This window comes from Phoca vitulina, unplaced genomic scaffold (assembly GCF_004348235.1).
Source record: "Phoca vitulina isolate PV1807 unplaced genomic scaffold, GSC_HSeal_1.0 scaffold4, whole genome shotgun sequence".
NCBI classification, from domain to species: Eukaryota; Metazoa; Chordata; class Mammalia; order Carnivora; family Phocidae; genus Phoca; species Phoca vitulina.
Genome location: NW_022589707.1, coordinates 83,019,434 through 83,091,522, shown reverse-complemented (window position 1 = coordinate 83,091,522; position 72,089 = coordinate 83,019,434). Strand labels below are relative to the sequence as shown.

General features: G+C 42.1%; 1 protein-coding gene and 1 long non-coding RNA gene across 2 annotated transcripts; both read right to left on the bottom strand.

Annotated features, from left to right (window-relative positions):
• Positions 1–22,731: 22,731 nt before the first annotated feature.
• On the bottom strand, positions 22,732–28,586 carry LOC116630604. Its single transcript, XR_004298982.1, has 3 exons — positions 28,191–28,586; positions 28,019–28,084; positions 22,732–23,102 (listed from the first exon to the last, which is right to left on the bottom strand). It is a non-coding gene; the product is annotated as an uncharacterized LOC116630604 (long non-coding RNA).
• Positions 28,587–46,051: 17,465 nt separating this feature from the next.
• On the bottom strand, positions 46,052–71,259 carry EPDR1 (ependymin related 1). Its single transcript, XM_032402434.1, has 3 exons — positions 70,494–71,259; positions 48,728–48,936; positions 46,052–47,602 (listed from the first exon to the last, which is right to left on the bottom strand). Exons 1-3 carry the CDS (start codon positions 70,790–70,792, stop codon positions 47,406–47,408), a joined length of 705 nt encoding a protein of 234 aa, XP_032258325.1. The 5' UTR covers positions 70,793–71,259; the 3' UTR covers positions 46,052–47,405.
• Between the last annotated feature and the right edge of the window lie 830 nt (positions 71,260–72,089).

Sequence of the window (72,089 nt, the reverse complement as noted above, 5' to 3'; positions counted from 1 at the left end):
TAATGGTGGCCTCATAAAACGAGTTTGGAAGTTTTCCTTCCATTTCTATTTTTTGGAACAGTTTCAGAAGAATAGGTATTAATTCTTCTTGAAATGTTTGGTAGAATTCCCCTGGGAAGCCATCTGGCCCTGGGCTTTTGTTTGTTGGGAGATTTTTGATGACTGCTTCAATTTCCTTAGTGGTTATAGGTCTGTTCAGGTTTTCTATTTCTTCCTGCTTCAGTTTTGGTAGTTGATACATCTCTGGGAATGCATCCATTTCTTCCAGATTACCTAATTTGCTGGCATAGAGTTGCTCATAATATGTTCTTATAATTGTTTGTATTTCTTTGGTGTTGGTTGTAATCTCTTCTCTTTCATTCACGATTTTATTTGGGTCATTTCTCTTTTCTTTTTGATAAGTCTGGCCAGGGGTTTATCAATCTTGTTAAATCTTTCAAAGAACCAGCTCCTAGTTTCATTGATCTGTTCTACTGTTTTTTTTTTTTTTTTTGGTTTCTATTTCATTGATTTCTGCTCTGATCTTTATTATTTCTCTTCTCCTGTTGGGTTTAGGCTTTATTTGCTGTTCTTTCTCCAGCTCCTTTAGGTGTAGGGTTAGGTTGTGTTTTTGAGACCTTTCTTATTTCTTGAGAAAGGCTTGTATTGCTCTATACTTTCCTCTTAGGACAGCCTTTGCTGCATCCCAAAGATTTTGAACAGTTGTATTTTCATTTTCATTTGTTTCCCTGATTTTTTTAAATTCTTCTTTAATTTCCTAGTTGACCCATTCATTCTTTAGTAGGATGCTCTTTAGCCTCCATGTATTTGAGTTGTTTCCGACTTTCCTCTTGTGATTGAGTTCTAGTTTCAAAGCACTGTGGTCTGAAAATATGCAGGGAATGATCCCAATCTTTTGGTACCAGTGGAGACCTGATTTGTGACCTAGGATGTGATCTATTCTGGAGAATATTCCATGGGCACTGGAGAAGAATGTGTATTCTGTTGCTTTGGGATGGAATGTTCTGAATATATCTGTGAAGTCCATTTGGTCCAGTGTGTCATTTAAAGTCTTTATTTCCTTGTTGATCTTTTGCTTAGATGATCTGTCCATTTCAGTGAGGGGGGTGTTAAAGTCCCCCGCTATTATTGTATTGTTGTTGATGTGTTTCTTTGCATACTTATTTGGCTTATGTAATTGGCTGCTCCCATGTTAGGGGCATAGATATTAACAATTGTTAGCTCTTCTTGTTGGATAGACCTTTTAAGTACGATATAGTGTCTTTACTCATCTCTTATTATAGTCTTTGGTTTAAAATCTAATTTGTCTAATATAAGGATTGCCACCCCAGCTTTCTTTTGGTGTCCATTAGCATGGTAAATGGTTTTTTTTTTTTTTTTTTTTTAAAGATTTTATTTATTTATTTGAGAGAGAGAGAATGAGAGACAGAGAGCATGAGAGGGAGGAGGGTCAGAGGGAGAAGCAGACTCCCTGCCGAGCAGGGAGCCTGATGCGGGACTCGATCCCGGGACTCCAGGATCACAACCCGAGCCGAAGGCAGTTGCTTAACCAACTGAGCCACCCAGGCGCCCAGCATGGTAAATGGTTTTCCACCCCCTCACTTTCAATCTGGGGGTGTCTTTCGGTCTAAAAGGAGTCTCTTGCAGACAACATATCGATGGGTCTTGTTTTTTTATCCAATCTGATAGCCTGTGTCTTTTGATTGGGGCATTTAGCCCATTTACATTCAGGGTAACTATTGAAAGAGATGAATTTAGTGCCATTTATTGCCTGTAAGGTGACTGTTACTGTATATTGTCTGTGTTCCTTTCTGGTCGATATTACTTTTAGGCTCTCTCTTTGCTTAGAGGGCCCCTTTCAATATTTCTTGTAGGGCTGTTTTTGTGTTTGCAAATTCCTTTAGTTTTTGTTTGTCCTGGAAGCTTTTTATCTCTCCTTCCATTTTCAATGACAGCCTAGCTGGATATAGTATTCTTGGCTCCATATTTTTCTCATTTAGTCCTTTCCGGCCTGCCAGGTGTCTGTGGATAGGTCTGTTGCCAATCTAATGTTTCTACCATTGCAGGTTACAAATCTCTTCTCCCGAGCTGCTTTCAGGATTTTCTGTCTCTGAGACTTGTAAGTTTTACTATTGGATGTCGGGGTGTTGACCTATTTTTATTGATTTTGAGGGGGTTCTCTGTGCCTCCTGGATTTTGATGCCTGTTTTCTTCCCCAAATTAGGGAAGTCCTCTGCTATAATTTGCTCCAATATACCCTCTGCCCCTCTCTCTCTTTCTTCTTCTTCTGGGATCCCAGTTATTCTAATATTGTTTTGTCTTATGGTATCACTTATCTCTCAAATTCTGCCCTCGTGATGCACTAGTTGTTTATCTCTCTTTTTCTCAGCTTCTTTATTTTCCATCATTTGGTCTTCTATATCACTGATTCTCTCTTCTACCTCATTTATCCTAGCAGTTAGAGCCTCCATTTGTGATCGCACCTCATTAATAGCCTTTTTGATTTCGACTTGGTTCGATTTTAGTTTTATTTTTCCAGAAAGGGTTTCTCTAATATCTTCCATGCTTTTTTCAAGCCCAGCTAGTATCTTTAAAATCATCATTCTGAACTCTAGTTCTGATATCTTACTAATGTCCATATTGATTAGGTCCCTGGCAGTCGGTACTGCCTCTTGTTCTTTTTTCTGAGGTGATTTTTTCTGTCTTGTCATTTTGTCCAGAGGAGAACAGATGAATGAGAGAACAAAATGCTAACAGGGTAACAACGACCCCAGAAAAATATACACTAAACAAATCAGAAGAGACCTGAAACCAGGGGAAAAGAAAGGGAAAGAAAGAAAAAAGAAAAAGATAAAAAACAAACAAACAAACAACAGAATATGATCAAATATGACCAGGCTGGTGCATAGATCAGTGCCACACACTAGATTTTGGGCATATTTTGGTCTGTTAGAAGAAAGTGCCTCCCAAATTTTTAAAGAAAGAAAAACTTATATATGTACAAAAATAAGGGTAAATATGATGAAGGGATGGACTATGACTGTAAAGATGAAAATTATAAAAGATTTTATAAAAGGAATTGATAAGGTAAGAAGTTGGTTGAAAAAAGAAAGAAGAAGATTTAAAAAAAAGAGAGAGAGAGAATTTGATCAGGCAGGAGACTAGAACAAAGCCATACACTAGAGATTTAGGGAATATTTTGATCTGTTAGAAGAAACTGTATCCCAAAATTTTAAAGAGAAAACAACTTATATATATATATACCAAAAATAAGGTTAACTATTATGAAGGGATAGAATATGACTCTAAAAATGAAAAATAAAAAAGATTTTTTAAAAAATGGATTGATAAGATGTTGGTTGAAAAAGGGAAAAAGAAATTCAAAAAAAAGGAAAAAAAAGAAAAATTAAACAAATTAACTTTGATAGACTAAAGAATCATGGGAAAAAAACCATGGATTCTATGCGCAGTGTTCCCCTAGCGCTGGAGTTCTGCCATTCTCATTCATGGTAAACTTGGTCTTGGCTGGCTGTTCTCGCTGATCTTCTGGGGGAGGGGCCTGTTGCCGTGCTTCCCAAATGTCTTTGCTGGAGGTGGAATTGCCCCGCCCTTGCTGTTCTGGGCTAAGTAATCTGCTCGGGTTTGCTCTCGGGAGCTTTTGTTCCCTGCAAGCTTTCCGTACAGCTTGGGAGGACAAGAGTGAAAATGGCGGCCTCCCAATCTCCACCCCGGAGGAGATGGGAGCTCAGGCCCCACTCCTCAGTGCACCCCCGGAGAAAAGCAGTCAGTCACTCCTGTCTCCCGGTCTCCGGCCGCACTCCGTGCTCACCCGGCCTGTGACCGCGCGTTTCTATCTCTGGCACCCGACCCCGTGTGGAGTCTCCAAACCCAGCAGATCCCTGCGGTGTGCTCCAGGGCAGCTCCTCCTGGGGGAGGAAGGGGAGTCTCCCCGGATCTGCCGCTTGTTGGGTCCCTGCTGGAGGAGCAGTGGCCTGACTGTGCCAGGGATCACGGTTTATGGCAACCCCGAGTTGAGAGCCCGCACCTCGGCTCCGTCTCTGCAGCCAGCTTCCCCGCTCCAATACCTGGGAGCTCTGCCGCACTCAGGCACCCCCGGTCTTTCTGTGACCCCGAGGGCCCTGAGACCACACTGTCCTGAGAGGGTTCCATCCCCCGCTTAGCCACTGGAGTGACTCCCTCAGCGGAGCAGACTCTAAAAGTTCCGATTTTGTGCTCCACAGCTCTATCACTTGCCAGAAGCGGCCGACGGAGGCCCCCTCCCCCACCGTCTATCCTCCCGAATATCGCTTCGGATTCACTTCTCCGCACGTCCTACCTTCCAGAAAGTGGTCGCTTTTCTGTTCAGAGAGTTGTTGCTACTATTTTCTTTCATCTCCTGTTGAGTTCGTAGGTGTTCAGAATGGTTTGATCCCTACCCAGCTGAATTCCTGGGACCAGACGAAATCCAGGTCTCCTACCCCTCCGCCATCCTGCTCCTCCTCCTACTGCTATTTCTAATGTTTTAAGTTACAGTGCACTAAAAACATAAATGAATAAATTACAGTGTTCTAAATAAATATTGGTTTTGCTACTCTTAAATTTCCCTATAGGTTTATAACCTACAGCAAAAGATTTTTAATGTGTTGCCAAAAAAAAGGTCCCAGAATAATTGTAATCCCCCCCCCCCCTTTGATTAGTAAGGTTGCTCTGCACAGTTTTTGTTCATGCAGTCATTTTTATGGTCATTCATTACCATGCACAGCAGGGACCACGTGGATATCTGAGCCAGGATGGTGGCAGTGAGAAGAGAAACAAAATGGTAGACACGAAATGAAGTAAAACTCCAAGACTATGATTGAGTGGTTGTAAAGAACAAGGTTGGAGATAATGGTGGGTGTGCTTAGCAGGGAGCAAAAATAAACACCAAGTTATCAGAAGAAGAAAATTGGTAAGAGAACCTTTGTGTGGAGACAGACTCCAGGAGAGATTTGGTTTAGAAAGAGCTGCCTTCGGAAACAGTATGATTATTTAGGAAAGATTCAAATATACTGTGACAGTGCACCGAAATTTGACAATTTGTGATATGTTGGGGAGAACAGGCACTCAAACTGTTGTTGATACAAGTAAAGGAAATACTTCTCATTCTCATACCATTTCATGCACCAGTTACCATTTATTTCATGGGACAAATTTACTTTCTAAAGCCTCCCTTTAGAAAGGGTTGGAAGAGTTTCTGCATTTTCTAAATCTGGCTGATTTAGGCATGATTTTTTTAAGGCAAGTTATTCTCACTGAGGATTTGCCTTTTTGATGACAAGTGTCACTTTCCTGTATCTTAAAGAGATGTTATTTCAGAATTGAAGCCAACAAAGGCAGTTAGAGGAGGAATGTGTGTCAGGGTGTCCTAGGGGTCAGGAAAAAAGAAGAATTTGTTCTAGGGGAGGAGCTATGAGCAAGAGGATCCAGCCAGCTGACATAGAAGACTGCCCAGCAGGAGGGAACTGGAACTGATAGATTCTTGCCCTTTCCAGAGGTTTAACTAGGAAGGCTATTGTTCCGTAGTGTGGAGAACAGACATCATTCACCACAGCTGGTTGACATAATTTATTAAGTTGAATCAAGTACAGAAGAGGTCTTTATGATAGGCCAGATTCCATGACTGGGAATTCCTTGGAGTCAAATAGGGAGAGAATACGCCCCAGTGTTAAAAGATTTTCCAGAGACTGCTTCCATTTCACTTTCCACCCCTCCCAAAATCATTCGCCAAAGAAATACTTTGCTGGACACTGAAGTGGCCACAGCTGTGGTCATAAGAAAACATCAGGATATAAAATGAATCATGCTCTCTTTTAGTTAACTTTTTTTTTTTTTTTTGGAGTATGCAGGCAGGGTAAAGGACAGGTGCTATTAAGATAATAAACATCATTAAAGTGTTTGGAAGTGCTGCCCAGTTTCCATGAACAAAAGCTTTCCAAAAGAACCATAATTATTTGTAAGGTCAATGAACTAAAATTTTCCCTGTATAAGTTTTAAGGAAAAGGTCATTAATGCTTTAGGGGACTGTAATGAGTCTGGAAGAAATTGACTGGATCCTCCCCTTGTACAGTTCTCTATCAGATCACCCTGTAATCCTCCTCAACCACCAGACTCCTGGATGGCTGGAGTTGAGCCAGTGATGGACTCCCTGACCAGCCATGCAGGACCTGCAGTTACCCTCCACCCAAACTGGCAGAGTCTTCCATGATTTTCATAGTCTCATCCTCACATGAGGACCATCACCACCCCCCACTAAAAAAAAGCCCAAGGTTAGTCCTCTGTGCTAGCTGTGAGAAAGAAGAGGTAACTATGGTCTTTTACTTTATAGGTGTTGGAAAAAATCTGCAGGAGTCCCAAAACACCTAGGAATGCAGGTATGGAGACAAGATCCTTCAATCATAAAAAAATTTCAGTTTTACCCCTGAAAAAAAAGAGAGAGGACAGATCCACACATGCTGCGGGTATTTGGACCCCCATCTTGTCCCTGCATTTGGGGTTGTCTTCTAATTCTAAAGGGCTAACTTTGATGACCCTTTTGCCATAAATGGGCATCTCTCAGGAACCTGATCATAAACTGCAATGTCTTGAACTTGTGTTACATCCAGGATGTGTGTGTGTGATATTTTGTTATTTAAATCCCACCAACTTATAATGTGGGTGTTATTTTCATTGAACCAATGTTGATAAATGAGACTTACTGATTTTCTCAAAGCCACCAATTTAAGCTTGCCTGACTGTCAACACTTCCAGGCAATGAGGATTCAGGTTCTTTCAGGAAAATTCCCTATCTTTAGCTCATCAACTTCCAGTTACCGATCATGCTGTTCTTTGAAACTTTCCTGATAAGATCCTAAAAATCTGCTTCTGAGCATATCCTGAGCTTTTCACCCACAACTCTTACTTCCCATTTCAGCGCATGTAATGTAGGAAGTCATAGACATTTCTTCAGGAAAAGAAAGGCCTGGCTGCAAATAATTCCTTTCAATTGATTTGTAGTTAGCTCCATTAAAATAACCCATGTTTTGAAGTTACATATTTCAAATTAGACCCAGTGCTCAGACAGTACTCTTCGTCAATTTGTCTTTGTTCTCAATAACAGTATATATAAACTAATATTAAGTAACTGTGCTATCCTTTTAAGAATTTGCTTTTAAAAAAAAGAATTTACTTTCATGTATGAATACAAATAATAGAAAAATTTATCAAACAGGTTTCTTATGTAAGAAATTCATTATGAAGGAACATAATGTTAAAAGAAACTCATCAACGAGTTTGTACATTTCATGAAGTAAGAGTGACATAATCCAAATGCGTATTGTTAAGTTAAATATTATTTCTGCCACAAGAGAAATACTCACCCCCCCTTTCCCTGATGTTAGGCTCTGGACTTGGCTTCCACAGCTGCCCTTGGCTCTGCAGTCTTCAACTCACCACCCTCAGGGTTCCAAACACACACCCTACCTCACAATCCCATGCAGAGTCACCGCCTCTGCGCCCACACAGCTGAGCTCCATGGGGTGTTTTAGCAATCACAGGATCTAATTCTCACATCTTGTTCTGAGAACTGAGATTTATGATCCCAATAAAGATTTCAACAGAAAGATGAGGGTAAATTGCTCAGAGGAACTTAGTTTAAAATATTGTCCTGAATTCCCTACTCACCATCCCATCTATCATGGGTCAAAATAAAAACACATATGAGCCAATAATACAAGGTCTAACAGGGTGAAAATGTTTTGGAATTAGTAGTAATCTCTTCCTAACAATGTATTATCTCTGAAATGCCTTTTTGGAACAATGATCTTGATTTGAAATTTTAAAATATAGCAGTCAAAGCTGTTAACAAGACAAGTACTGAGTGAATAAGGATGCTCTGAAAGCAGACATCAAGGACCTCAACTTCTAAGAGACACTTACTTTTAACCGTTTTAACAAGCAAACTTTAAAATATTTCTGATGTAAGAGGTATTTAGCTCGTCCCTGATGGAGCCTCACTCAGCATTCCACTATAACACCCCTCAGACCCGGACCGGGATGAGTGGCCCTGAAACATCAAGGATGGCAGCCAACCTGGTGTCAAGACCCTGGGAAGATTTGAGCCATTAGGCCCACCAAACTCAGCTAGGAAACACAAGAGGTGACTCTGGCCTAGAAACAGAGTAAATCCTAAGGCCTGAAAAAGGGGAAAAGATATTTTGTCTTGTTCCTCGTTTCCACAGAAAATTGGACTGCTCTTCATCTGTTGCATGGACAGTGCTTTCTGAGACAAGTGCTTTTCCAGAATGATGTCACCATGCTCTTTGTGATTCCCCACTCACTTCTCATAAATCATAAGCACCTGTCTTATATATTGTATGTCCTGCTTTTCACCCTTCCATACAGCTTTAAAAGGCTAATTATGGAAATAATATATGCCTATTAGGGAATCAGAAAACTGCAAAAAAAAAAAAAATCACCAGAGATAGCCAACATCAACAGTTTATCATACCGTACCATCAGTATGTATTTTCACATAGCCCTTTAGAGGCCTTGGTGCTGCCCGTCAGTTCCAGCCCCTTCACAGAGGATGATTTCACACTCTCTTCTTTCCCCAAATCTCTGCATCCCCTCTCTGCTTTCTACTCTCAGCTGAAGACGTTGAGTCTTATACAGAAACAATCAGAATGGATTTTTGTCCAAAATGCATCAGTTCGCCTTCCATCTGCTCCTAGGACAAACCCTCCACTTTGCAATGGATCCCATTCCCCTCTCCTCCTCAAGGACTTTGCTCCTGTAATTATTTCCACTCCTGCCTCATCACTTCTCCCCTTCTTTAGTGGGTCATCTCCAAGAGAAAATATATGCCATATCTCCATTTTAGAAAAGCCTTGACTTGACCCCATACCTATCTAGGCTTCTGTTCGGTTTGAAGCTTTCCCACTCACAGGGAAGGTACTTGCCAGAGTTGTCTATGCACAGCATTTGTTCTTACTCTCTTCTCTTTTTCTTTCTACAACGCAGTTCAACCTGAGCAACAATCACACCCAAGGTGTTAAATCCAGTGATCCCTGTTCAAGCCAAAAATAACTTGACCTTGCAGCATCTTTTGAGACTGTTGATCGCTGTGTTCATCTCCATACAACTTCTTTATGTGGCTTTTATGAAACCACTAACATGCTTGCTTGGTTTTCAGTCTACTTCATTGGCTTTTGACCTTGCTGAATCCTCATGTTCCCAACCAGGACCTGTTGCAGAACTTGCAGGGTGCAATACAAAATGGAAATGCTGGGCCCTTGTTTAAAAATTAATTAAGAATTTCAAGACAGTGAGACAGAACTTTAAACCAAGCACAGGGCCCTTTTAAGCATAATGTCCTTTGTGACTACACAGGTTGTGTGCCCATGAAGCTGGCCCTGTTTCCATTCTCACAATGTTTCAGTGCCCATGGCTCAGGGCTCACCTATGTATACTTGTACACTCATCTATGTACATCTTATCCAATCCAATTGGCTTTAGATGCCACATACAGCAACAAATCCCATTTTATCTTCATCCCTAACCTCTCCATTCAACTCCCAATTCAGATATTCAGCTGCATATTCTCCAAGTCTATTTGATATGTTAAATGCATCTCAACTTAACATGTCCAAAATAGAACTCTCATTTCTGACCCAAATCCTTCCCACAGTCTTCCCCATTCCAGTAAATATCAACTCCATTTTTCCAGTTGTTCAAGTCAAAATCATAGCCATTCTCAACTTCACAATTTCTCTCCAATCTACCAGCAAATCCTATAAGCTCCACCTTTAACATATTTTCCAAATCTGACCCACTCAGGACCTCCAACCATTTGTAACCCTGGTGCAACTCTCCATCATGACTCATCTATTCTAGGAGTGACTTAGGTCTCTCAATTTCCATATCTGTCTTTGACAGTCTATTTTCCACACAGCTATCTGTCATCCCTTTAAAATTCAAATCAGAGTTTATCACTCCCAAATGGCAAATTTGAAACTTTTGAAATGCTTCCCATCTCACCCATATTTTTTTGAAAGATTTTATCCATTTATTTATTTGAGAGAGATAGAGAGAAAGAGAGAGAGTGAAGGGAGGAGCAGAGGGAGAGGGACAAGTGGACTCTGCACTGAGTGCAGAGCCCGACGTGGGGCTCAATCTTATGACCCTGAGACTATGGCCTGAGCCAAAATCAAGAGTCAGATGCTCAACCGACTGAGCCACCCAGGTGCCCCCTCAACCATAATTTTTTTTAAGTCTCTAAAATAGTCTAAGAGGTTCTGTGCTGCTTTCTTCAACCTTATCTCCTGTCACTACCCCCTCAGTCACTTCACTCAACTACACTAAGTTTCTTATTTTTCCTCAAACTTTCTCTCACACTTATGGTTTCCTCAGCCTGGAATACTCTTCACTCAGTTATTTGAATGACTTGCTCTCTCAATTCAGTGAGACTTCAACTTAAATGGCACCTCTGTAAAGAGCCTTCTATATTGAACATAAACCTTCTATGTCTCCTCAGGTGCCCTTATTTCCTTTGTTCTGGAGATGCCACCTATCTCCTGGACCATGCCACACCACTGCCAAATTTGTTGACCCCCTAGAGCTGATAGCAATCAGATGTAAATGTCCCAGCAGTTCCTCATCTCCACTCATTTTTATACTTAGATGAAGTGCCACCCACTACAGGGCATGGGCTCTGCTTCCTTGGCCAGCCATATAGGGACTCAATGATATATCCCTAAAGAGCAGGGGAGTTAGCTTTCCGTGACCAGTGGAAAATAGGAGACTGCAGGAGTCAAGGAGAAAATGGAAGAGAGTAGATCTAGATACAAGAATACATGAAGATTAATTAGTACACCCTCTCTCCTCTTACTGTTTATTCTTTTTGTTGCAGTCTGATATTTATTATATATATGTACAAATGGATGTATGTATGCCCTTTAATAGCAAAGATCCCCCTTTTATGTTTGTTGAGATATCACCAGTGAGTGACCAGTGAGCTGGTAGGGGAAAGAAAATTTCAAAGGAAGAAGACTGGCCATGCTAGACCCCTTTACCTGGGAAATAAGCAGGGCTACTTATTTATTTAGGGAAGTCAAAAGACTTGATGATTTTCAGAGAACAAAAGTTAGTCCTTATTATGTGAATACATTGAAAACAGTAGTTTGAGAGATACTAAAGTGTTTTTTCCCCTTTTTTGTCAACTGCAAACTGTGCATTCCTGAAAATGAAACCCAAATGAGCCATTGAGCAAATTACTTCTAAAACAAGCTGGTGTCATCATCAGTGCTAAGTTATGTTGATAGTATGTACCTTTGATATATTGTTGTGAGAATGGCAGTTTAATGTGGTCTTCCCAAAATTCCAAACCCCCAGTCTAACTAGGAGGAAAACATTAGACAATCCCAACTTCAGGGACATTCTATAAAACAACTGGCCAGTACTTCTCAAAACTATCAAGGACAAGGAAACTCTGAGAAACCGTCAGCCTTGAGGAGCATAAGGAGACAAGATGACTAAATATAATGTGGTATCCTAGATGGAATCTAGAACAGAAGAAAAATATTAGGTAAAAACTAAGGAAATTTGACTGGAATATGGGTTTCAGTTAGTAATAATGTATCAGTAATAGCTCATTATGTGTTACAAATGTTCCATAGTAATGTAAGTTATTAACAAAAGAGGAAACTGGGTGCTCATTATATGAGAACTCTCTGATCTTTTTTGCCCCTGTTCTGTAAATCTAAAACCATTCTAAAAGAAAAGGCTTATTTAAAACAAAGCATGAGGCTATGGAACAAGATAATTGGTGCAAGAAACTTTCACTTGACCTTTTTAATTAAGAAGTAACAAGTAAAAATTGAGATTTATTATAATGATAGTAGAGTGTTTCAAAGACTCCAATGATAAAAAAGTGGCTGGACCTCAGGAATTTGTAACAGAGCCCTTAAAACCCAAGTAGGCCTCTATCTCCCATCCTACCTCAGTCTCACTCCCTGAAATATTAAAGAAGAAAATGTATGTATAAAACCAGATTAATATCCAAGACTTTTTTTCCTAAAAACTAAATCTGGATTTATTCATACTTTCTCTTTTCTAAGACAATGTGGATAGTGACAGAGTAACCCTAAGAATAGAAAAATCAATCTCAGAGTTTCTCCCAAAATTCTGTCTAAAAGAATAAAGATAGAAAGCATGAGAGAAAAATGAATAAATGAATGAATGCATATATACATACATACATATATGCATACATACATACATACATACATAAAACAAGTTGGTGGAAGTGCATAAGCTTCTAAGTGAGTAACATTAATTCTTTACATGTTTTATAGGAACTTAAATTCCATACACATGCAAAGCTATGTGCTTATAATAACTATTTTTTTACTTATTACATAAAATTATATTTATTAAAGAAAGTTTAGAAAACAGCCACCAAAAATGTGAATCAAAACAGAAACAACCACTGTAAACATTTTGGTATATAATGTTTCTGAATCTTCTAGCCAGAGCAGTTAGGCAAGAAAAAAATAAATAAAAGGCATCCAAATCGGAAAGGAAGAACTAAAATTGTCTCTGGTTGCAGATTACATGATCTTATATATAGAAAATCTTAGACTCCACCAAAACAACTGTTAGAACTAATAAACAAGTTAGTAAAGTTGCAGGATTCAAAATCAATATATAAAAATCAGTTGCATTTCTATATACTATCAATGAAGTATCTGGTTAAGAAATAAAACAATCTCATTCACAATAGTATCAAAAACAATAAAATACTTAGGAATAAATTTAACCAAGGAGATAAAAGATCTGTACACTGAAAACTACAAGACTTTGTAGTAGAAATGGAAGAAGACACAAACAAATGGAAAGATATACCATATTCATGGATCAGAAGAATTAATATTGTAAATATACACAAACTATTCAAAGTCATCTAGATTCAATGCAATTCTTACCAAATTTCCAACGGCATTTTTTCACAGAAATAGAAAAAACAACCCTAAAATGTGTATGAAACTACAAAAGACCCTGAATAGCCAAACCAATCCTGAGAAAGAAGAACCAAGCTGAAGGCATCACACTTTCAGATTTTAAACTGTGTTACAAAGCATATTATTATATGCATTATAGTAATCAAAACAGTATGGTATGGACATAAAAACAGACACATAGATTGATGGAACAGAATAGATATCCCAGAAATAAACCCACGAATATACGGCCAATTGGTTTACAATCAAGAGGCCATGAATATACCAGGGGAAAGGACAGTTTCTTCAATAAAGTGTTGAGAAAACTGGATATTCAGATGCAAGAAAATGAAATTGGATTGCTATCTGATACCACTCACAAAAATTAACTTGAAATGAATTAAATACTTAAGTGTAAAAACTGAAACTATGAAGTTCCTAGAAGAAAACATAAGGAAAAACTCTTTGACATTGGTCTTGGCAACAATTTTTGGATATGACACCAAAACCACAGCAACAAAAGCAAAAATAAAAAGTGAGACTATATCAAACTAAAAGGCTCTGCACCACAAAGGGAACCAACAACAGAATGAAAAGACAACTTACAGAATGGGAGAAAATATTTGCAAAACATATATCTGACAAGGGATTAATATCCAAAATATATAATGAATTCATACAATTCAACAGCAATAATAATAATAATAATAATCCAATTAAAAATGAGCAAGGGAGCTGAATAGTTTTCCAAAAAAGACCTACAAATTGCCAACAAGTACATAAAAAGGTGCTCAACATCACTCATCATCAGGTAAATGCAAATCAAAACTGTAATGAGGTATCATCTCACATCTTTAGAATGGCTGTTATCAAAAAGACAAGAGATAACAAATGTAGTGACGATGTGGAGAAAAGGGAACACTTGTGCATTGTTGGTAAGAATGTAAATTGATACAGCCACTATAGAAAGCAGTATGGAGGTTCTTCAGAAAATTAAAAATAGAACTACATATGATCTCACAATCCCACTTATGGGCATATATCTGAAGGAAATGAAATCTGTATCTCAAAGAGATAGGTACTCCCATGTTTATTGCAGCATTCTTCATAATAGCCAAGACATGGAAGCAACCTAAATGTACATCAACAGATGAATGGATAAGGATGATGTGATACACACACACACACATAAACACACACACAGGAATATTATTCAGCCATAAAAAATAAAGAAATTCTACCATTTGTGACAAGGATGAACTTTGAGAGCATCATGCCATGTAAAATAAGGCAAACGGAGAAAAACAAATACTATGTGATCTCACTTACACGTGGAATCTAAAAGAGCCAAACTCATAGAAAGAAGAGTTGACTGGCAATTTCCAAGGGCTGGGGGTAGAGGAAATGGGGATATTTTGGTCAAGAGGTACAAATTTCCACTTATAAGATGAGTAAGTTCTGTGGATTAATGTACAATATGGTGACTATAATTAACCATACTGTGTTGTACACTTGAAAGTTACTAAGAGAGTAGATCTTACATGTTCTCACCATACACACAGAAAAGGTAACTATGTGAAGTGATGGATGTGTTAACACCTTATTGTGGTAATAATTTCACAATATGTGTATATCAAATCATCATGTTGTACACGTTGTTATATGTCAATTATATCTCAATAAAGCTGGGGAGAGGGGAAAGAGAAGAAATGTGAACCAAAACAAAAATAACCCCTGTACGCATTTTGATTTATAATGTCCCAGATGTTTTATGCTCATTCATAAAGGTAAATATATTTAGATATATAATTATGAAAAAGTGTACTCATTACTCTTTAATAACCTGCTTTGTTGATAAAATAATTTTTGTGTATTTCTTAAGATAACTATGTTGTTGTTTCTTTTAAACAATTAGTATAACAACATATCTTAATGGATTTTGTAATATTGAACTATATAATTCAAAACATAAAGAGAAAAAAACAAAATTTTACTTGGTCATGTCATATCAGTATTTTAATTTGAGGCTGGATGGATTTGCTAATATTTTACTTATAATTGAGATTAATTTGTATATTTCTTTTTAAAATTTTTTTGCTTGAGTGTAGTTGATCCACAATGTTACATTAGTTTCAGGTGTACAACATAGTGATTAGACAAGTTTATATATTATGATCTGCTCACCACAAGTGTAGCTACCAATTGTCACCATAAAATGCTATTACAATATCATTGACTATACTCCCTATTCTGCACCTTTTATTCCCATAACTATTTCATTCCATAACTGGAAGCCTGTATCTCCCACCACCCTTCATCCATTTTGCCTATCCCTCCAACCCCCTGCCTCTGGCAACCATCAGTTTGTTCTCTGTATTTATAGGTCTGATTCTGCTTTTTGTTTATTCATTTTTTTTTCTGATTCCACATATGAGTGAAATCATATGGTATTTGTCTCTCTCAGTTTGACTTATTTCATTTAGCATAATACCCTCTAAGTCCATCCATGTTGTCACAAATGGCATGATCTCATCCTTTTTATGGCTGCATAATATTCCACTGTATATTTCTTTCTGTGAGATATTTGTCAGGTTTTACTATCAGGACTAAACTAACTTTAAAAAATGTTAGGATAGTTTACATGTTTTTCTATTCCCTAGAACAGTGTTTTGCAAATGGTTTGTGGTTAAAGGCCTTTTTTTTCCTAGTTTCCAATCAATCATGCATTTCTACGTTTGTTAAAATAGAAGGAAATTATTAGAAAAGTTAAATAAAAAACAAAAACAATCAAAATACAAATTAAACTTATTTATTATTAGATTTAACAGATATAATTACTCTGTCAAATTACTGTAAAAGTTTCTGAACACTGACTCTCAATTGTTTATCATGGATCGGCAACACATAGCTCATGACTGCTGCCTATCCATGGACTGCCCTTGGAATAGCACTGATTGAAGAAGGGGTCTAACATTTTTGATGATGTGCACCTATCAGCCAAAAAAGAAAAATTATATTAGAATATAACTGCAATATATGTATTTTCATTTATCTATAAGTTATATCTATAACTGAAATTAATAATATTCTCGATGCTTAGATTTTAAATGTCCTATATCCTGATGATCTCATCCTGTCATTAGTTAACTCTCAAGGTACAATGTACACTTGGAAATAAGATTTGTTGTCTATCCTATGTGTAGGCTCCTAGTTACTAGTAACATTTTTTATCATTTAACATTATTTGGGCTGATGTGTTTCATATCTGATTAGATCATCTTTGTTTTTGTCTTATAATATGATTGATGATGTCTTTTCTTTGAGCTACAAGCAGTAAAAATATTATCTTATTAGGAGTGTTCTCCTCCATCTGTGGCTTCTATTCAGGAATATAATCATGCCACTTGTCACTTTTGTAGAGATTCATTTACTGACAACTATATAATGTAACCAGGACAATGGCAATGCAGTGTGTAAGGGCAAATGTGACAGTTGAGAGGACCAGGTGACACCCATTTTCTCCAAGGACCTTTCTCTGCTGGGTCCTGTGTGTAGTTTGGCCACCTGACCTATGAACTCAGAGAGGGTGCCAGGTCAAACAGTAAAACATACACTATAAAATCTTTCTTTGATTAGGAAAAAAATACATAGAAGTGGTAAATTTTTCCTCACCCTATTGGATTTTTCATGCTTAGTTCATTTTAAAGACCGCAGCTTTAAATAGGTTTCTCAAAGGATTGCATGGTTCTCCAAGCATCTGTTTGTTTAAAATTCAGATTCTTGGGTCCTGTCCTGTAACTACTGCATCAGAGTTTCAAAGAGAAGATGAGGATGGGGAAACAGGAGTCTGTATGTTTACGAAACTCCCCAAGTGATTCTTGCACCTAGACATTTTGAAAACCAATGCTTCAGAGCATTTTTCTAATTATAGGAATTATATATGATCCTTAAAGGCACCACATATAAAACTTGGCATCTTTATTTTGAGATAGTTTAGTACTTTGACACCCTATTCAATTTTTTTCCTATGGTTATTAACCTATTCTAATTTGTGTTTCTTCTTGAGTCAATTTTGGGAAATTTCTTTTTCTAGAATGTCATATATTTTACCTAGATTTAAAAACAATTATTTTAATAAAATTATATTTTGAAAAAATTAATTAATATGTTTTACTTTTCAGTACTTGCCTGATCCAGTATGTCCCTATATAGGGACCTAACCTGTCAGAGATACCCCTTAGTTTAAGGGGAATAGGAAGAGGGAAGTTTAAGGAGAGTTTTTTTTCAATATAAAGAAAAACAGCAAATTTTTTTGAAGATGATAGTTTTGAAAGCTCTTGATTTTTAAGGACCAAGCTTTTTAAGGGAATCATTTTTGAAAACCAAAACACAAAGATTTAAAAGATCAAGTTATAAAATTAGCTTATAAATAATAAATTAGGACTGCAGTTTTCCAGGGAGTAGATAGGAAAATTGAGAACCTGACAAAGATCGAGGTCATGGTGACCTTCTAAACAACCTGGAGAGATCACAGAGAGAAGAGGAGAGATCGTATTTAGAAAGAACTCAGTCTCTACTGGAAGAAAGACCATTATGGCCAATTTATGAACAGGTAATGGAGCCAAGCCAATGCTGAGAGCTATCCATCATCATTCAACAGAGCACTGCATGTTATCCTGCCTGGGAGCATTGCTAATATGAAGGTCTTCCACTGAAAGCTGTTTGCACCTCACTCTCTGACCCATGAATTTCCTAATAGGAGTGTCACCCATGTATATTCTGAGATTTTACTCAGCCTATTTTAACTCTACTGCATTTCTTTTTAATAGTCTAGAACCTTCTAAGGCTCCTTAAAAGAAGGTGGAACCCTGGACATCTGAATGAACTGTGGTGGTGTATGAGGAACCAGCACCTGAACTTGGGTATCCTGGGTGGGAAAAATAGCTCAAAATTTCATTTCAAGCCAAGATGGGGGAACAACCCGCTCCTGTTACATTGGTATGAATATTAATAGAACATGCTTAGGACAGGCTTCAACTTTCCGTATTTGGAGAATTACAACCACCACTTGACTGATCTCACTGAAACTATTTTCTACATGACTTACAGCAACCATCTTCCAAAAAGTCAACTGTCGTGATGTTACTACTCTAGAAATTTTTATCACCCTGCTGTTACATACCAGAGAAAGGTCAAACTTTGTAGTATTGACTGCACTATCTTTCAAAACCCAGTCCCAGCCTAATTTTTCAGTGTCATCATATGTCTCAGCCCATGATTAATCCTATATTTGAGCTGTTCTAAACCTGAGTTTTTTCATACTGTTGAATTTTTACTTACTGGTCCTTCCTTCTGGATTGTCACGAACTCTCTTCTCTGAAAGCTCCTTCTTCCACTCTCAACTTCAAATGTCATCCCAACCTTCCTCCACTGACCCTATGAAAGTTATTTACTCTCTCTTCTGTATTCAGACTCATTTAAAAGCATCTTATCAGATTCTTTTATAATGATATACTTATGTTTCTATCTCTACTGGACTGAAGGCACCCTGAGAGTGTTGAGTTTGACTTGCTCATCCTTCTATCTCTGGTTCCAAACACAGAGGAGGCACTCTATAAATGTTTGTTGAATGATTTAGTCCACAATGAGTGAAACATCTGGCTACTAAAGCTAAAATGCCCTTTGCCTACGTAACAGTCTACATTCACTTTTTTTGTTCTGATCCAGCTGTTTTTTGGACTTAGAAGTTCATTTTATTTATTCATTGTACAACATTTCTTTAGATTTGGCCAATCATTCCACTCTGACACAATGGTTTTATCTTCTTTTTAAAATTTCGAGTCTATTATCCAAGGAATACGCTGCCCCTTCCAACTGCATCATCAGCAACATTTATAATTGTGCCATCAATTTCTTCATCCAAGTGATAAATAACAATTCTGGACAGCTTTTCACATAACATTTATCTTATCCTCCCTAGGATTATATTTTCTTCTCTTGTCTTGTTAACTGGAATGCGAACTCTTCAAGACACACACTGTGGCTCACTCACATTTTTATATTCCCTTAACTTTCTTGAGATTAATAATACTATGAAATGTCCTAATGTCCCCTGATGGTGGTAGTAGGAAGCTAGTTCTGTAATCAGATGATGTAGAATGAGATCACGGCTCTCCAGTTGGGGACAGACTTGCACAAGTTTCTGAAACCCTCCCACCCATATTGATAACATTTTCTCTATACAAAATGTGGATAATATTAGTACCTATATCATAGAATTGTCTTGAGAGAATAAAACAGATAATATATGTAGAATGCTTAATGCTATCTTTAACACATAGTAAATACTTAATATTTATTAGGGATTATTATTATTATAGGTGTTAGTTGAATAAAATAAAGACAGGAAATATCAATGTCATTAAATATGCTAATATGTTCATCATATTATGTTATAGCTGCTGATGCTATAACAAAGTGCCACAGTCTGGGTGGCTTAAACAACAGAAATTTTATTTTTTTACAATTCCGAAGGCTAGATGTCCAAAATCAAGGTGTCAGCAGGTTGGTTTCATCCTGAGGCCTCTCTCCTTGGCTTATAGATGGCCACCTTCTCGCTCTCTTCACATGGTCTTCCCTCTGTGTTTCTGTGTCCTAATCTCCTCCTCTTCTAAGGACACCAGTCTCATTATGAATTAGGGCCCACTTCAATGAACTCATTTAACCTTAATTACTTCTTTAAAGACTCTATCTTGAAATACAGTCACATCCATAGGTCCTGGGAGTTAGTACTTCAACATGTGAATTTTGAGAGGACACAATTAGCAATAGACATCACACACATTATAAGTAATATCTAAGTGGCTTTGGCAGACTGTATAACCATTAACAACTAACTCACTCACCCTTCTTTTAAGAGCATATATCGCTATCCTCTGCAATTTGACTGGAAGCTCCAGGAAGAAGGATAGTCATCCATGCTCCACTGCCATTGGCTTGGGCATGTGGCTCGATTCTGTCCGTGGTAGGTGAGTGTGTGGGGCATACCCCACTCTCAAGCAGAAGTTTGAAGAGCCACTGATGGTTTTTACCACTCTCTTGTTCCTTTCTGTGTGCCACAAGGATAGTATGTCTCAGATAAGGACTGTTCTTTCAGCCTAATACCCCAGTGAAGAGACTGACAAGCAGAGCTGCCAAGATGATGAGCAGCTGCTAATGTGTAAATGCAGGAGAAAAGCAAATTTTTTTTGTCTAAGTCACTGGGATTTAGGGATTGTTTATTATTGCACAAAAGGTGCCTTGTGTGATAACCAACAATAGTGATTTTTTTAAAAATGCATATATATGCTTATTACTTTTTCTTACAAAAGGCCCAGAAACCCAATGTACCAGCTATGAGGTCATTCTGATAAAGCTAAACTGCAAAAAAGGAGCAGAGCATCAAAAATTTCATGAAGACTTAGGGCCCGTTGGACAAACTCCTTTTCCCACTTATGTGGAAGAACACGCTGGCCTCCCTCACAGTTCAGTCTTCTCTCTTGAATAAAAAGAAATTGACCCCTGCTGCATTTGCAGCCCTGCCTCTCCCTGTCCCAGAGAGAAATCTTCTTCTGTTCTTAGAGAATTATAGTGGATGTCGAAAATTAGAACTGTCTGCCCTCACTTGGCAAAGACAAGAACTCCTTAAACCAGTACAACTTCACCCAGACCAGTATCAGTTCTACCAAAACACATGCTAGGTTCACGATGTAATTCGATAACCATATTTCAACGTCCTGCCATTTCCCAGTTACTGAGTGAAGGGGACTATTGAGCTGGACCCTAAAGAGTCAGCAGGATTGGGGCTGCTGGAGAAGGAGAAGAAGGACACTTAAGGCAGATGGCACAGTTTAAACAACAGCATAAAGTATATTCCAGGAAGATGTGCAGTGGAGGATGCTTGTAGCAAAGGGTGCAGGAGTGGCTGCAAATGGTACTGAAAACATAGCCGGAGGGCCATCCCTGACGGCCAGTGCTGGTAGTTCTAAGCCTGAGCACAACTCAAAAAACAATGGGCAAAACGTTCAGTGTTATGGAACACAAATTTAGGTATTCATCTCTGATTTTTTAAAATATGTCTCTTCAATAAACATGTAATACCACATAGCAGTTAAAAACACAAGCTTTTTATGCAGATGGCCTGGCTTCACACCACGGCTCCGCCATGAGTATGCCCTCATGAACTTGAGTACATGAATTTACCTGGATAAACCTCAGGTTCCTCTTCTGCACAACAGAATGTGATAATAGTAGGGCTTTCCCTCTAGAATGATGGTCATTATATTCAATGAAACTATCTGAGTCAAAGTAAAAGCTCCAGAAATAGTATTTGCTGCTGAAATTACTGCTGCACCGTTGTTCAGAAATGAAAATTTAGTAATTTGCTTCTGTGAGAGTTGGCCATCTGTATCCCTTGGTTTCCGACATCCTGATACAGCTTCATATCTGTCCTAACGTGTGGAAGACAAAGCCAAAGAGAGAACCCCACACATGACACAGGACAGTCAGCGACAGATGTGGCTTGAGCAGAGAGGGGCCCCAGCCATGCCTCTCAGTTTGTGGCTCAGCTCAAACAGGGCTCAGCTCCAACAGTTCCAAAGCAGCCATGGGCCTCACTTTGTGATGCCAGACACAACTCCAGGGCAGGGAACAGAAAGCATCTAGCAACAACCCTTCAGGAAGCTACCTGGGAAACCATTCCTCTTGATCCCTGTCAAGGCTTCCAGGCAGCTTGAACTGAAAACTGCCTCCATATTAGAAGGTCACATTTTCTCCATGAGAATGTTACTTTCCCTTTCTTTACTGAATCACTGGCTTCATTACTTTGGGGCTTATGAGCTGAAATTTCTGCCTTCCTTGAACCAAACCCTGTGGTTAGATCGTGGTTCTTTTGTATTTATGCTGATTGGTAGTTTTGAAGAAAGTAAGGGGGAAAGGAGGAAAAGAAAATGAGGAGGATAAAACCACCAGTTGGCTTTTTCCTCCTTAAATATTTTCTAGCTTAGTTTTAGATAAAACAGTATTTGATCAATGGGTCTTTAAAACAATAGTACTGCACTGTGAGAACTTTGAGGGAGTGTTGTCATGGAAATGGGAAATAGCGCCATCCAGAATCATGTTCCCCCTGTGTGCACAGGTCTTGAATAGACAGCAAATATTGATTTCTGTTTCTAGGCACTCCCTCATACTTTTTTTCTGAGATTTTAACCAGAAAAGCTGCTTCTGTTATTAATCAAATGATCTTAGTAAGACATACTGAGCTGCTTTATGATACAGTATATCATCCTGAATATAATAGCTGTTTTTCATTACTGATGGGTTGAGTGTTCTCCTTAAATGTCATATTTTTATGTGGTGATACTGATTATTCTACATACTGGGTTTTTTTTTTTTTAAGATTTTATTTATTTATTTATTTATTTATTTATTTAGAGGGTGTGAGCAGGAGGAGGGGCTGAAGGGGATAAAGAGAGAGAGAAAGACTCTTAAGCAGACTCTGCACTGAGTGCCGAGCCCGACACGGGGCTCAATCTCAGGACCCTGAGGTCATAACCTGAGCCGAAATCAAGACTTGGACACTCAAACAACTGAGCCACCCAGATACCTCAGGAATAATGTTTTAATCAAAAGAAATACTCAGATCAACTCTTTCTCTCTCTCTCATGCCTGTGTCCCCTATTTCCTTCTCTCTTTCTTCTTTCCCACATCCATTTGGTTATTCAATCATTCGATCTACATTTATTAGCACTTAAAGAAGCTAAAGAGTTAAAGAGAGGGGTAGACTTGGAAATAATCATAATTGAGAAAGCCCCTCAGTCATAATGGTCAAATTTCTCAGAAAACTCCAGGAAGAAAAATTTTAAGAAATTTAAACACTGAAAGGCATAAACCAGGTAAGTGGCTGAAGTTACATGTAATTCTATTAAAGCTTGCATATTTTAATTACTTACAATGACCACAATAACACGTCCATTGCTTTTCCTCCTTCCAGTTTCCAAGTTCATGACTCCCTCCGACTGGGTTCCATGAGTTTCCAGAGACACAGAGTGGCTTGAATGTTGATGTGGAGAATTAAAAAAAAAAAAAAAAAATTATCTTAGTAACTGCTTGATTTGGTTTTGCTTTGTCAGGCAAAGGAATTCATAAACTCCCCTGCCCAAATTTTAGGGTCCAGGATGACCTTGAAGTTTTGACAGCTGGGGCATTTTCTTTTTCGTCCCTGAAGCCCAGAAGATGTGAGACTTCTGTGCAGAGAACATCTGGGAGTGGGTCAGAGGCATCCCCGGGCTGTGCATTTGCCCCACGCTGCTCCTTGCCGTGCGGCTTGGAAGGAGAAACGGAGTGACTTCAATATTCTTCTTCTGAAGAGATGTGAGTGCTCTGACCGGAGTATATCTCTTTTCTAAAAAGGGCAAAAACACCTGCAGAGCAGGGTGAACGAGCACTGCCATCCGGTAGATCTCCGTTTACACCCACATGGGTGTCCGACTCCTCCAGTAACAAGAACGGCTCTGTGTTTACGTTCTGTCAAAGACAACTATCATCTTAGTCACTGGCTCTTAGGGAAACAGCTGTCTTAATTTAGCAAAATACCTTGACAGGCCCCTTGGGATAGCAGCTGAGATAGGCACTGAGAACACTGGTTAGGAAAGAAAGGAAGTAAAAGAGAGAGCTCAACTGCTCTCAATTAGAAAAGGACAGGGATCCCGGAATGGGGAGAGGAGAAACGGAAGGAGAGGCGGTTGCCGAAGGAGATGGCCAAGCGTCGAGGGGCAGTTTCCAAGAGACTCTTAGTATTCATGTTCGATCTTAGGCTATATTCTGTGCTATCTATGAATCCCTTCTATCTGCCTAAAATTGCGGTAAAGACCTTGAATAATTTGTTTGTGGAAGCAATGGGAAAAGGTTGGATCCATGTCTCAATCAGCGCCAACACATGGGTAAGAAGGAATAACAGCAAGTGAGGGGCAGAGAATGAGTCAGCAGTGTCTGGAAGTCATGGCTGGAGGTGACTATGAGAATGGGGTCCTTCCGGAAATTCACAGTGCACAGGGAATGGAGGCAAAATGCTGTGCATGGCATGGAGGGGGGAAAACAATTCAGAACTAGAGACACATATATTGGGATTACCCAACACGGGAACTCACTGTTGGGGAGTGATTGTTAATGGGGGTTTGCAAAAAACCTTTTGGAGTTCCCAAGGACAGAATGGCTGAGTTGAGTAAAAAGGAATTCACCCTTCATGCTGGCAAATGAGCATTTGCCCAATATATTCCATTAATGATGACTAGAGCAGGTAGTTCTTGCTAGATGAACTTCCATTCAAATTCCTTAACATTCCTGCTATGGGGCAGGTACAGTTTATTTAAGGAGGCTATTGTTGGAAGAGCCTTAGGCCCTTCAAAGCCCTTCCCTTTATGGTTCTCTGTGATCGCTCTCCTGCCTTTGAAGGGTTCAGCATTGGAGCATGTGGAGTATCAGCCAGGTAGAGAAGTATGAGAATTACGCTTTCAGGTAGGACCTAAGTAAGTCCAGTATGGCCCAAGAGTGGCTCAGGAGGCAAATCCTTAATTAGTACTAGGTTACAGTCAGTAAAAAATAAATCCAAGGGTCAAAGAGTATGAACTGAGCCAAATCAGGAGGAAAAACTTGACTGGAAATCAGGAGGGACTGCACAAAGTGGGAGAGATTCTAGAGATGGGACAGAGGTGATTGTCCCCATTAAACCACTGGGTCCCTAGCCTGCCGGTACTTGCTGTCAGCCATGTGGTTTGGGTTTCTGGCTGAGTTAGTTCAAGTTAAATGTATAGGTTCAGGACAAAGTGTCTTGAGGAAAGAGCCCAGAGAACCCGATGGTGTGGCTGAATCCTCAGGGGAGTGACAGAAACCAATATGACTCAAGCCTTCTTGTTAATTCACCAAATCCATGACCTAGGCTTTGTGGTACAGTGGAAAGCACATCAACTACAAAAGAAAGAAACATGATTGATTGCCAGCGCATCTGACAAGTGATTTGTTTTTTATTTCAAGAGACCTATTTTATAGTTCTGAGCCTGTAAACATTAATAGAAAAAATACCAACCTTTCTAGACTATTTGTGAGGATCAAAGAAAGTGTATGTGTGGAAGGGGATTGTGCAATGTTCAGTAAATACTAGTTTGAATCTTCTCTTGCCTCCCTGCTTTCTTCTCTCCCTCTCTCCCTTTCTTCCCCTCTTCCTCCTGTTTCTCTTTCACAGTAGGTACCCTAGGAGCATCACTCCCTGAGCGTCAGACCCACCAAGACTTCCTCTTCAGTCTTCGTTTCCAGCACTCACGTAGACCTTGCCACAGTGATCTTCAAGTGCATCAGTCTGCTGGCTTCCTCCCACACCAGCTCAGTGAGGGTGATGCTCCATGCCCACATGGACGTAAGCAGAGGGTGATTGTAACCCTGAGTCAGGGTCCCTCAGGAAAGATGAGCAGAAACCTCAGCAAACTCAAAGCATGTGTTTTATATGTCAGGAAAAAGCACAAGGGAAAACCACCTAGCAACTCTTTCCACTGCAGACTGGGGAGGCCTTGCTGAGAGCACCCCACCAGTCACTGCTCAAGCTTCCCTAAAGGTAACTCAATCCCCTTTGCCCTCTGGCAAATCCATGTTAATAGTCCAAACGATGTGGATTTGAGAACATCCTCTAAAAAGAAGTTACCAGAGTTCTCAAACAGACCATATTGATATTCACGTTGACCAAAATTGTGCAGTATTTCTTTTGTAAGCAGATGGGAAGGGCAACTTCAGTCAGGGAAAAGTTTTGGAAGCAGCTGCAGAAGAGCGTAGCTGAAAGCATGCAACAGGAGGAGATCACTCAGGGAGAGAGTGGAAAGCAACATTTCAGAAGCAGACAGGGAAAAATGACACTAAAAGGGGAGCCAGAGTAATAGGAATGTACCAGAATAAACTAGTATCTTTAAAGAAACAAGACTAAGAATTTCAAGCAATTAAGAGCGATAGGGGGCTAAGAGTACAGTTTAACATACAGGTTAAATATGATGGAGAAGCCTTTCTATGGTTTCCTCCTTCTTCTAGGGTAATTTCCCAGATTCCTCACTATGCCCAAATGCTTTTCAGCCTCGTCCTACACCGTTCTCTCATTTTCCTACCCCCAGCTCTCTGTTCCAGCCTTTCCAGGCTTTCATTTAGTTCCTCTAATGTACCATATTCCCTTGTACCACAGGGCCTTTGTACATGCTGTTCTTCTGCCTGGAATACTCTTCCTCTGAAGTGCACTTTACTTGGTCTTTACAATTTTAGCTGAAGCATCATTGCCTCCATGAAGCCTTCCCTGAGTGATCCAGACCAAGTCAAATTCCTTAATTATATGCTACAATAAAATAATATTTCTTTCTATCCTAGAACTAATCTCAATTTATAATTATACATTCATTTGTGTTATTTGGTAAAAACATTTCACCCACTGGATTGTAAACTTTTTGAGTGTGAGACTCAAGGAATTCTTAGTACAGCCATCAGGATTTTAACCAGACAACAGTTGTTGCCAATCATAATCAAGTCTGTTGTGGAAAGAGACTTTATGTATTCTCTGCCCATTAGTAACCACATCCAAATCACTGTGGTGTTTCTCCAGGATTTGGTACTAAGATACACCCCATGAAGTTGGTGGTTAGGTTGATACAAGGTAAACCATGAAGCAGATTTTCAGGCCACTAGTTCTTAATCTCTAGAACGTCTATGGACTCCTTTAAGAACCCAATTAAAGCTGTGGATATTGCTAGAGGTTGAATTGTGTCTCCTCCAAAAAGATATATTGGAGTCCTAACCCCCAGTACCTGGGAATATGATTGTATTTGGAAATTGGGCCTTTGCAGATGATCAAGTTTAAGATGAGGCCATTATGTCAGGCCTCATCTAATATAACTGATGTCCATATAAAAAGGGGAAATCTGGACCCAGAGACACATACAGAGGGAAACGATGTGAAGGCAAAGCAAGAGCACCACCTATAAATCAAGGAATACCTGAGGACACCAGAATCTGGGAAAGAGGCTTGGAACAGGTTCTCCCTCATAGGCCTTAGTAGGAACTAATCCTGCCCACACCTTGATTTTGGACTTCTAGCCCCCAAAACTACGAGGCAATAAATTTCTGTTGTTTAAGTCACCAAGTTGGTGGTACTCGGGAAACTGAAACACATTCCCCATATTACACAACTCTGCGTGTAGTTTCAGGGTGTTCACAGACCCAGCAAAGCCCAGGTTAATCATCCCTGCACACACGCTGTAACATTCCTGCACCCGAACCCACTGGGATAAGGACAAAGGAAGAAGACAGAGTGGAATATCAACATCAGGGACTGTTGGCTAGGTGTTTGGTCTTAGCCGGACACTTGGCATCTGCTTCTCCATCGAATCCTCATAACCCCTTGGAGAAGGAGATGTTAGCATCCTCATTTCAGGCAGGAGGAAATCGAGACCCCGAGAGACAGAACATCATGCACAAACTCACACATCTAGAGAGTGGCTGTGCTGGGAATATGGCCTGAGTTTGTTTTACTCTGAAACCAATGCTTTTTCCATTCTCACCCTGCCTCTGAGCATGAGTGATATGTGAGATCCAAAGCACATGATGTGTGGTTTCCGGGGTTATGAGGTTACAGAGAGACCAGGGTTATACATGTGTCAGTGGCTTCGAGGGAAACAGGAGAACAGCTTTTTAAAAAAAGTTAAAGAAAGGCCATTCCTTTCGACTGCTTTCCTTTCATTGTTTACCATTACAACTTCTTTTGAACTAAAGATTTTGGTATCGAAGGATTTTTGCTCTTGCTAGGCAAAGATAGAGACAATAAAGGATTAATTAAGTCATACTGATGATAATTATCAATAGGAATTTTAGGATTTTTAGAGATGGGACAGTAGTATGGATGAGACAGCAGATCAAGTCAATCTCTCATTCATCAAAGAACTTACTGATCCCCCACTCCATATCTGGCTCCATGTTCTATGGACAAAGTCTGGCCACATCCAGCCTTAAATCTAGAGGAAGACACCAAGTGACATCAGTCAATACAGTAAAGTAAAATATTGTGTTATAAGCAAAAAAAGAGTGTACTACATAGCAAATGTGGGGGTAAATACTCACTTCTAGTCAGGTAGAAAACTGGATCTAAGTGTATCCCAAATTCTGAATAGTGATTACCCCGGCACCAGGAGATGCGAGAGAAAGGTGGTTCCAGGCAGAAGAAACACGTGCAAATGTCCTGAGGCAACAGAGAATATAATACATTTGAAGCCCTGAACACAATTCATCACATCCTGTGTGTGAAATGGGAAGGGCAAAAAGTAAACCCTGGAGGGGTGTCGAGGAGCTAGATCCTGAAGGTCCCTGACAGTAGCTGAGTGATGGAGTTGGCTCTGGTTTCCTCCAGAAACCGGGAGCTGTGGGAAACCATGACAGATTGGCAACAGAGGGGAGAGTACTGGAGAGAGGGCTACTGGCTGTGGAAATCCAGCAAGTCAGTTAATCTCTCTGAGTCTCAGTTGCTTCATCACAAGAGATAATAAGGCCCATCGTGGAGGCTAAATGACTCATTCCATGCAGTATTCTGAGAATCGTGCACCACGCCGCCTCAGCTCTTACAACAGTAATACAGGCCAGACCTGGTGGAGGCACTATTCCAAACCCGATGCCTTTCATTCCACCTGTCTCCGGGGCACGGCTCCTCAGGGGCAATGCAGCCATGGGGCGGGGCCCACAGCCCCCCCGGATCAGACACAAATGTCCAACAGGTGTGTCCGATTAGGCAGAGAGGGACGCTTTCCCTTCTACCTTGCTCACAGACAAGGTCCCGGTCAAAGGCAGGCTGTCCACAGGCAATGTGCCGGGCCGGGGCTGCAGGCAGGGGCCAGGGGATGAGGCCTTCAGTGGTGAGCCATGGCCAGTGGCCCAGGGAGGCCCACACTCTGTGTCAGCTTGGAGCTCACCAAGGCTTATCTCGTTTGGGGTTGGGGGATGGTGGAGACTCACCGTCTGAATGCATCTGAATCTTTACGCCATAATTCTTCTTTGTTTTGTAGCTTTTTAAAAAGCTTAAAACGGGGGCACCTGGGTGGCTCAGTCGGTTAAGCGTCTGCCCTCAGCTCAGGTAGTGATCCCAGAGTCCGGGGACCGAGCCCCACATTGGGCTCCCTGCTTCTCCTTCTCCCTCTGTCCCTCCTCCTGCTTGCGCTCTCGCTCTTTCTCTTTCTCTCTCAAATAAATAAATACAATCTTAAAAAAAAAAAAAAAGCTTAAAAGGTTTTTGGTTTTGCTTCATTGAGGCCTCAGGGAGGTAATACTTAAAATTATCACCCTGCCTCACCTGCCATAGAAAAATTCCAGAAAATTCAGTTTGGGGAGGGCTTCCCTTTTGCCTCCTTCGCGGGCAATTTTAGAGACTCAGTCAAAATATGTGTGGGTATGAGTGACACCTCTTCCAAATGTGCAATGCCGTGGGCCCTGAGAGTTAAGATCACATGTATACTGTTCTCATTCCCAGCACCAGGTTTCTGAGGAGGGGAATAGAACCCAGAGATGTATGGGAACCAGAGAAAGCAGATTCTCCTTGTTCTGAAGATTTATTTTCATTAAAGACAAAATCTCATGTGTGCTGAGTACCCACGGTGCTCATGGAACTATTAGAGTTGTTTGCCCATATGTTACCTTTTACTCAAACCGGTCAAGTGATTATTAGGATTCTCATTTTCACAGCTATGGAAAATGTGGCCCAGAGAGGTCTTATAGATTGGACCAGAATTTCACATGGGTGGTTTGACTTAAAAGCCTACAGGCTCCCTGTCCCTTGCTGTAGTTCAACTTCATTGTTTTAGGCCCAAAGCTCTACACAGTGGTGAGACCCTGACCTCTATGAATCCCAGCTGCATCACTTCCTGGCTCTGTGGCCTTGGACTCGCCCCTTACTCTTGCTGTGCGTCCAATTCCTTAACTATAAAATAGATAATAAAAAGATCCATCTAATAGGACTGTTATGATTTAAATGAATTAGTACTTGTAAAATACTTAGGACAGTGCCTAGTGATTAGTAAGTGCTGTAAACAAGTTAGCCATTACTATTATTATAACTAGAAAGAGTAGCAAAGTCTCAGCTTCATCAGGGCAAATTGGACATTGTCCAAGGTCTCTGGATGAAAGTAAATACATCAATATAAAAAAATAAATACAGGGGCGCCTGGGTGGCTCAGTCGTTAAGCGTCTGCCTTCGGCTCAGGTCATGGTCCCAGGGTCCTGGGATCAAGCCCCACATCGGGCTCCCCACTCCATGGGAAGCCTGCTTCTCCCTCTCCCACTCCCCCTGCTTGTGTTCCTGCTCTCGCTATCTCTCTCTCTGTCAGATAAATAAATAAAATCTTTAAAAAACATAATAAATAAATAAATAAATAAATAAATAAATAAATAAATACAATTTTTTAAAAAGACAAAGAACATTCAATACCCAACCACAAAATCTCATTCCAAGAAATCATCTTCCCTTTAGAAAAAAAAAAGAACCCTCCAAGGCAGATACATGAGAACTGTTGGTTTTTAAAAATTGTTTTCCAGTAAAAGCTAATTCTATTATTTATGTCTCTCACATCCCCGCTCCCATTTCCCTGCAACTTCATTAAGGACAAGGATGAACTGAATAATACCATCTCTGTCCCATGATTATCTACCATTATTATTGGCATCCTGAAGTAGAGCACATCCAGAGAATTTTAAAGGCGCTTTACAGTCATTAAAATCTTCAACCTCAAAGTTTATTCAGCTTATCCTCGGCTACAACTGGGATAATGGAAAGATGGGGATTCAGCGACATTCCTTGATGGGGTGAAGCACTAAATCCTAAATTGTAGCTGTGGTTATGGGCCCAGAACTTTCTACAGACTCTTTCTTCTCAGAATTTGCTGTTTTATGAATTTAGTTCCATTAGCAAATCTATATTGATCTTATACTTGTGCAAAGAACTACAGAGTATTTAAGAAAAGTTTAAAACAGGGACTGCACTTGAGGAAAATGAAGTCTAACAGGGAATCCATGAACTGGTTCACATTAAAAGTAGTAAGTGACTGGGGGTGTTCAGTCGGTTGAGCATCCGACTCTTGGTTTTGGCTCAGGTCATGATCTTGGGGTCGTGAGATAGAGCCCCATGTGGGGCTCCACACTCAGAGGAGGGTCTGCTTGAGAGTCTCTCCCTCTCCCTCTGCCCCTCCCCCTGCTCGCACTTGTTCTCTCTCGCACGCAAATAAATAAATAAATCTTTAAAAAAGTAGTAAATAAATGTCAAAGTCTGGCTGGGGGATTAGGGCAAAAATATTTGGTATTATTACCAAATGTCCCTCAGGCTGAAATATGATTGAAAGCATTCCATCATAATTTTATTTTTTTAATTGAGATATAATTGATATCAACATTGTTTTCGTTGCAGGTATACAACTTAATGATTGCAAAGTGGTCACCACAATAAGTCTAGTTAAGATCCATTGCCATACATAGTTACAAATTTGTTTTCTTGTGAGGAGAACTTCTGAAATTTACTTCTGAAATTGTTTTCTATAGTGACTGTATCAATTTACATTCCCATAACGGTGCACCAGTGTTCCCTTTTCTCCACATCCTCACCAGCACTTATTTTTTTTGTCTGTTTAATAATAGTCATTCTAACAGGTACGAAGTGGTATCTCGATGTGGTTTTGATTTGCATTTCCCTGGTGATTAATGATGTTGAGTACCTTTTCATGTACCTGTTGGCCATCTGCATATATTCCTTGGAAAAGTGTCTATTCAGATCCTTTACCCATTTTTTAGTTAGATTATTTTTTTTACTATTGAATTGTAAGAGTTCTTTATATATTTCAGATATTGACCTCTTATCAGATATGTGGTTGCAAATATTTTCTCCCACTCGGTAGGTTTCCTTTTTATTTTGTTGATGGTTCCCTTTGCTGTGCAGAAGCTTTGTACTTTGATGTAGTTCCACTTATTTTTGTTGTTGTTTGCTTTTGTTGCCTTTGCTTTTGGTGTCATATCCAAAAAATCATTGCCAAGACCAACATCAAGGAGCTTACCACCTATAATTTCTTCTAGGAGTTTTATGGTTTCAGGTCTTACATTCAGGTCTTTAGTCCATTTTGAGTTAATTTTTGTGCATGGTATAAGAAAGTGATCTAGTTTCATTCTTTTGCATGTGGCTGTTCAGTTTTCCCTACACTGTTTATTGAAAGACTATCCTTTCTGCATTGTATATTCTCCATTCTTTCGTCATGTTAATTAACCAAATATGCCTGGGTTTATTTCTGGGCTCTCTATTCTGTTGCATCAATTAATGTGTCTGTTTTTATGCCAATACCATACTGTTTTGATTGCTATAGCTTTGTAATATAGCTTGAAATCAGGAAGTGTGATGCCTCCAGCTTTGGTCTTCTTTGTCAGGATTGCTTTGGCTATTGGGGTCTTCTGTGTTTTTTTTCCTATTTCTATAAAAAGTGCTATTGAAATTTTGATAAGGATTGTATTGAATCTATAGATTGCTTTGTGTAGTATGGACATTTAAACAAAATTAATTCTTACAGTTCATGAGCATGGAATATCTTTCCATTTATTTGTGTTTTCAATTTTTATCATCAGTGTCTTATAGTTTTCAGTGTATGGATCTTTCACCATAATTTTATTTCTTTTAACTGTCAAATAGCTACTTTTTTTGCTCCCCTGAGGAGTAATTCCTCTAGGCCAGTAGTCTTCCAACAGCATCAGAATCACGTGGGAGCTTAGAAATGCAAATACTCAGGTCTGACTCCAGCTCTATCAAATCAGAAACATAGGGGTGGGAACTAGCAATCTGTTCTATCAACTCTTTCCAGTGACTTCAATTCATGCTGCAATTTGAGAACCACTGCTCTAGGACTTTTACTTTATTCCCCCACCCCAACTTGGCCAAAGACCTGTGGAGGACACACGATGCTTTTGCCTGAATATGTGCACTTTGAAGAAAAGAGGATCTAAAGATCCCGTGGCCAGGAAAGGGAAGACTCCAAGATTTTAATAGCCTATTGGATTGAATTGACACCTTTTGATAACAGATAGAAAACTGATGGATAGATGATTGCCCCAACTGTCAAAGGTAAATCAAGAGAGTGCCAATGTTTTCTTAAAAAAAAAAAAAAAAAACGTGGAGCCTACTCCAAGAAATGGCCAAATGATTCATTAAAACTTAAAAGCTCGAAGTTCTTGGGTGGCTCAGTCAGTTAAGCTATCTTCCTTCAGCTCGGGTCATGATCTCGAGGTCCTAGGATTGAGCCCCACATCAGGCTCCCTGCTCAGCGGGGAGTCTGCCTCTCCCTCTCCCTCTGTTCCTCCCCCTCCCCCTGCTCGTGCTCACACTCTCTCTCTGTAATAAATAAATAAATAATCTTTAAAAAAAAAACTTAAAAGTTCTACAGCACACAGCCAGAGTGCAAGGATTTAGCTGGAAATAAGTTTAAAGTTGGTGATGTTAAATGCTCACCTCAATAATTTGGGGATGGGAGTGGGGGGATGGCAGTGTAAGAAATCTTTTAAGACTGTTGATTTCATATCACCAAGACTCTTTCTAGAAATGCATGAAAGTACAGGTCAGCAGCTGCGTATCAGAGTACTTACCTCATCATCCACCTTCTATATCACTGAGGATTATAGACTTTTTAATATCAAAGAGGGTGAAAATGTCATGATATTGTTGTTTAACTTGCATGTCTTTGATTATTACTGAAGTGGACACTACAAAATGCTTATTAGTCATTTTTCTTTCTTCCTTTGTAAATTGTGTATTTGTGTCCTTCACTTATTTTTCTAATAAGCTATAAATATTTTTAATTGATTTGTAAAATGTATTATATAGGAAGTACATTGTAAAATATTTTTCTCCATCTGTCAACTACTTTTCATCTTCTTTGTTTTATATATACATGATATGTGTGATATTACATATCTATTTCATATATTATGTATATCCCATATATAATTTTTGTATTTTTTTATACACACAACTTTATATAGTCAGTTCTGTTTCTCCTGTGTGCTTTCTTTCAATGCATTTTTGTTTGCTTAGATTTTTCAGTACAAGATATGTTTTCCTACGTTTTGTCTTAGTAGCCTTAAAAAAATTCTGAAGTGGTTTCATGTGGTTTTTACATCCATCTTTTTAATGCACTACAATTTATTTCAGTGCATGGTATGGACAAAGCTATAAATAGATTTTCTTTCCAAAAGAAATGCATGATTTTCCCTGTAGGTTTTGGTAAGAAAACCCATCCCTTACATGGTCTTAAAATGCTTCATTATGAAATCTCAAATTTGTGTGTCTATTTCAAGACTATTGTACTCAGTGATCTATCTGTGAATTCTAAAGTCTGTCCAGCTTTTTATTTAACGCTTCATTTTATAACTGATATCTCATAGGGAAGGTCCACAGCTGTGCTTTCTTTCCTTCTCTAGTCCCAATTGTTTATTTTACCAGATAAACTTTAAGATTATTTTGTCAAATTGCAAAGGAAACACTTTGGGGATTGGAATTGAATTAGAATCTCTATATTATAAGTGGAAAATGTTATCTCTATAGACTAGTAGGTAAATTCAAAAGGTGATTTAAAAAGCATTATATACTGCTGTACACTTATGAAGTTTATGTATCTATTTTTTTAGAATATAGAGTCCACAAATTTCATATTATTTTCAGGAGTCTTTGATTTTCTGATGCTAGTGTGAATATAATCTTTGCTTTCATTTTATTTCTGATTGTCTAGTATTTTAAAAATTATTGATTTTTAAAATATTTACCATCAACATTTCTTCTATCAAAATAGATGTTCCACTGAGCAGCTGGAGGCTGCTGGGGAGACACAAGCATGTTTACACGTGCCATGGGCTGGGGAAGGCCGAGCCTCCATTCAGAAGCTATGCACGCCTTATGACACTTGTCTCTTCATGGTCCTCATCTTACAAGACAGGGAGGAGACATATGCACAAGGTAGTGGGAGGGCCATGTCTTAGTCCATTCAACCTACTATTAGAAGATACCACAGCCTGGGTGGCATATAAACAAAAGAAATCCATTTCTCACAGTTCTGGAGTCGGGAAAATCCAAGAGCAAGGCACGGGCAGGAGTGTCTGGTGAGGCCCACTTCCTGGGTCATGGACGGCTGTCTTCCCACTGTGCCCTCACTTGGTGGAGGGCGCAAGGGAGTTCTTCTGGGCCTGTTTTGTAGGATCACTAATCCCTTTCACCTAATCATGTCCCAAAGGCAACCACCTAATGTCATCACCTTGGGAAGTCAGGATATCAACACAAATTTTGGGAGGAAACAAACATTTGATCTATAGCAGGCCAATTCTCCATTGGTAAAAGAAAGAGGTGTCTGGCTTCGACTGCTGGTAGCTCTCTAAACTTTGTCCTCAGAACAATTCCATGCAAAGAAGAAAAATTCAATTTGATATCCTATTACACATCATCACAGACAGACATGGCCATGCATTTATACACAATATTCCCCATAGTTCTAATGCTACACACACACACACACACACACACACACACACACACACACACACACATACACTACTCTTCCAGGTACTAGACCGAGGAAAGATTTTCTCTTGCTTTCATTATCTAGTTCTCTGAACCTGAGGTACATTTATTCATGACTAACACTTGACCAGAATTTCCTTGATTGCTTTTTCCTGCTCACCTTCCACATTTAATCCATCAACCCAACATGCTGACTCTACTTCCAAACACATCCTTACTGTGCTCCCTTCTCCCCAGCCCACTGTGGCCACCCTCATGCAAGCTGCCACCATCTGTCCACCTGGGCGACTGCATAGCTTCCTCTGTTCTTGCTTTCCCTCCCATTCCCTTAAGATCCATTTCCACAAGGAGGACACAGGGATCTTTTCAAAATACAGGTCAGATTTTGCAAGTCCGTTGCTGAAAACCTTCCATCAGCTTCCCACTGTCCTTGGAATAAAGTCCATTCTCCTAGCTCTTGTGCCCCAGCATCTAGGATCTGCCCCTTGTCTGTCTCATCAGGCTTATCTAGAGTCACTCTGTTTGAAGCTCTTGCCCACAAAGCTCTTTCCTGTACATTTCCTGTACATTTCCTCAAACAAGATGAACTCATTGCATACAGATGCTGGATCTTGGCATGACCAGCTGCCTCTTAACGTTGAGATCACTCTGCTCCATCACCCTCTTTCCATTCTCTGTGTAGTTCTTGTCACTCTCCGGCTTTTTGAATGGTCTGTCTGTCTCCTGCCCGCCCACCACCACCAGAATGAAGCTCCCTGAGGTAGGACAGTACCTGTCTTGTCCTTGACTGTATCCCAGTGCCTAGAAGGGAGCCTCAGACGCAGGAGGGTCTCAGTAATACTTAAGGAATGAAGGTCCCAGAAATGCTTAATTAATGCTTAATTAATGAAGAGTCTCAGAAAAGCTTGACTAATAAATGCTTAATTTGGGCAGGTGATAGAGCTCAGGAAATAGCTCTTTCCCAGCAGGGGAGACACCGGCTGCTTTCTGACTAATCAGGCCAGACCTTTGGCAGAAGTGATAGTCGTGGGTGGGACTATTCTTCTACCTTATTCATGCTTGCGCTATTGCTCTTCAAAGCCTGAGAAGTGAAATGGCCGTAACCCTTGCTCAGCTGACACCTCTGATGGCCAGTTAGTGATAACTCTTGCACAGCTTGGCAAACTCCTGATGGATACTTCCTGTTTCCAGTATTATTATAACTTTATATCTCTTTGTTTGTTTAAATGGACATTTGACCATGAAATTGGGGGAAAGGTAAGAAGGTGCTACCACGACCCAGAAGTCTACAGGCCCTGCTGGCCATCAAACAAAGGTGATATTGACATAGTTATATGTTCAGCCCATGTTCAGAATTGGCTGTAGAGAATTATGTTTTAATGTATTCATATTTGCCTTTTCTTCATTTAATAAATGTGACTCTTATAAGTACCATGCCAATAGCACACTCCTAGTAGATAAATAATAGTTGAAAATTGTTATCAATTATCCTCCCAAGTCAAAATAATTTGATGTGAACCTCAATCTTCTCATTTATGAGATGGGAATAATAATAATAATAGTATCTAGCTTAACGGTTGTTGTAAAGATTAAATGAGATAATCAGCATAAGACTCTGTGTAGAGATCCTGACAAAAGTAAGTGCTGGTTAGTGTTCTCTAAGCTTGAGGTTGATATTATTTTTATTTTCTCTATCTTCAGTGCATTGTATGTAAAATGGCAAGAACTGTGGGAACCACATTTATCAAGAGAAAGTCACTGTTATTTTACGAACTAAGGTTATCTTATTCCTAATGGTACCTGAGTGTGACTAGGGGTAGGCACACAATTCTGCCTGTGGGTATGAAACAATGGAGAACAGACACACATCTCAGAGAGCAGGCCAATTAATGGGCCAAGGTGAGCCCACAGAGGGCACCACCTTCGATGGGTCACTGTAACCCAGATCTAATCCTTAGGAGATTTTCAGGGTCACAAAAGTTTGATTTTGTTGGCCCGTGGAGGACTGGTCAGACTCTCAGAGGAAAGACACCAAAGGTAGGAAGTATCTAACATTTTGGGTGCCTCTTACTTGCAAAGCTATCTGCTACAAACTTTATAAATGGGATTTCATTTAATCCTAACAAAACCCTTTAAAGAACTAAGTAGAGAAAACGTAGGCTCAGGGACAGTTCCAATAACTTGTCCAAGGTAATGAGTGACCTAATCAGCATTTGAACTCAAGCCTGTACAATTTCAAACCCTTGTCCTTTCTATTACACCACACAGCCTTTCTCAGAAGCTGATGTATACTAAGCAACTTAATTTTGCTAAGAGATTGGCATATAATCCAGAACAACAATGCATTATTGTACAATGGTGATTTTAGCCTTTCTGGTGAGTGGCATACTTAAATCGGCCACTGAGCGGGGCGCCTGGGTGGCTCACTTGGTTGGGCGACTGCCTTCGGCTCAGGTCATGATCCTGGAGTCCCGGGATCGAGTCCCACGTCGGGCTCCCTGCTCAGCAGGGAGTCTGCTTCTGCCTCTGACCCTCCTCCCTCTCATGCTCTCTGTCTCTCATTGTCTCTCTCACAAATAAATAAAATCTTAAAAAAAAAAAAAAAAATCGGCCACTGAGGACATTCACCTGTGATGACCAATTTCTTAAGAAGTAAATTTCCAGTCAGGAAGGAGTCCACCAAATCTGTAAGAATATTCCAGGCCACCAAGTTTATTAAATGCTACCTGTCCCATAGACCTGGCCAAATCTTTCTCTTAGTTGTGGATGTTCTTCATATAGGTTGGCTATGGCTCTGACCTGCCCAGGTCTAGGGAAGGTGGCATTAGGCTCTGAGGCCAATACTCTCTTCCTGTGTCCTTGCTCCTTTCCTCCAGTGCCAGTGGGTCTGCTCTCTGTGCCTTTTTGCTCAGCTGGAAATGATAAGATCTACCTGACCTGGGATTTGCCATAGAATAGACAGACCTAATAACTTAGTTTACTCTGGGCTGCAGCTTCTTTGGCTTCTATTTCCTCCAGTCAGTCCAGCCTAATTCACCAGAGTTCTACAGAAGTACTTGGAGGTTAAAGTCCCAGCTCAATAATGGTGATGATTTGCTTGGCTCTGTCTTCTGAGCTCGCTGCTCTATGGATCCTTGACAGGAAGACGGAAGTACAATCTGGGTATTCCTGGATCTTGGCCAAAGTAACAACACAGGACTTTAATCTCCTATTTGTCCCCAACATTCTCCACATATCTGCTAGATCCTGTTATTTTCTTTCCTGGACATGGTTAGATGAACACTGCCAAATCCTTGGTCTTAGATTTCTTAACTAAACTCCATGTAAACCAACTTCTTTCTGCTAAAACACTTAGTCTTTTGACAAAATGATAACATTCCAGTGTATCAACCCCATTTGGACAGCAACTTGTTGGGACTGCATTCCAGTGGCAATCTTGCTTTAATTGAACTTTATGATTTCTCCAGTTTTTCAGCCCTGAACATGTAGACCTTCTCTTTCCATGGCTTGAATCTCTGAAGAGCTCATTTATCCATTCATTATGAGTTGGTCCTATTCTTTCAACCACAGAGCTTAACCTTATTTCCAAATTAGGAGGCAACTAAGTTTAGCCCATTTATGTCTTACTTATACTCTTCCAGAGATATATGGGATTCATCTAAATGGAAAATTCATTAACAAACTTATTTTTTAACAGACTGGTTATGCTGAATGATTATATACAGCAAGAATCTGGGAAAAACTTTATCTCCATTCCAGAAGCATCCACTGCAAATACCATAATAAACTCTATTATTCTTGTGTTATCCAAACCATATGAATTATCTGAATTGTTTCCCCCTCTGCCTAACCCTTGATGCAGGAAATACAAAGTTCTCATGCCTGAACTGGGAAGATAAGGGGTTTAAGGAAGAGTAAGATAGAATAGTGAGTTGTCAAAATCATGTGGTACCCCGTTGTTATCCAAGAACTATCTGCATAATAATATATTTCCAGAAAAGTTAAACTGTAAACTGTCCCACAAGGTTCAATTACTACACATTTGAACACCCCAGAAGACTGAACTTCAGTTGTTCTTAGTAGACAAAATAAAAATCATTTTATATTTATTGAATTGAAAAGCAGTATTCCCCAAACCAGTAGGTTTTCTCCTTCAGGCTATTTTCCTTCTTCACTAAATGGCAACATCTACCATAAGGTGCATAGATCCATAGGCATGGGAATCATTCTGAATCTGTGATAGGAAGGGCCAATGGTTCATGGTTTAAGGAAGAACCGTCACTTCGGAAGTGCGCTATATTAGGGTAACTTAGAGGGGAGATGTCTGAGCTGAAAATCACTCAGGTGTTGCTCCAGTAATGGCTCGAGCTGTTCCCATGTTTATTCAATACATGTCAATAAGTTTGGATTGAGAATTTATCATGATAAACCAAGTGACATCTCCTCCTCTTTTTCCTCCTCTTCCTTCTCTTCCTCTCCTCTCTCTCTTCTTCCCTTCCCCTTTTCTCCTCCTCAACTATGCTTATTCTTCAGTTCTCTTTGCTGTTTGGGACATACATAATGTGAGCTAGAATGTATAGGATTTCTATAATCATGTTATTTGATGATATTACATAGGACACATAAGGATCTAAGTAATGTCCTTCATGCCAAGCTCTCAGGAGTACTGGGATCCATCTGAAGTCTTTGCGGGGCTAGCGGTTGCTTTTCATGTAGTGTGAGTTGTGGCGATAAGAGCTTGTGTGTGGTGCTGACTTGAGAGGAAATTATGGAAGCCTGTAAGTGAAGGGAAGTTTAACCAAAAAGAAACTTCATAAAAGCATACAGCTTTATTGGGCTTGAGACATCACTTTTAGTTATTTCATGTTGCTAATATACACCATAGGTCATTAAAGTTTCCCAAGATTGTGCAAGATGGACCAATCTATTGTGTTCACTTTATTACTATCCCCAAGTCTTCAAAGAGGCTGGAGCTAGTCAGAAAGGGTCATTTAAAGCTTTAGAATCAAAAGGTTCTGTCAAAACAAAGAACCTTGCTAAAAAGAGAGAAAATTGCAACTGTTGATCACACATATCCATTACCCAGTGTGATCACAGAATGTTTCAAAAATTTACTTTTATGTTAGTTTTTTTCTCATCAAAAGTTTTCAATATTGTTTTTATGCAACTTGGTTTTTCCTGAAATTTTGCATATTACAATGGAATTTGATAAGAAGCTTGGCTTTGCTTATTAAATAAGATAGGACAAATACGCCAGGACTCCACAGCAAAGGTACCATTTCTACCACAAGGAGTGGAACAAAATCAAGAGACCCTACATTTCTATGATATATATATATATAGCTACCCACATGTCTAGCCCAAAACTATGCTGTTAATTAAGTAGGTTTGTGTATTTAGTTAACTGGAAACTTTTCAATAGTTTTCAATAGATCGGTGCATCCTTTTGGTTGGGAAACTAATACTATTTATATTTATATTTCCCAGCCTTTCTCCAGGTTGAGAAAACGAATCAACCAGACTGAGAGGTTATGAAATAAAGTACTTCAGTTTCGAAAAACCATTTCACAAGATCACCCTTTGATTTATTCTTTGTTTTTTGATATTGAAACTATAGAGCTCAACTGAAAATTACAATGATGGCAGTCATGTAAGAAGAATGCCTGTTTTTGCAGTAAAAATGATCCTAAGGAAGGATAAGAACACTTAGCTATGTGATTTGAACAAATGTATGTTAAAATAAATATAGAGTATGCCATTGGGAATAAGAGAGAGGCAGCGGCAGCATGGTACCCATATCTATGCCCAGATTACCTAAATACTGCGTATGTTGTAGTCACTGCCAATTATTCCTAAGTTATAGAATAATTATAGCCCACTCTTTGGTTGCTGAAGCTATATTATGTTTTCCACCTTTAAGCATGAAATAGATATTGCAAATATGCATGAAGTTTTGCTCTAATGGAAACAATGCAAATTTTTAAATTGAGATATCATAAAAGTAAGCATCGCTTTCCCTGAAAAAAAATATATATATACAAGAAATTATAGGCCCAATATTTTTTCTTTACATGTAGCTGAGCTAATAAATCTGCTTTGAAATAAATAAAAATCTATTTCAGTTATTTTTTTTTTAATTTTATTATGTTATGTTAGTCACCATACAATACATCATTAGTTTTTGATGCGGTGATCCACGATCCATTGTTTTCATATAACACCCAGTGCTCCATGGAGTACGTGCCCTCCTTAATACCCATCACCGGGCTAACCAATCCCCCCTCCCCCCTCCCCTCTAAAACGCTGTTTGCTTCTCAGAGTCCATAGTCTCTCATGGTTCATCTCTCCCTCTGATCCCCCCCCATTTTTCCCTTCCTTCTCCTAATGTCCTCCATGCTATTCCTTATGTTCCACAAATAAGTGAAACCATATGATAATTGACTTTCTCTGCTTGACTTATTTCACTTAGCATAATCTCCTCCAGTCCCATCCATGTTGATGTAAAAGTTGGGTATTCATCCTTTCTGATGGCTGAGTAATATTCCATTGTATATATGGACCACATCTTCTTTATCCATTCATCTGTTGAAGGGCATCTCGGCTCTTTCCACAGTTTGGCTATTGCGGACATTGCTGCTATGAACATTGGGGTGCATATGGCCCTTCTTTTCACTACATCTGTGTCTTTGGGGTAAATACCCAGGAGTGTAATTGCTGGGTCATAGGGTAGCTCAATTTTTACATTTTTGAGGAACCTCCACACTGTTTTCCAAAGTGGGTGTATCAACTTGCATTCCCACCAACAGTGTAAGAGGGTTCCCCTTTCTCCACAACCTCTCCAACATTTGTTGTTTCTTTCCCTGTCCATTTTTGCCATTCTAACTGGTGTAAGGTGGTATCTCAATGTAGTTTTGATTTGAATTTCCCTGATGGCTAATGATGATGAACATTTTTTCATGTGTCTGTTAGCCATTTGTATGTCTTCTTCAGAGAAGTGTCTTTTCATATCTTCTGCCCACTTTTTGACTTGATTATTTGTTTTTTGGGTGTTGAGTTTGAGAAGTTCTTTATAGATCTTGGATACCAGCCCTTTATCTGTAGTGTCATTTGCAAATATCTTCTCCCATTCTGTGGATCTCTTTGTTTTGTTGACTGTTTTCTTTGCTGTGCAGAAGCTTTTTATCCTGATGAAGTCCCAAAAGTTCATTTTTGCTTTTGTTTCACTAGCTTTTGGAGATGTATCTTTTTTTTTTTTTAAAGATTTTATTTATTTATTTGAGAGAGAGTGAGAGAGAGAAAGAGCATAAGAGGGGGGAGCAGGAGAGGGAGAAGCAGACTCCAGGATCCTGGGACTCCAGGATCATGACCTGAGCTGAAGGCAGACGCTTAACCAACTGAGCCACCCAGGTGCTCCTGGAGATGTATCTTGAAAGAAGTCGCGTGGCCGATGTCAAAGAGGTTACTGCCTATGTTCTCCTCTAGGATTTGGATGGATTCCTGTCTCACATTGAGGTCTTTCATCCATTTTGAGTTTCTCTTTGTGTATGGTGTTAGAGAATGGTCGAGTTTCATTCTTCTGCATGTGGCTGTCCAATTTTCCCGGCACCATTTATTGAAGAGACTGTCTTTTTTCCATTGCATGTTTTTTCCTGCTTTGTCAAAGATTATTTGACCGTAGAGTTGAGGGTCCATATCTGGGCTCTCTATTCTGTTCCATTGGTCTATATGTCTGTTTTTGTGCCAGTACCATGCTGTCTTGGTGATCACAGCTTTGTAATATAGCTTGAAATCGGGCCATGTGATGCCCCCAGCTTTGTTTTTCTTTTTCAACATTTCCTTGGCGATTCAGGGTCTTTTCTGATTCCATACAAATTTTAGGATTGTTTGTTCCAGCACTTTGAAAAATGTCATTGGAATTTTGATTGGGATGGCATTGAAGGTATAGATTGCTCTGGGTAGCATAGACATTTTAACATTGTTTATTCTTCTGATCCATGAGCATGGAATGTTTTTCCATCTTTTTTGTGTCTTCTTCAATTTCTTTCATGAGTGTTCTGTAGTTCCTAGAGTATAGATCCTTTACCTCTTTGGTTAGGTTTATTCCGAGGTATCTTATGGTTTTTGGTGCTATTGTAAATGGAATTGTTTCTCTAATTTCTCTTTCTACAGTTGCGTTGTTAGTGTATAAGAAAGCAACTGATTTCTGTGCATTGATTTTGTATCCTGCCACATTACTGAATTGCTGTATGAGTTCTAGTAATTTGGGGGTGGAGTTTTTTGGGTTTTCCACATAAAGTATCATGTCGTCTGCGAAAAGAGAGAGTTTGACTTCTTCTTTGCCAATTTGAATACCTTTTATTTCTTTTTGTTGTCTGCTGTTGCTAGGACTTCTAGTACTATGTTGAACAATAGTGGCGAGAGTGGGCATCCTTGACGTGTTCCTGATCTTAAGGGAAAGGCTCTCAGCTTTTCCCCATTGAGGATGATATTCGCTGTTATTATCCTAGCATATTTCTTAGTAGAAAAGATTACTGATGCTAGAATATTCATATGTAAAGCTAAGTTTGTCTTTTAAAGAGGCATTTACTTACAAGGCCTTTATTCACAAGACTTTGGTTGAGGAAGCTCCTTGCCTCTTCCAGCTGAAGTCATTTTAACTCAAGGAGAACAGCAAGGACACCATTCCTACATTTAAGGTACTTTCCACAGATGGAGGAAGACAAGATCTACATACTGGGGAAAACTGAAAAACACCCTTTGTGCTACAGGTGAATACACAGGCAAAGTGATTTAAAGTCACAGAGGGAACACAGACAGGGTGGAACTTGGAAATCCAGCAAGAGGTGAGTAATGAGCTTTCCAACGGTGTGGAATTTCACCTGGTGGGAAATTCAGAGCACTTTGTGAGAAATCTCCTCAGAGATCTAAACTCTTTGGCCTTAAAACATTGAAATAATTTTAAAATGCGTTCCAATTTTAGGAAGTGCAGCATTATCTCAAATAGCAAAACTTCCTGCAGGAGAGTCACCCTGATAAGAGAGTACCCTGGGGGCAAAAAGGCTGGGCTCCTTTGACTCCACAGTGGGAGTGGGAGGGAGGGTTCTGACTGGGCCCTCAGAATTAAAGGCGGAGGGTAGAGAACACCTCAGCACTTGCGTGGGTCCTGGCAGTTTGTCTTGAGAGAGGTAGAAGTGGCTCCAAGGTGACATGAAGGTCAGAGACACAGGAGGCAGGGTGGGCCCAAAGTGGTACCCATCTTAGTTGGGCTCGTTGTCAGGAATGCCGTGTCTGCAGATGAGGGAGACATTGGGCACTCCTCCTCATTCACAGGGGCAAGTCCCTGCCTATTCACGAGCCCTCTTCTTTTTGACTATGATGTCCACTGGAGGGCTTTGACATAAGACTGGTGACCAAGGAAGGCCTCCTGCCACCTAGAGGTAACCCAGGGCTTGCTTCTCAGGCTCTCGTGGCGGTTAGCCAAGGGAGAGCAGTGTGAGCACTGATGCTGGAAAGTGAGGGGGGCCTGATCAGAAGGGCCGTGAGCATCGCGCTGAGGAGCCTCCCCTTTGCTTGGACACAATGGGGACCCACAGGAGCAGGGCGCCAACAGAGGTGAACTGAAGTCCCACCAGATGTAAAATCCTTCTGTGAGAGGGACTTATTATTCCTATCTGCGAAATGGCTTAACTACTAAAATAGGCCAACAGAGAACTGAAAGGTCACCCACCTCGTATGTCCCTGAATAAAGTAAAGGGGGTTCCTTTCCTTCTCCTGCGAGAGGAGATGTGCCCCCCGGTGGGCAAAGACAGAGATCCAGGGCTGAGGGGACCTGTGCAGTTCAGAAAGGATGGGGGGCCATCCGTGGGTGGAAAGATAGGACGCGGGCACATGCGGTCACAAAGGCTTTATCTGGCTGGACCGCCTCGAAGGCAGCTGTGAAAGTGCCCATCTGTGCATTCCAGATGCCGGCCTTGCCTGGCCTTCCCTCTATTCTGAGACTCCGTGAACGGCCATGGGCCCTGGAGATCACAGGGGCTCCGCGCCAGCTTGGGACTGACTGAGCAGAGGATGGCTTCGAGGAGAAAAGGCCAGGACAAGACAGAGGCCCTGAAGATCTTGCAAAGGCCAGTGATGTTAAGAGCCTGGACCTGAATGGCACCTGAGGAGATGGACAGGGGCTACTCTGACCGGACTCGGGACACTGATGGCCTGTGAGGACTGAGCCAAGAAGGCCTCCGAGGCTTCCAACCCAGGCAACTGGGCTTTGAGCTGAAGAGCAAGCCTTTGAAAGAGGATATTGAACATGGCTTAGAAGCAATTTATTCATCAGAGAGTTTTAACTCCGGAATAACCAAAATAATCCATCTATTTGACAAAAGTATATATATCAAAGAACACTTTGAAATGCAATTAAACATGTTTATTGAAATAAACTGTGAGTCATACAGATTGTTTTCCACGTGATAGAGATGTCATACATTTCTCCTAGTAATAGATAATAGCCAGATTAAACATAACAGTAGAAGAATCTAGAATAATAAATTTTATTACTAAGAGTCTCCCTAGAGATCAGCAAACCCAACCCTTGAACAGATGAGGCAACTAATGACCGGAGAGACTGGCATTCTCCACTCTACAAATGTTTAGGGCACTGAGCATGTGCCAGGCACTTACTTGGAGCTGGGCATATAGAAGTAAACAGAGCATGGTACCCGTACTCAAGTTGCTCATAGCCAGGCTCGTGGGCGACAGTGTCCAGTAAGCAGGAAATTAGCACACAGCCTAATAAGTATGGTGAGAACTGCATGCTCAAGCTACAGAGTACACCCAAGCCGGGTCTGGGAGCAGCTCTCTGGGGTCAGCTCAAGTGTGAGCTGACCTGGGAAAGATGAGCAGAAGTCACATAGACAAAGAGGTTGCGAAACTGCCCCAGGAAGGCTTGGGTGAGGGAAAGCATAGTGCATTTAGTTCATCAAAGGCGTTCAAGTACAGAGGAATTCTAGTCCTGGATACTGAAGACAATAGTCTCCTGACTCCCAGTGCAATGCTATTTTTAGAATACTATCTGTCTTTCTAGGTCTCCTGACAAATATGTGATGATTCAGCACATATAGCAATAGTCTTGCATAGAGAAAAGGACACATACATGGCTTATGCTTACCCAGGTAGAGACATTAAGTTGTCCAAACCCTCTTGTTTAAAATGTTTCTTTGAGGAATAATTACTTTGTATTGGAGCCTTTCATTTCCTCCCAAAATTTCCATCAACCCGGTCATGCCATAAAGCTCTTAAGTCTGGAAGGGATTTTAAGGAATCACTTTGTCAGTGGCCAAGGGAGCCTTCGCCCCCCTGGTGCAGGCAATATTGGGGCCATCATCTGTAGAGAACGTAAAACTTTATCATAAAACGGACCAAAACCATTCTGCATGTTATTATCACCACATGGCAGCAACCCAGCAATTCTCGGTCACATCAGTAACGAAACCCTCCTCCCTGCCAAGGCAAGCCGCTCCTGCCGCCCCTCGCCCACGTCTGCCCCTGCACCCAGATCCACCTGCACGCGCGGAAGACACAGGCTGAACAAATGCTCTGCCGTTTTGTAAACATAGCTTGAGGAGTCAAAAATCATATATACAAGGAACCCCAGATCGGTGTTTATCTTCCTACAATTTGGACATTTCTCTCCAGGGAAGGTTCTTGCCTCGAATCCCTTTTGAGCTGGGGATGACATCCGACGCCCAGCTTCGGCACTCACAGGCTTACCAGGAGCAGTCCTCGCTCATCCTCTCCGGCTGGGCCGCCTGGCAGGTGCTCGGTGGGATGAACACCGAGGGGTCTTTAATGCCCAGCTGTATGTCGAAAAACCGCGTGGACAATATCACACTGTAATTTTTGGTGAAGGTTTCCTGGACAGGATAACAATCCTTGACAGTATAAATGCCGATCCAGGTTTCATCTGTCAGAGGAAGGGAAGTTGACTTTTTAACATAGAAGGTAGACAAAATGCCTGTATTTTTTTCTCTTGTGTTAAAATATACATAAAATTCACCCTTTTAACTATTTTTAAGGACAGTTCAGTGGCATTAAGTGCGTTCACATGAAACCATCGCCACCATCCCTCTCCGGAACTTTGTCATCTTCCCCAGTGGAAACTCCATGCCCTCTAACACTCGCTCCCCATCCCCCCTCCCCCAGCCCCTGGCCACCCCCATCCACTTTCTGTCTCCATGACCGGGACTACTCTAGGGACCTCAGACAAGTGGAATTATATAGTATTTGTCCTTTAGTGACTGGCTTATTTCACTCAGCATCATGTCCTCAAGGTTCAGCCATTATCCGTGGCTGAATAATATTCCATTGTTTGTTTACACCACATTTGGGGTATTCATTTATCTGCTGATGGACACTTGGGTTGTTTCTGCCATCTGGCTCTTATGATTAATGCTGCTATGAACATGGGTGCACACATATCTTTTTGAGTCCTTGCTTCCAATTCTTTTGAGTATACACCCAGAAGTGGAATCGCTAGGTCATATGATAATTCTATGCTAAACTTGGGGAGGGGGGATTGTTTTTACACTGTTTTTTACTATTTCCCACATACACCATAAAGCCTGTGTTTTTGAAACCATTCTGGGGTAGGCGTATGAAGGATTGCAGAGAAGAGCTTCACATCTATATGCAAAAGCAGACACCGGGTATAACGGGACTAGATCTGGTCTCTGTGACTTTAGGAAGTGATACGAGGATTCTAAAGTAGACCACAGACAGATGTCTTCCATGTCACAGATCTCAAGACTATTCAATGTCAGAGCCAAGGACAAGCCCATAACAGCCAATGGCAGAAAGGTACAGGGGGTGCTAGAAGGCTGAGGTGTTTCAAATATGATGCTGAGATTCTGGAACTAAACAACCAGCGGGCGGGCGGGGGGGGGAGAGGGACTTCAAAGCAGGTGCGGGGGACATTAAACAATTTGCTTAAGCTTATAAATTGCCCTAACTACCCTTCCTTAATGGACTTAAACTTTTTCCCCATCACGCTTCCTGAGATGCAGCACTTGGCTATTTTCTGAAGCCTTACACGATCTAGCTGACTTTCTGTCAGACCACTCTTGGACAGTGATCTGCTCCTGGGGCCCCCCTATGGAGTACTGGTCCTCAAACGTGGCGTTTTGAGGGATGTCTAGAGGGTCCCAGGGCTCCGTCAGGGTGATCTTGGAGCACTGCTTCGTGGCTTGTTCAATCTGAAACATCACTCCATCCTTATACAGCAAAATATATTCAAATAATCTGAAAGACAGATATAAAGAAAATGGATCAGGACTTCATGTTACAGTCATCATGCCTCTTATCAGCATACGGTCCAAAGGTCTTTGATACAAATTACTCTTAGAACAAGTAGAGAAAAATAGTTTTGCTTATGAGGCAATCACTTACTTATTTATGAGCACTCGACACATTGACAACCTAAATACGAAATCATTAAAATTCAGAGTTCAAAATTGATATTGAATCATTGAGTACCTATTATATGCCGGATCCTGTGCTTAGGCTACAAACAGGAGGAAGACAGGGCCCTGGTTTGTGACTTTTTAGCCACAAGGACCTAGGAGGATTTGACCCTTGGTTTGGCTGAGTTCTCCTTGCAGCACTAAACCAGGACTTACTGGGGTACACTGAATGTAGCACATCCAGAAGCCGCCGAGGTCAGACCACACACCTGTGCCCCATTGTCTCGGCTCTCAGTCACAAGTAATGGGCTTCAGTAAGGCACAGCTGCGTGAGAATGAGGCCCCCACCCCCATACCCGGAGGAGGCTGAGACAGACAAAAGTTGAGGGGACCCCAGAGCGACTAGTTTCCCACAGTTTGTCCTCACCTCTCCAGCCCACGTGTACAGCCCATGTGTGGAGCGAGCCAGACGGACTCCCAGGCTGGGCGGGGAGTCTGCAGACACCCCCACCATCGCCCTGCACGCCGCGTTGTCCCCAGTCCTGTGTGGATCTTAAAGCTAAGCAATCCTGGTGTTGGGGGAAGCCAACAGGTTCGGCTTCCCTGTGTTTGTCAATCCAAAACTCAGGCCACGGCTGCTGGTCCAGCAGAGTGAGGACGCGGCTCTGACCTCACCCAGTGAAATTCACAACGCTTGAGGGCGAAAGAGCTGAGAGGGGGCGCTTTTCCTGAGCAAACAATGTGAGAGTCATTCCACCCCACAGCCTCCATCTGCCTCCAGGGCAAATGTTCGCCATCCCAAGTCCGAACTTAAAAAGTATTTTCTTCAGAAAAACTATTATAAACGATCACTGTCTACATGGTCAAAATAGTACCACTATTAGGGTTACGCTTCCTTTTTCTTTTTTTTTTAAGATTTTATTTATTTATTTGACAGAGAAAGACACAGCGAGAGAGGGAACACAGGCAGCGGGAGTGGGAGAGGGAGATGCAGGCTTCCTGCCGAGCAGGGAGCCCCATGCGGGGCTCGATCCCAGGACCCTGGGATCATGACCTGAGCCGAAGGCAGACGCTTAACGACTGAGCCACCCAGGCGCCCCCACGCTTCCTTTTTCTATGAGCCAGTATGGAAATGTAAACATGACCTCATTTTATATATTCAGATATATCCGTTTTGCTTCATTCCAGCAAACACTTGAAATAGCTTACGAGGGTCAGTGCCTTTTAGAAGTGGGAGTGATTGCGAACAGAAAAGGAAGTGTTCATTTGCTGCGATATCGCTCACATGAAAGTGGAGCTAACCTCATAAAAATACGCATGCAGGGTTCCCACTGTACTGTGAGCCCTTTGCAGGAGCTGGGGTTGTCTCGGGCCCGGTGAAGTCCCTGGCACATCAGTCTAAGCATTCATGTATGGAGACAGACACATTACCCTCAGTGTTAGAGGACTATCCATTCATAAATACGGGACTCTGTACACAAATCCTGTTCCACAGGCTTTTCAGGGGCGGCAGGACCCACAAAACACCTGCACCATGTGCCCTCGGGGGGTTCTCTTCTTTATTCTCCTCACCATCAGCACCGTCCTCTCATGCCTTCCCAAGCCCAGGTTGTCTAGCCTAGACAGTCAATCGTCACACCTGCAGAAACCCCAGTGGTGTGCTTCTCACACCGCAGCGACTGTCCCCTGGAAGCTACGCACCATGGGCAGCAGAGGCGGGGGGGGGGGGTGCTCCTTCCTGAGGACAGCCCTCAGCCCCTGAATCCGCAGGTCACAGAAGCAGGATGGCCAGGCTGGCTGTCCAGGAGCCGGCCACCATCAGCAGAGCTTACTGGACCAGAGAAGGACATGTGACCCAGGGCGAGACGATCAGATGCCCTTCCACGAACCTGGGGGATTGCCACCTGAGGACTGCGAGGCAGTCTCTCTATGTGCTGGACATGTGCCCTGTAAACTCAGAGGCCGTGGGAGGCTGTTTCCAACATGTGAACTGAGCAGGAGTAAAGAAGGAAGCCGGGAGCATTGGCAAGCTGGGACTCCCAACGGCAGTGCATTTGCTGGACGCATTTCTTCTCTGAGGCTCAGTGTCTGGAGATCCCCCTGCAGAGTTATGATGTTTGTTTCCTTTGTTGTAATAAACTTTTGTGTGACTCAGAACCAGGGCTCATTTCTAATATAGTGGAGGACTCCTGCTGTTCCACTCTGAGCCCCAGAGGACAGCCACCAGCACAGCTGTCCTGGGAGAGACATCACGTGGCCCTGCAGGGATGCCAGGGTCACGGCCGCCTGGTCAGCCCCCAACTGGGGAGGGGAGGGGGCGGCAGGAGAGGAAGGCCGCCAACATCACTGCTGTCCCGGGGCCAGCCCTGCCCATGCACAGAGGGAAAATTTAATTTCCCAAGAAGAATGCTAGACTTGAAAGAATCATCACAAACTATTAACATTTATCCATTCTGGGTGGTCTGAACACAGGTGTTTGTTACAGTGTTCTCAGTACTTTGCTGTTTTCAAAATATTTAACTTTTTCACAAGAGGCCATCATCTGATATTGAGGTTATGTTGACAGTGCCTTAAGTAAAACAGAAAATATTCATTTAATGGGAAACCAAATACAACCGTATAACTGTTTGTTTGGTTGTTTTTCAAAATCCCATATGGATATCAAGGCTAGCGCGCTCCATACTGAGTTTTGGAACAGAAGCTTTTGATAATGCTGTTGCGGCTTGGGTACCGAGGTGAACATAATTCCTAGTTCAGAGGTAAGCTTCTCCGCCACAAAGAGGACACAGGTTCTGGAGCCTGATAGAGCCATTAGGTCAAAACGCAGAGATCAGCCAGGGTTGAAATGAATCATCTGCCTGGGATGCTGTGCGGGTAATAACCGGTAGACCCGAAGGACTGGACTGACCGTCTTCAACCGAAACTCGATCCTGGGAAGCAAGATCAAAGCCTGGCTCCCAAGTGGAGGAAGCTGGGAGGACAGGACTCACAAATCACACCCCCAGGGTGCAAGCAAGGTGAGGTGCTGGAAAGGGCCTGGAGGACAAGGCGGGCAGGTCAGGCCTGGGTCAACAACAGCCGGCAAACTCCTCCTCGCTGGCCAGACCCCAAGCAAAGCACAGCTCCCGGGAGGGCCCTGCCAGGCCTCAGCTGCGAGCAAGGTCAGGCCAGCCAGGCCCGGCCAAGGGGTCAGCAGGCTGAGCTAGCCACACCAGCCTCCGTGCACAAGAGGTGTCCAGTGCCCCCATTTTGGCTCTCTCCTCGCGGGACCAAGGATTCCTGTTGCTTTTGACAAAATTCTCAGGCTGCACTGACCATTTCTGTTGTTCCCTGAAAATCCACTGTCCTAAAAATTAGGCTCTCCCATCCCCATATTTTCCCAAACACTGAAAACCTGTAGAAGTTTTATATCTTTCCGTTTTTGTACAACTGATTCATGTTCAAAGTAAAAAAAAAAAAATCCCAACAGTACAGAAATGAAAAATGAAGTAAAAATTGCCCAGAAACTCACACTTACGGAGGTAACAACTCTGAGCCTCTGTGTCTAAGCATATACCGATATTTTTATTTAATTTTCTTTAAATTGTGGCAAAATACACATAACGTAAAATTTACCATCTTAACCACGTTTAAATGTGTAGTTCAATAGTGCTAAGTAAATTTGTATTGTGCAACCAATCTCTAGCATTCTTTTCATTTTGCAAAACTGAAAATCTGTGCCCATTAAGCAACTCCCCATTTCGCCCTCCCCAGCTCCTGGCAACCACCTTTCTACTTTCTGTCCCTGTGAACTTGACTCTCTAGGTGCCTCGTATAAGTGGAATCATACAGTAGTTGTCCTTCTGTGACTGGCTTATTTCACTCAGCATCATGTCCTCAAAGTTCATCCATGTTGTAGCATATGTCAGAATTCCCTTCCTTTGTAAGGCTAATATTCCACTGATTGTATAGACCACATTTTGCTTATCCATTCATCTGTGTATAGACCCTGGGTTGTTTCCACCTTTTGGCTATTTTGAATAACGCTGCTATGAACATGCTGTGCAAATATCGTATTGATTTTTCATTACGTGTACTAGACACGTTTTACAAAAATGAGTGAATATTATGTTTTCTAACCTATGTTTTAAATTCAATAGTTTGTCCTTGATATCCTTCCAGGTCAAAAAATACAGATTTATGGAATCAGTTTTTCTTAATTTACTATGAACTATTTTTAAAATGCTGAAGTTAAGGGACTAGTACAATGATCACCTTTGTATCTACCACTTAAATTCAATAATGTTGACATTTTTCTGTATTTGTTTATCTATTTTCTAAATATTTGCTAAAAACAAAGACTTTCTGCCTCCCTACCACACCATTATCACACCTAAGAAATTAAAATTCATTCCCTAATGCCAGCTAATATCTGGTCCATATTCAATTGTCCCCCAAAAATGAATTTTAAAGTTTTGTTTTTTTTTTTAAATCAAAATCCAGAGCGCCTGGGTGGCTCAGTCGGTTAAGTGTCTGCCTTCGGCTCAGGTCATAATCCCAGGGTTCTGGGATTGAGCTCCGCATCGGGCTCCCTGCTCAGTGGGAAGCCTGCTTCTCCCTCTCCCACTCCCCCTGCTTGTGTTCTCTCTCTCACTGTCTCTCTCTGTCAAATAAATAAATAAAATCTCTTAAAAAATAAAATCAGAATCCAATCAAGTTTCAAGCATTATATTTGGTTGTTAGGTCTCTACTATTTTAAAAATCTGGAATACTACTCCTACCATTTTTATTTTTAACATGGCCTTGACTCCAGGTCTGCACAAATTCCCCATTCTAGATTTTTGTCTATTTCCTCATTTAACTTGCTCCTAAAGCTCCTGTCATTCCTCCAAACTAGACCTGAATTCTAAAGGCTTGATGTAATTTGGTTAAAGATTTTTGGAAAGAAATTGATAAGGCTGTGTGCTTCATGGTGCATCATAGCCGAAGACAGGTGATATCCCATCCCTGCTACTAACTTTGATCACCAAGTTAGATGCTTACTCCAGATGTCTCCATTATGAAGGCGTTTCCTTTTACAGTTAGCAAGTAATTGGTCAGGAATACTTAGTGATGCTGGGAAGAGTCTATTAGCCAATAAGTGTCACCTAATGGTTCTGGGTCAAACCATTTCCTGAATCAATTATTTCACTGGAGAGTGGGATACCAATGGCATAACAAATGACATCTTTCTTTTTATCTACTTATCTATCAGTCATCACCCTGGACTCAAGAATTTTTATATATTCAATGTATGACAAGTAAAGTCATTATTCCATTCGATGCTCAGATTGTCACAAGTTCTGTCAGTGGGAGCTCCTTCTAGTCTGTTGAAAGAGAAGATCCACTGGAGATTTCTCTTCCCTCCAAAAAACAGACTCCCTGTCCCGCTCTCCGTCCTTTGTTTCCTGTCTTTGAACATAAGGAAATAATGCTTGGAGTGGGGACAGCCACTTTAAGGCCATGAGGCAACAAGTCAGCATGCCATCTTGCAACTGAGAGCCAACTTTCTCTGAGAATGGCAGAGTAGATGGATGGAGAAGAACCTGGGGCCTTGATGATACTGTTGAGTCAGACCTAGGAACATGCGTCACCAGCATTCTGAGGTAAACTACAAACATCCTTATAGTTTCAGCCTCTGTTAGTCAGATTTTCTGAAACATGCAGCTATAAGCACCCTAAATAAGGAAAATCCACTGCTTTATAGTTCTGATCTATCAGATGCTTTTCAACAACTCTCTGAGAGCCTTTTGTTCCGGAATGAGCAGGGCCCAAGGATCTGGCTAAGCCCAGAACCTACAATATCCGAGCCTGGCTTGGGTGTAGGTAAATCCGAATGGCCACTGCCTGTGTAGCCAAGAGGCAACTGTTTTTCTGTCTTGAATCAGAGCGGTCAAGGGGGAAAAAAATCCAGTCTGCGGCAGAGGTTACAGACTGGCAAATTCCACTGACTGACATGTTATTAGCTTTTCTTTCTTTCTTTTTTAAACAGAGGAGAAAATATGAGGCTGAGAGCATAACTAAGTCATAAATAATGTGCCAGGATTGGACTCGAGGTCTGATCTCCTACCAGACTCACTCTAATTCACCAACACCGTGCTCTTCCCCCTCCTTTCACAGGGGGAAGGAGTGATTCTTCCCACCCACCTATAACTGCTTGGCCATCCAAGATGTCTTAAATTGCAGAAAAGGGAGTGGACAAATATACTATTGTGATCACAAAAAGGACTTTGGCTTTTAGGGAAGAAATTGGACACACTTTGGATTTGTGTAATATGCAATATAACAGATTAGGAATGCAAGCCAGTTCTCTGACTCTTAGCGGGAAGAACTGAGCGGTAGCCACTTGCCATTCTGGTCCACACCGAGAGCTAGTTACACTCTATCGTACTTATGAGACATAAAAGCAAAACATTATTTCAAAATTGTTGTGTCAGACAGAAACTCACTGTGCAAGCTGATATCAACCACATATAACAAAAGGGATAATTAATTTTCCTAGGGATATGCAGCCCTAGGAAAAGTAAAATCAAAGAATAATTATGTGTGCAGTTTAAGGAGCTGTAAGGTGATGGGCTTCCACCACTTGGATTCCAGTTCAAAAGAGGAAAAGGTTGCTCAAGAAACTGAAGAGCTTTCTTTTTTCCAAGAATGTTTCAGCATGAAAACTGGCAACGTACAGCCATATACTCTTTCATCTGATGGAAGATAATAAAAAAGTGTCTCATGAGACAATAGTTCAAGCTGTCTTTTTCTCACCACTGAAAGGAATAGCCTCACTAGTACCAGGATACCCATGTTGCCATGGTACACAGTGATTTCTAGAACTACACATCAGGGGCTGTGGTGTTAAGGAGGTTGGGAGCATACAAGGATAATCAGGTTCGTCCAGTCAGTACTACGCTTCTCAGGAGAAACATATCAGTTGTCACTGTGTGTAAACATAAACACAGACACCTTGCAGCTAACAGTTAATAAGTCTAATGTATAAATCTTATTTTTTACTTTCACTGGGATTTGGGATGATACTGAATTTAAGAAATAAAGAATAATGTGTGACCACAAAGATAGCTTTCTAATGAAAAACATGATTATCAAAGTAGAAAACACAGTGGAGGTGGCACAAGATGCTCTCACTATGGGAAACAAACAAACAAAAAACAGAAGCAGTGAATTAAAAGGTACGATTCTAGAACTCTAGGAAAGTCATATAGAGTGACAAAAAGGCTAAAGGAAAGATAAGCAATCTGGGTAACAGAGGTAAGAGAACCAATCCATGTAAGTAGAGAGAGAGTCTACAAGGAACAAAGAGAGAGGACAGAGTATTGCGCCTCCAGGAACAACAGATGAAATTTCCGTAGAGCTGGACATAACCTGGGGATGTTAATAATGTTCCAGGATAACAGAAACAACCTACAAAAACAAGGGCAGAAAAAAAAATGTATTAAAACAAACCCAAACATAGTTTGGTATCAGACTTCCCTTCTAGAGCTCTAAATGCCATAAGCATAAAATACTATTATTAGTACCCAATGAATTGTGTACACCCCAAAATTAGCTTTATGTTAAAAGGCACTAAGTGGATGTTCTCAGGCATTCAAAATCTCTGGAAGTGGGGGTGCCTGGGTGGCTCAGTCAGTTAAGCGTCTACCTTCGGCTCAGGTCATGATCTCAGGGTCCTGGGATCGAGTCCCATGTCAGGCTCCCTGCTCGGTGGGGCGACTGCTTCTCCTTCTGGCTCTGCCCTCCCCCTGCTTGTGCTCACGCATGTGCGTGCTCTCTCTCTCTAATAAGTAAATAAAATTTTTATCAAAATCTCTGGAACTGTACCACCACAGCCATACCCTCTCTGAAGAAAATTAATTGAATACATTTTCTAGCTGACCGAGACATGAATCAAAATAGAAGATTCAGGTAGATAAGCATATCAGCATAAAAGATATTGCAGTGAGGAGGGCACGTACTGCATGGAGCACTGGGTGTTATACGAAAACAATGAATCATGGAACACTACATCAAAAACAAATGATGTATTATATGGTGACTAACATAACATAATAAAATTAATTAAATTAAAAAAGATATTGCAGCGAATAATAAAAGGAGTAAAATCATTTATGTTTCTTTTGTGGCAACGCTACTTAAAAGTTTGTACAAACACTCACACAATAGAAATTCCTCTCTGTTTAACAGGTGAAGCAGTTGACCTTATAGAGGCATAGTGAAAGAAGGAGCACAAGAAATCACCCAAGCACTTTAAATTCTTTTCAACATACTGAGTGGGACCTAAATAAATACTTGTCCTTTACAGAAGAAACTGTGTTCTGTTGACAGAAAAGTGGATTCCCAAGTTCCATCCCCTCACTCCTTAGGAGAACTGAGACAACACCGGGGAGGCTCTCTGGGGGTCCCAAGGGCACACCAGACAATAACTGGAGCTGGACGGGGCTGGGGGTCGCTGTCCAAAATACAGTGTGTGACAAAGGGGACAGGGAGAGGGCTCGATTCAGAGCGAGAGGGGCCTCTCATATCCAGAGGAAACACATAAACCACATCAGAACACAGCACATGACATGACATTTCAGTGGATATTCAATCTGGAGTCCATTCTCTCCCCAGCACCTCTGCTCCCCAGAGGGCAAGCTGGTAAAACTGTCCACTGCCCTGTTCCTTCTGGAATGAGAGCTCCAGCCTCTTGTGCTTTCTCTACAATTGCCTCCCCACATCTACCAGGGCCCCTCTGCCAAGAGTTGTCCCTGGGATTCCTAAGGAGACCCTGTTCCCTCTTGACTTCAGCCAACTCAGTAACTCCATGGCGGCCCAGGCATCTTCCTCGGAGGCATGTCTGCCTTTCTCACCTTGACATCCTGGATCACCAGCTTCTTGATGACACGCTCTGGGAAGGAGGACTTACAATTCCAGAGAATATAAGATGTACCTCAGTAAGGGACTTGGTGAGTGGGGGGGGGGGGGGGTGGTTCTTGTTTTTAGAAGCTTTAAAATCAATGCAGATGGTCCGGCTTACCAGAGTCCTCCCTGCACATATTTTTGAGCAACCTCAGAAGGCCTTGCTTTCATCATGGCTGAATTTGGATGCCACATCAACTAGTCTGGTGGTTCAGGGTGCCTCATACATTCCTCCTAAGTTATAGCTCACCTGCAGCTGATAATGCTATGTCAGACCAAGGAACTAATGTGCCCCTTGGCCCTGTGCCACCATCTTCCTATCTGACAACATCTTCCTTGGCAATTTCTGAGATGCTCCAGAGCAGCAGGGTCTCTGGCACTATGATCTGAGGGATTGTGTCCCTCCCCCAACCCTACCAAATTCATGTGTTGAAAACCTAATGCCCAAGGTGATGGCATTACAATTGGGGTCTTTGGGGGGTGATTAGGTCATGAGGATGAAGCCTTCATGAATGGGATTAGTGCCCTTATACATGAGGCCCTGGAGAGCTAGCTGGCCCCTTCCACCATGTGAAGATACAGTGAGAAGTCTATGACCAGAAGAGGGCCCTTACCCAACCATGCTGGCACCCTGATCTCAGACTTCCAGCTTCCAGAACTGTTAACAATGAACTTCTGTTGCTTATCAGCTACCCAGTCTCTGGTATTTGTTACAACAGACTAAACAGACTGAGACAGTGGGGGAGCTTGGAGGGATTCCTTTGGTGCCCCTTCTAGGGCAGGCTGACGGCTCTCACTCATTGGCACAACTCACACTCTGGAACTTTCCCAGTCCACATAACTTTAGCCACAACTAATGCAGCCTTCTGTGAAGGAGCACCACAGCCTTTTTGTCCAGGGGCAGCTGCCTGCTGCGTAGAACCCAACTGTCCAAGAGCTTCTCCAATCTTTGGAGGATCTGAGGGCCATGGAGGCACCCTGCTGGGGGTCTGATTCTTCACATGGCCTCTCTGTTCCAGGAGGCACTGCTTCTGAAGGAAACCACTGGTGCTCGGGAAACTTCCAAAGCCCATATTGGGGGAAATTCTCTAAAACTGGGACTGAGGAGCAAGAGAAACATTGAAGATAGTGTTTGATGAGGGAAGAGCAGGGGAGTAGCTTGTGGATGAAAGGAACCAGGGGGATCCATTTCTAGAGGTGGTGGTATGCCTTCTTAGGGGTCACCGCTACAAGCCTGCCTAAAAACTTTTCAAAATATGGGTAGGCGGTGCCATTTGATATCAGAAACTGTTCTTGACAAAGAAGATACATGATGTAGAATATAAATACTTAATAAACTATAAAACCATTCCAGAAATCCACAAGTTGATTGTTAAAAATGTAATCATGAGGAAAAAGAAAACTGGGAAGGCTATCAGTAGATTGGGTGAAGTTGTTTCAGAGTCCAGAGAATATCATGTACAAACTTATCATGATGATAAATATAATCTTGATGAAATGGAATATTTTCTAGGAAAATATAAATAACCCAAACTAACGCAGAATGAAGTAGAAAGTTAAGTGGATCAATAACCAGAGGAAAATATCCTTACAATGGCCTATGAGATCTTAGATCTTTGATCTTAAAAAGAGATCAAAGAGTTATTTCTTCAAAAGAAGTGAGGTCCTAATGGTTTCAGGAATTAATTTTTTCCAACCTCAAGGCTGGAGAGCATAGAGACACATTGAAGGCTTGCCAATTCTTTAATAATTTTGCAAAGCTTTTCTTCATTAAAATATAGAAAGCAGAAAAATAAAAACTAAAGAACAAGCTAAATTGTGGCTATGGATTAAAAACAAATCATAAATAAAATGTTAGCAAGTCAAATCCAGCAGACTATTAAAAGCCTACTTCATAATGATAAATGAGAATTTATTTTAGAAGTGCAAAGATGGTTTAATGTAAAGCAATCTATTAGTACAAATCACTAAGTTGGTGAAGTTTAATATCCATCCTGATTAGAAGAAATTCTTTATAAAGTAGGTCAGAAAAGTATTTACTGAACATGATGGAGTATCTTTGTTAAACCAACAACGCATAGGGGACTCACCTGGGGAGTATTAGAGACAGTCACAACAGAGTGGGAATCACAAGGGGGTATGACATCACCGCAGGCATGCCATTTTCTGTTTCTTCTTTATCATATTAGAAATGACCAAAAAAATTAGACTCCATAGAAGTGTGAGTGTGGGAAACATGAGCAATCACATTCTGCCAGCTGAAATGTCTGCCAGTTGGAGCAACCTTCCCGAAGGGCAAAGTTGTCACAACTTAAAAATGTGCAAATCCCTCTTCTATCATTTTCTTATCTAGCAATGCATCCAAAATACATTAAAAAGTGGTACGCATCTAACTGCACACGTGTAGTCGTCTATACTAGTGGGAAATAGACGGGAAACAAACATGACTATCCCACAACAGGGGACAGCTTAAAGAAGCTATGTTCTACCCATTAGCTAGAACACCACACAGTCCTTAGAAATGGCATGAAAAATGTGCACAATATTTTGTTAAATAAAAAAAAAAAATGCAGAGCATGTTTCCATTTTAATTTCAAAATCACATACACAGGAATAGGAAAAGAAATCCAGAAGCACATACATCAGGATCCTTAGTCCCGTATAGCAGGATGATGAGCCATTTTTACTCTCTTTATGTTGCTCTTCCGTGTTATTTAGATTTTCCACCATGAACATGTACAATGCTAGTAGTACAAAAGCCATGAAAATGGTATTTATTTACTCAGCACACATTTATTGAGTCTTATGACGTACCAAGCATTCTAGGTGCTGGGGTTTTGGTGATAAATCAAACCAATAATATTCTCTCACTCAGGGAGGCGAGACAGACAATAAACACCAGACAAATGAACTGACCAGATGATGTCACCCAGGGATCGTGTCCGGAGGAAAACAGAAGGAGATGTGATGGGGAGTGGCTGGTGGGGAGGGTCACAGAAGGTCCCTCTGAGGAGATGGTGAGCTGAGACCTGAATGAGGAGAAGCCGGGAATTCAAAGATGATAGAAGTGGACTAGTCAGTATAGATGAGTTTGCACGGTATATTGTGAAGTGGAAAAAAAGCCCACTGTGAAACAGTAAGTCCTTCAGTATGATGGTCTGCATCTCAAAATCACCTAGGATAGAGGCGCCTGGGTGGTGCAGAGGTTGAGCATCCGACTCTTGGTTTTGCCTCAGGTCATGATCTCAGGGTCATGGGATCGAGCCCTATGTCAGGCTCCGTGCTCAGCAGGGAGTCTGCTTGTCCCTCTCCCTGCCCCTCTGCATCACCCACCTCACTGTCTCTCTCTCTCTCTCCCTCTCAAATAAATAAATTTTTAAAAAATCACCTAGCATATTCAGAAGACATTACGAGTAGTCATATTGGTTGAGCAGTTACGGATAATTTTTACTTTCTTTCTCTGTGCATACCTGCATTTTGGGTATCCTTCTACAATGAATAGAGGTCACCATTATTACTCATTTCCTCATTCAATTACTCCAAAAAAATCTAATTCTGTGGTGTTGGAGATAATAGCAACAACCAGATAAAAATTCCTAACTGTGGAATCTTGCTTTGGGCAAGGGGAGGCAGAGGAGATGAGGGGACAGGTTCAAAAAGCATTAAATAGGGCGCATGGGTGGCTTGGTCGGCTGAGCGTCTGTCTCAGGTTGTGATCCCAGGGTCCTGGGATTGAGTCCCACATCGGGCTCCCTGCTCAGCCGGGAGCATGCTTCTCCCTCTGACCCCCCCCCTTGTGCTCTCTCTCTCAAATAAATAAATAAAATCTTTTTTAAAAAAGTATTAAATAGTATGTCAGATAGTGATAAGTGTCGTGAACATGTAAGGCAGTGAGGTTCGGTGTATGAGAATGTTGGCAGGACAGACAGTCTAATTTGGGAGGGGGCCATGCGGCTTTTTAGGGAGAAGGCTTTCTATGCACAGGAAACAACAACCCAAGTGCCAACAGGGGTAAGCTTGCTGAGCTGGGGGCGGGGGGGGGGGGGGCTGGCAACGAGGGGCTGCTGCATGCTCAGAGACAAAACATGGAGGGGGTGGGCAGCAGATCCTTCAGGGTGGCCAGGCCCTTGTAAGGACATTCATTCTGACAGACAGAAAGGCATTGGAGGGTTTTGAGTGGACGAGTGACACGATACGATATTTCTAGCAGAATCATTCAAGCTGCTATGTTGAGAACAGACCAAAGGGGGCAGGGATGGAAGGAGGAGGACCCGTTAGGAGGTCAGTGCAAAAAGCCCAGGCAAGAATGATGAGGGTTTGGGCATTCATGATGACAGTGAACATGGGGTCAGATTTTGGGTCTATATCAAAATTAGAGTGGACAGGTTTCACTTATGGACTACTCATGGCAAGTGGGAGAACTCAAGGATGACTCTAAGGGTTGATCCTGAGCAACTGGAGTTGCTATTAGCTGAACCTAAGAAACCTGCAAGAAGAATAACATTTGTTGGTTTGTTTGTTTGTTTGCAGGGGAGGCATTAGTTTCGGGTATGCTAAAGCCATGACTGAGCTGAGGGCACCAAGAAAGCGGTGTAGACAGAACAGTAAAGGCATGGCAAGCCCGAGCCCTGGGACATTCTACTGTTGATGGTCCACAAGAAGAGGAGGAAGAGCAAAGGGAACTGAGAAGCAAAGGAAATGAGATGGAAGGAGGGACACCAGAAGAATGTGGTCTGTGAAGATACCAAGATGGAGGAAGTGAGCACAGTAAAATGAGGAGTGATAAGGGATCATCTGGTTAATAAAGGGAAGCATATTGCTCTTGGGCAGAGCAGGCTCAGCAGAGTGTGACACTCAAGGTTTGATTGAAGAGGGCTAGAGAGGGCATGGGGGTCAGAGACCAGACTTAGCATGAGATTTGCTTTAAATAGAAGGGGGAAATGGGGTTTCAGCTGGTGGGATCAAGAGAGGAATTTTTTCTTCAAAGATGGGTAAAATAAAAGAAATTATGAAGGGGAAAATAGAAGATTTTTACTGGAATTGGGGAAATATAACACTATCACATTTATTCCAGGAAAAACAAACCACTAATTGGTGGAATATTTTCAGATCTTTGGGCACTCTGCCCCTGACCGCCATCTTCGAGGGCAGAATCAGGAAGAAACAGCTCAAGGTTGACAGAGAGAAGTAAAGATGTTTTCAGAGCAGTTTGGCGATCACTTCTGGCTTCTAGTTATAAGTTAGTCTTACACCCCACCAGTCCTCTGACACCGTGGGGCTTGTCTTCCTTGGCACTAAGGCTCCTCACTGTCCGCTGCTCCTCGGCATCCCAGCACCAACCCTCTGAAATCCAGGGTCAACAGACCCACTGAATTAAGACTCAAAGCAAACTTTACGGGCTTCCAAGAAAATCTCTTTCTTGAAGAAAAACTCAGTTTTGCAAATCAGCATGGTTCATTTTTGAGGATCAAAAGGCCACAAGCAGTCAGACTTCCTGAGCTAATAATAAAAGAAAATGCTGGCCCCAGCCACCAGAGATCAAGGGGAGGGAGCAAAGGCAAAAAGAGACATTCTCCTGAAAGTCTGAAAGTTGGGATTTCTTAAAATGGAAGCCCAATCCACGCAAAACAGGGTTGTGATTAAATAAATTTGTGGAGGGGCACCTGGGTGGCTCAGTGGGTTAAGCGTCTGCCTTCGGCTCAGGTCATGAACTCGGGGTCCTGGAATCGAGCCCTGCATCGGGTTCCCTGCTCTGCGGGGAGTCTGCTTCTCGCTCTCCCTCTGCTGTTCCCCCCCTGCTTGTGATCTCTCTCGAGCACGCTCTCTCCCTCTTTCTCAAATAAATAAAAACTTTAAAAATAAATAATCGATTTGTTGAGCACTTCATACTAATTTACCTCCCCCAGCCATATAGATGGATTCTGAAGATTTACAACGATATAACCCTAAGAAATCCAAAAGAAGACAAACATAACCTGATCTTCCCTTTCCTCTCGCTCAACAATGTAATCTAAAATCACTAGGTAGGGCCAAGCAAGGTAAGCATCTGCATGGTCTAGCCTAGGGTGCAGAGGCCAAGTGGGGTGAGGGGGCCACCCATGGAGGGAACATGCATCACAGCAATGAACAATTGGTTACCTACTGCAACCAATAATGGGAACCAGTTTTCTCTGAGAAGAGACCTCCAAAAATGAACCATGTTGGGGTGGAGCAGAATTGGAGGTTCTGGTATAAATATATATATGGATTAGAATTGGAAGCTTAGCAATGTACCTACACATAAATTTGTGTATATGTATGAGTAAGTGACTGTGTGTGTGTGTGTGTGTGTGTGTTCAAACCTATATCATACCCTTGCTTTGTCCACTGAGAGGGTCTGGGAGCCACACCACCTAACAGCTATGAGCACAACTAGAGCAGGGACCTTGGCTTCCAAATATTTTTCACCAGTAAAAGTAACCAGAGCTCCGGGCTCAGAAATGGCTTATTCCAAGACTCTAGCAGAGAGAGTATAGATAACTTTGGAACATCTTATTGTGGCAAAAAGTGAAAAAGTGCTCAAAGAACAAGAGATACATGTTTAAAGAATATAAAAGCCAACTTGAAGAGGTGCCCACTGGCCAGATCTGGGACAATGTGAACATCAAAACAAACAGTGAGAACAAATGCAATACAGTGAGAATCCTTGAGTTCTTGCTGATATAAATAAATGAATAAATTGAGTGTCATGAAAAATGGGATGTGTACATGGTTTTAAAATATCTCTCTACAGGGGCACCTGGGTGGCTCAGTTAAGCATCTGCCTCCGGCTGAGGTCATGATCCTGGGGTCCTGGGATCGAGTCCCACGTCAGGCTCCCTGCTCAGTGGGGAGTGTGCTTCTCCCTCTCCCTCTGCCTCTGCTGCTCCCCCTGCTTGTGCTTTCTCTCACTCTCTCTACCGCTCTCTGTCAAATAAAGAAATAAAACCTTTAAAAAATAATAAAAAATAAAATATCTCCCTATAGGGTGCCTGGGTGGCTCAGTCGGTTGAGCATCCAACTCTTGATTAAGGCTCAAGTCATGATCTCAGGGTCATGAAATCGAGCCCTCTGTCAGAATCCCCACTGGGCGTGGAGCCTGCTTAAGATTCTCTCTCTCTCTCTTCTCCTTCTTCTTCTTCTCCCGCTCCCCACCCTCTTTCTCCCTAAGGAAAAAAAAAAAAGAATTCCCTATAAAATACTTATTCATTACAAAGTTAAAAAGTGTCACTTCACACTGAAGAAACCTTGCAGCTGTCAGTTACCCAAGTGACCCCAGTAAACAACACAATGCAGTAAGAACAGAGTACTACCTCCATGGTAGTACTAATTATTCACCTACCACAGGTCAATAATTAGAATCTCATCGTAAAGAGACATTAAACAAATGCAATTAAAGGCACATTCTACCAAATCACTGGTTTTTAATCTTACAAATTATCAAAATGCAAGGAAGACTGAGGAACTGTTCCAGTCAGAAAAACATGGAAAAGACAGGACACCTATAAACTGGGGCCTTTGGCTATAAAGAACATAAATGAACAACTGGCAGAACTTGAATGAGACCCGAATTTCAGATGGTAGAAATGAATCCGTGTTAATTGTTAATTTCTCAGTTTTTATGGCCATGTTGCAGTCGTGCAGAAGAATAGCCCTGTTTGCAGGAAATGGGGGTGGTGGGGATATCTCACTCTCCAATGATTGGGGGGGCGGAAATGGCTGTGTCTTTACTTTCTGTAAGAATGTGACAGCTTCAAAATAAAATAAAACTCTACATTTGGAGGGAAAAACACCCTTATCCTGCTGTTCAAACACAATGATCGTTGAAGTTACCTAGTGTGATAAGAGCCGTTGGAATTAATCTTCCACAGCAGATACGTGGAGGAGCACTCTGTAAGCAATGCTATTCATGCCCTGGAATATTCTGCGCCCCCCACCCACACACACACACAGAGCAGAGCCTTCTGAGTCTGCAGCCAGAGCACTTAAAGGTGACCCCTCATTCTTCTGCCCAGGAACACAAGTTTAGGTGAAAAGGAGAAGGAAGAAAAAGCATTTTGGTTTTATCTACACAAAGGGACACACTGAGAAAAAAATGTAGAATCCATGTTAAGTTCATTACCTCATGGTAGAAACAGGAATCAGCCTGATATAATAAAAGCACACTGAGTGCGTCTGTGGTATCATTTTGTCTTTAAGGAAGAAAGCCTAAACGCTATTTCGTATAAACACTGTCGATCATTAAAATTAAATTCAAAGATGAAAAACTGATATCCTGAGAAGTTAAGATCTTGCCGTGGTGAAGCCAGGATGAAAAGCCATGTGTGGTGTCCCATGACTCGCTCACTGGATGTCTGCCCTCTCTCCGCTACACTAGGTGGCTTTCTCCAGAAATACAGAAGAGAAATGATATTCTGTTCTCCAAGAAATAGAATGCCCAGGGAAAACTGAGACAGACATGATCTGGTCAGAATTTGAACTGAGAATCCACTTGCCACGCCATTTAAGACCTATTTTTTCTTTTCACCTTTTACCCCCTCAAAGTCCCCGAACAGGTAAGATTGGGAGTCGATTAGTCTTCTAAGATATCCCTAACGTTCCCCTGCATATTCTCTTAATGCCTCTCTGTTTGCTCTACGTCAGTAGCGCCATTAATCCCAACCCCCAAGCCGCCATTTTGCAAGTGAGAGCAGTAAGTTACTGGTGGCCTCACAAAATTCATTCAGTATTGCTTCTCCCACAAAGTTCAACATGTTCGCGGGAATATGAAAATAATCTTCTTGCTTTTCCTCCCTCTTCCAAATGTAATACTTGTGAGTTTAGTCAAGGAGTCAGGAAAGATAGCTGGAACCAGAAAACAAAATAGTATCAATTACTAATATTCCCCATCCTCTGCTAAGGCTGTCTTATCTGAAGCTTGTAAAGTTGTTTAATCTTTTCCATCATCTCAGGGAAAAGAGAGCCTGGAAAGTCCTAGTCATTCCACAGTAACTATCAGTGGGATTTTCCATAACAATCTGGATGCAAAATAAAAATCTTAAGAAGTTGATCCAATTCTAAAACTTACTTCTCAACTTACTAATAAATATGAAGAGACAACCCATCCATATTTTCTTCAAATAACATCTGGTTTGTTGGCCAGACTGCTAATACCTGAAGAAGTTTCTGAGTTTGTTCCAGCAAATCTACATTTAAAGAGCTTAAAAATGCATTTATGCACTAAACATTCTTTTCTACCTCTGACTGAGGGCCAGAGATGGGACTGTGAGACAGCATCTTGCCAAGAAACTGGGAAAAAGGGGAATAAAACTGCCTCCTAAAATCTGAACTGTGAAATCAACACTTGATAGGTCAGGACAAAGAAATGAGAAATCACCAACCACATGGGGACAAAAAAGTTCTAGGCCAGCAAGATTTGGCTGTGACCCCACTAAAGACATAATGCACACATATAAAGACTCTATGAATCGATCGCGGAGTCCTCGATGAAGAAGGGCTGCTAAGACAGCCTGAACAGCACTCACCAAGGCTCCGTGCAGAGTGGAGGGAGTCCGCACCCGCAGGGTTGGGGTAGCATAGAACCAGCAGCTAGGCATCTTTCTGGTGAAAAATGAACGCATCACTGAATCTCAGCCCCATTCCCCTGGGCTGGCCTGTCTTACTCATGATGGAAAGCTCAACATGGAGCATACAGCCTGGCCTAGAGCAAGCAATCATTAGATTCAGTGACTTTGCGCCAGCTCTTTGCTCACAATCTCCTGATTATAATTTGGCTCCTCACATAGTTCAGCCTACAGGGAGAGAATGACCTAGTCTTGTGGATCTGAGAATCCTGGCCACCATGCCAGCCACAGGACTCACTGAAATATATATTTTAGCTGTTAAGCCTGCTTCCTCGCAGTCGGCTCCAAAAGGAAGGGCCCCTGAGTGCCCTTCCTGGTCTAGTTTCTGAGCCCACAGGCTTGCCTGCCGGCAGCAAGTCTCTGGGTCACGGTAAATTCACCAGGATGGTGATGATGGTGGTGGCCATGGGGACAACTGCAGCCGTGTACTGAGCACGTTCAAGGCGTCAGACCCTGCACAATGTGCTTTACATACTTGAACTCATTTAATCCCCACAACAATCCAATACATTAGACACTATTAGCATTCTCATTTTGTAAATGAGGAGACTGAGGCTCAGAAAGCTTCAGCAACTTCCCCAAAGACCCACACTAGGATTCTGCACTCAGGCTCAGATTTGTCCGACTCTAACACTCCATCTCTTATGTTGTGAAAATATGACCTTTGGGGGAATGGACCCTTACCCTTCTCCTGGCCACACTCCTCTGCTTCAGCAGTGTGCTCGGAGCCATTCCAGTCTGTCTGCAACATGACTGGTCATCAATGCACCATTATTGGATCAGGCTTCACATCAGTGCACAGAAAAGTTAGCAGTTTATCCACAATCAGAAGTGCACAAAGCCAACCCTATCTCAGTGAACCACATCACTATCCATTCTGTGCCATCAGAAGCCAAAAATGGGGGCCTCTCCTTGACCCTTCCCCCCCCACCTCCATTGTCAATAAACCTCTTCGATACTTCCCTAACGAGTCCGCTTCTCACCATGACCATGGCCACTATCCATCCTTCTCCTGGACCTCGACACAAGTCTCCCAGGTCATGTGTTTGCTTCTACTCTTGCTCTCCTTTATTTGCAACCATACACCCAGTGACCCTTCCTTAATCCAATCATGACCTTCCACTGTTTGAAAATCCTTCAGTGGATCCCAACCTCTCCACGTCCTCTGTGCTTCAGTCCTAACAGTGAATGGTCTGCAGGTCTTGGAATACCCCCAGCCCTGTCTGCTCCAACATGTCCTGCAATAGACCTGCATCCTCCCAGAGCAGTCTTCCCTCCTCCGGTCACCAGTGCAAGCCTTTGGGGCTCACTCACGCTTAAGCGCCTCCAGGAAGCCTGGGTTAGCTGCCCATCTGAAGTGTTCTTGTCACACTCAGCATACCCTTGATCTCACTGGGTGGGAATTTTCCTTCATGTGACTCCACCCACAGACTGTGACCTCCCTGAGGCCCAGGACCCACTCTGTTTATACAAAGAGCTTGCCATGAAAACAACGCATGATGAATGCATGAGAGCGTGGTTAACTGCACAGGTGTCAGAAGCCACCCAGCTTCCTCAAGCCCCAGCTGTGTGGTCTGAAAAAAAATGCTGAATCTCCCCAGACCTCAGATTCTCTGTCTATAAAACAGAGATCATAAAACCTCCACTATCATGCTGTTGTGAGCTTTTCATGTAATATGTGGAAACTCTTCAGCACCATGCCCGGTATATAATAAGTGCTCACACGCTGGTTGTTGTTTATTGTTGTTACTCTGTCCTTTGAGGCTGAGCCACAATGTTCTTTAGAGGCCTCAGAGATCCTCCCAGGCCCCCGTGATGACTTGGCTCCTCCAGCTCTCCTCAGCACTCACATTTTACCCTTCCAAATGTATTAGCTTCCATTCTCGAATATACTGCTAAAGGTTCTGTCCCTTCAGTACTTCCTTCAAGATACCTAACACTCCAACAAATGCTTTAGGTGAAATGACATCAAAATTTGCCCCTGAGCACACCGGACCCTTAAACCATGGACATCACATGGCACCTCCTAACCACACAAACGCCACCCAGAGAGGCCAGCATAACCCCCAGAGGAGCACACATAGGACTTTCCACAGGAAAGCTGTGGAGTTGACAGGTGGTGATCCCAAAATAGCCATCAGGTCTCAGAACGAGGTCACCCTTTCTCACAGCAGACGTGGGAAGGTGAATCACGAGACAAGTGGTTTAAGAGAATGGCATAGCTTTGTGCAGCTATTAAAAATAGGTCGGGGGCCAACCAATAAAATGGCGATTAAGAATGCATAAGAGATGGTGTATATAAAAAAAAAGATGATGTTTTTTGATCACAATATGTCACACTTGCTTTAAAAATGTTAAGGAAGTAGATCAAAAGTTCAATAGTTGTAGCAGGGTGATGAGCTTGTGGGCGATATTCTCCTTGATTCCCCACACCTTTTGCAGGGTTGTCCTATTCCTTTAAAACTGCAACAAGAATTCTTAAAATATATACATTCTGCGTGCCTCCCCCGCAGATGGCTCCTGGAAGAGATGAGATGGTGTAGATGAGACGCCCGAGGCTGAAGCCTGACTCAGCAGTGTGCGGACCAGGGCGAACCTGGGCCCCGGGCCGCGGCGATGCGATCCCGCCCCTGCCCGGTTCCTTCTTCACCGGCCACCGCCGCACTGAGGAGCTCAGCGTACAGAGGGCCCAGCCCTCCACCCAGCCCCCGACCGCGCTGCCCCCCGGCCACCCTCCCTGCGACCTTTCTCCTCGGCAAGAGGGAGGCGCCGCCAGCGGCCCCGCGACCTGGCCCGCGCCCCCCGGCCGCCCACCCCGCGGCCCGCGTACCTCTTGCAGGGGATCAGCGCCTTGCGCTCGTCCAGCACCCGCACGCGCTCGTTGAGCCCGTCGTAGGAGAGCAGGGCGCGGCTGTTGCGCCCGCTGCTCTGCCGGTACAGAACCTGGCGGCCCTCCCACTGCTGCGGCGCCTGGCACGGGCGCGGGGTCCCCGGGGCGCCCCCGGCCCCCGCCCCCGGCGCCGCCGCCCCCAGGCCGCAGAGGCCGCCCAGCGCCCAGAAGCAGAGGCCGCCCAGCAGCCAGGCGCCCAGGGCCTCCCGGGCCACGCCGAGCCGAGCGCACCGCGACATCGCCGACCGCAGCGCCCGCCGCCCCCCGAGAGCCAGCGCGAGCCGCAGGGGGCGCTGAACCGCGCGGCCGCCGCGCAGCCTTCGGCCGGGTGCGGGATGCGGTCTCGGCGAGCTGGCTGCCTCCGGCCGCGCCCCCCCCGGCGGTTGGTGTCAGGCGCGCGAGGTGCGGGAGCCGGAACCAGGGCCTGGGAAGGCCCGGGTGAATCGCGGAAGCGGTTCCTGCCTGGGCCGCTGGCCGCTGCGGCTTCTGTTTCCACTTGCTCTCTGCTGCCAACAGGAAATGCAGTGGCAGCGGTGCCACTAGCATCCTGAAGGGCATCCGCGTTTGAGAGGGGGGCGGGGTGAGGAGCGGGATGGTGGGAAGGAACATGTGTCTCCACTAACTGAAGTGTGCGGCAGGTAACCACATACTGGGAGACAAAGTCAAGTTCAAGGTCGGGAAGGCCATGCTACTGCACTTGCTGTGCCCCCACACCGCTTGCCCCTTTGTCAAAATGGACAGCTTCTTCCTCCAAATTAGAAATGGAAAGAAGGGTCCCTTCCTGAAGAAAAGATGTCAGTCATTCATCCTGACCCTTTTCTTAGTATAGAGCCCAGGGGGCTAGGGGACAAGCCCTGGCTCTTGGGCATAGGACTGAGTCAGGGACAGCGCCTTGAGGCCACACTTGCAGTGAGACTGCTACCCTCACCCATCACCTGACAAGACCACAACCCTAGAGGTATGTGACTCCGGGATTTTAGCATCAAGAACAAAGTTAATTGGGTTTATGGTTTATGTTTTGTAATATTAAGATGTACCATATGGAATTAAGAAAAAGAAGCAACTTAAAAAAAAAAGACCCTTGCTTTCCTAATGTATAGCATCTCTTCAGTTGATCTGTGTTTCATGAATGAGGAGGTGAGCCAGGTGAAAGAGGGAGAGAACATTCCTGGATGAAGGACATGGGGACAAGGGAAAATGGGTGTAGCACTTTTAAGGAGAGTAATTTGGAGCCAGATCACTCAGCGCCTTGAAAGCCAGGGAGGGGCGCCATCAGGCGTAGGCCTTAGGAAGCTGCGTCAGATGTGAGGGTGGAAAATGGGCAGGGAGAAGGAGGAGGGAGATGTTATAAGTCAGATGAGGGACAGTGATGTCCGAACTGAGATGGTGGCAGCAGGAGAGGGTGGAACGGAGATGAGGGTGGAACAGAAGGAGGAAGAGCTTTCTGGTTTGGGGCCCTGGGAGTTCAGTCCTGAATGAGGAAAGAAGACAAATCAGTTTAGGATTGGTTGACTCTGAGATGCCTGTGGGATATGC

Bases quoted from the DNA above. Each gene is read 5' to 3' on its own strand.
- EPDR1 (XM_032402434.1), bottom strand. From the start codon at position 70,792: ATGTCGCGGTGCGCTCGGCTCGGCGTGGCCCGGGAGGCCCTGGGCGCC. The intron at 48,937-70,493 runs GTACGCGGGCCG...TCTGTCTTTCAG, and splicing joins GCGCTGATCCCCTGCAAGAG to ATTATTTGAATATATTTTGC. The intron at 47,603-48,727 runs GTAAGGCTTCAG...TTCCTCTGACAG, and splicing joins CAGAAAGTCAGCTAGATCGT to ATGAAACCTGGATCGGCATT.